General features: G+C 40.6%; 2 protein-coding genes across 6 annotated transcripts; one reads left to right on the top strand and one right to left on the bottom strand.

Annotated features, from left to right (window-relative positions):
- Positions 1–35,110: 35,110 nt before the first annotated feature.
- On the bottom strand, positions 35,111–45,270 carry LOC121857085 (failed axon connections homolog). 5 transcript variants are annotated; one of them, XM_042352939.1, is made up of 9 exons: positions 44,928–45,260; positions 44,083–44,220; positions 43,718–43,850; positions 43,407–43,597; positions 42,919–43,127; positions 42,246–42,362; positions 39,332–39,447; positions 38,019–38,151; positions 37,302–37,433 (listed from the first exon to the last, which is right to left on the bottom strand). In XM_042352939.1, exons 2-9 carry the CDS (start codon positions 44,217–44,219, stop codon positions 37,429–37,431), a joined length of 1,041 nt encoding a protein of 346 aa, XP_042208873.1. In that variant the 5' UTR covers position 44,220; positions 44,928–45,260; the 3' UTR covers positions 37,302–37,428. The 5 variants fall into 5 exon arrangements, with proteins under 5 accessions (XP_042208877.1, XP_042208875.1, XP_042208876.1 ...); XM_042352943.1 differs by lacking the exons at positions 42,919–43,127; positions 43,407–43,597; positions 43,718–43,850; positions 44,083–44,220; positions 44,928–45,260 and adding exons at positions 35,111–35,642; positions 36,597–36,713; positions 36,848–37,053 and having other exon boundaries at positions 37,237–37,433; XM_042352941.1 differs by lacking the exons at positions 42,246–42,362; positions 42,919–43,127; positions 43,407–43,597; ... (1 more) ...; positions 44,083–44,220; positions 44,928–45,260 and adding exons at positions 35,111–35,642; positions 36,597–36,713; positions 36,848–37,053; positions 40,597–40,686 and having other exon boundaries at positions 37,237–37,433.
- Positions 45,271–45,851: 581 nt separating this feature from the next.
- Positions 45,852–49,862, top strand: LOC121857086 (failed axon connections homolog). Its single transcript, XM_042352944.1, has 7 exons — positions 45,852–46,010; positions 46,492–46,650; positions 46,796–46,928; positions 47,469–47,668; positions 47,793–48,001; positions 48,269–48,385; positions 49,014–49,862. The coding sequence occupies exons 2-7, from the start codon at positions 46,493–46,495 to the stop codon at positions 49,106–49,108; spliced, it is 912 nt and encodes a 303-aa protein (XP_042208878.1). The 5' UTR covers positions 45,852–46,010; position 46,492; the 3' UTR covers positions 49,109–49,862.
- The last annotated feature ends 22,227 nt before the right edge of the window (positions 49,863–72,089 follow it).

Below are 72,089 nucleotides of genomic sequence, written 5' to 3'. Positions count from 1 at the left end.
ATTCATAAAGAGTGAAAATATTGTGCAGCGAGTCGTGAGAGGCGGTGCTGGGACGAGACCAATATAAAATCACAAACTTACATTGAATCTCCTACCCAAACTTATTCGTTTCCCGTTCACGTTAAATATAATATTCACCAGAAATTAATTAGCAACTAAAGGTGGCAGTATTGATTTCAACTATCGTGTTATATAACGCGTCTGAAATTTTGCGGTGATACGCCTACATAAATTATTTTTTGTTTCAAGTTACCGTGTTGTCAATTCCAGGACACTCAAACAGGCGCGCAATGGATGAATGTACAGTATCACTGACATTTCGAAGTACCTCTGTTGTCAGAGGATAAGGACACTCAAACAGGCGCGCAATGGATGAATGTACAGTATCACTGACATTTCGAAGTCCTCTATCCGGGACGGCAGAGGATAAGATCTTAAATAAACACACGAAGTACTACAGATGGGGGACACAACGAAAAACAGAAGCATCTACTTCCCTCGCTCTGCTGGTGACGGGGCTAACAGAGGCTACGGCCAGGTGGTGAGGTGCCAGCAGACCACGGACACAGATCGCCATGGACACAGAACCATCACAGATATTGAGAGCTACCATGAACACGAGGTATTACGGACATGAAGTTATAATGAACACCAAACACGAACAAGACGCAACCATGGGCCATGAACAAACCATTACTAGACGCTACCTTCTCACTTTTTCGTCAAGATAATATAACCGCGAACTATGATAATAACCACATTAATATGAAACGTTACTCTCAACACCCGCTAAGTCTCACCAAAACCACTTGATCCTGGAGGAAGATGGACTTACGATAAAAAGGTAATTCATTAGGATCATATTTTCAGCTGGGTGGAAGGAGCACAACATTATCATATGTGAGGTTAACAAGGTAGAGCTGAACTAAGTAGGAGGTGTTGGTAAGTGTATAAATATATATATAAACTATGTTGTATACTGAAGAGAATGGTCAAGTCCTCCGCCGCACCACATGTCTGAGAGGCCGTAATGACAGATAGCATAAGCAAGATAGATGAGGTAGACAGATATAAATAGATAGATAGACTGGGGGACGAGGCTGTAGAGTGACGGAGGTGAGGCTGTAGAGTGACGGGGTGAGGCTGTAGAGTGTAGAGTGACGGGGTGACGAGGCTGTAGATTGTAGAGTGACGGGGAAAGAGGCTGTAGAGTGAGGGGGTGAGGCTGTAGAGTGTTGGAGTGAGGTGAGGCTGTAGAGTGACGGGGTGAGGCTAAAGTGTGACAAGAGTAGTGTAGAGTGACGGGTGAGGCTGTAGAGTGAAGGGGTGAGGGCTGTAGGAGGTAGAGGACGGGGTGAGGCTGTAGAGGTAGGAGGACGGGGAACGAGGCTGTAGGAGTGACGGGGGTGAGGCTGTAGAGTGACGGTGAGGTGAGAGTGACGGGGGTGAGGCTGTAGAGTGTAGAGTGACGGGGTGACGAGGCTGTAGATTGTAGAGTGACGGGGAACGAGGCTGTAGAGTGACGGGGGTGAGGCTGTAGAGTGTAGAGTGACGGGGTGACGAGGCTGTAGAGTGACGGGGAACGAGGCTGTAGAGTGACGGGGTGACGAGTGGAACGAGGCTGTAGAGTGACGGGGAAACGAGGCTGTAGAGTGACGGAGTGAGGACTGTGTGAAAGAAGGGGGAAGAGAGCTGTCACCGGAAGTTCTCTAACATTCAACAAAATGCTGAGAATCCCGTCGACCGGACACACACACACACACACACACACACACACACAGTTAAGTAGCGTGCTGATCAGTCTCAACAATGTCTACTTGGGTGAGTGTAAATACTTGTGGTATACAAATACAAAAAAATTAAGAAAATGACATGTCTAATAATTAATTTTCCGAAGTTGATGTTTGTATATCAGCCAACAGGATGGATGGATGGATGGATGGATGGATGGATGGATGGATGGATGGATGGATGGATGGATGGATGGATGGATGGGTGGATGGATGGATGGATGGATGGATGGATGGATGGGTGGATGGCTGGATGGATGGATGGATGATCTTTCTAAAAAATCAACGTAGCCATAATAAAATTTCATGCACTTTTCTTCCCTAAAACAGAACCATCAATACTTTTCCAATCAACTTTGTTCTTAGGCCATTGTGTTTCGGGTGATCCAACAACATACAGTTCCACCATACAAGAGTTTAAATTTTTCTCCGAGGCGACTCTTGGCTGCAATATAAATTACTAAGCACTGAAGACGATGGCTTAACTACACAACAAGGCTATTGCCATATCTATTTTTTTTTAATGGGGGAATAGCCAACCAGGGCACAGGGTCATTAACTCACAACGGGCCTGGTTGGGGGAGAGGAAGAGTAAAAATTTGAGGAGAAAAAGAGTTCGTTAATCTACACCAATCAAGGTCGACCATTTTAATATAACTTACATTATTTATCGAAAAATAAAATAAAAATGATCCGTATAAATCAGACATTAATAACAACGTAAGCCTTTATGCACGACGGGCCGTTAAAATATATAACAATAATACTAATATTCTTTTTAATTATACAACCCTTGCCTTATCTATCCTATCGAAATTCCAGATATGTTTTGGTTAGGTAAGGTTAGGTTGGATCATTGGTGCCTGGATAATGAATGGTTTCCTGGTTTATGTTCGAGGTTCAATTGTTCGAATCACTGACCATTTTGTGAGCACCCAACATCAACCAGCCCTTCGTCAGATACTGTTGAGTGAGTCAGATGTCAGGGCTGATGCGGGGAGTCACCGAACCATGATGGCGGATTAATCGGGTTTAGGGAATCTTATTACTATCTTGTTCTTGCGGGACATGAAGGTAATCCGTTCTTTAGGTTTTCCAGGCAATGCCGAGAGAGATACAAAAATACCACACACAATTACTAATAAGAAATCCACATCGATTAAACGTGTTCAAATAATCATAATAATAATCGATTGCATTCTTTTCTTTTACGCTGTAATTAATCGATTACACTTAAAATATAATCCTAACCATGATTGCTTTCGTGATTAAATTTGTTTATTCCTATTACATTTAATATAATACCCAGGTGAACGGCTAGTCAGTGTACTAGTAGTAGTGACCATTAGTCTAGTCCAGGTAATCAACCTCAGGTAATATAGTAACTCTCTAAGTCACAATCAGTCACTGTCAACATATTACCTAAACATCACTACATGGGTGACCAAGAACTACAAAAACTGTCCTCCCTCACATGTAAATAAAACAGTCAAGTCCAAAAAGGCGGAGGTTAAACAGACTAAACAAAACAAACTAAAAATAATAACAAACTAAACAGCTGATATTGAGTTAAACTGTTGATATTACCCACATATTTTATTTTACATTCATATTCCCTCGTCGGCGAAGTTAAAGGGGCATTACGTATTTGTGTTATCATGTGTGTGTGTATGCCTGTAACCATGTATGTATGTGTATTGCATTTTTCGCCTCGTTTACAACCATTGCCTCGAAAACCAATGAATAAACTGCCTTTATATTGCAACAGTGAATTGAAACTGATATTCCCCCTCCCCAGGTGATTACCGTAGCGCCCCCTTATAAACGCTAGCCAAAGACTGATTGGCTGACTGACTACCATGACATCAGTAAACTTGAGTGGATTACATTTCTGCTGGCGCCTATACAAGTTATAGTAGGCCTAGGCTTTATAGCATCCTCAAAGGTTTTTAATTCCTTTAAGTGTTTCACGAACCTTAAAAATCTATCTTAAATATTGTATTCATTTTAGGTTCAATATATCAAATAATTGTAGTATCATCCTTAAAATATGCAGTAATTACCTCCTTAAAATATAATTGCATCTTTAAACTTTAATTATCCCCTTAAAGCCTCGGATTCTTCACGTTTACTAAGTTTTTACAGCTTTTTTAAAAAATCAGATCAAAATAATTCACCTTGCTCCAGAGTCTTTGAGCAGTTTTACGGCAATTTGCAGTCATCTTCCTCCCGGATCGTAAACGAGTCATGTTAGATGCATTCTCAAAGCCTAAGTTAAGGGGAAAAAGTAACTTGCATATCTCTGAAGTGTCGTAAGTTAAGTGAGATGGTTACAGGGACAGTGATAGCACAAGTTATGATGAGAGAGAAAGAGAGCCGAGTTAAGGTAAAATCACAGATCTTTTGAGTTATGGGAAATAAACTAACTTACGAATGTATTAAAATCGTGGGTTTGAGGAGAGGTTGCTAAGGCGTATGAGGAAGGGTCGAGGAAGGATCAAGTAAGGATTGTTACAGGACATTAAGAGAGGTCCCACGGGAAGGAGGTTCATCCCTTGGTCACCCAACACTCGCTCCTCGTAAATTTCCTAGCTGGCTGGAGGACGAAACCAAGCGGGAAACACATTTCTTCCTCCCCCCTACCAGTACATTTGACACCGACCTTAGTAATACTGTCGGGGGTGTAACAGGAAGCGTCGGTATTTTTAAAACTTTCCTTATATTACTTTTATTTTTTTGGTAGCATGATCTTACGACAAACATTTATTTTAAAGTTTAAAATTTATTTATTTCAACAAAATATTTTATTGCTAAGGTCAAGAACAAAAAATACTTGTATACTACATGAACTACTATTGTCTTCATGTCTGTCTATCTGTCGATCTCATTCTGTCTGATTATTTTCACCTATACGTCTGTCAATCTGTCTAAAATTTTCAAGACTAAACATCACCCGTATTATTTTTCCTTCATACGTCTATGTGTTTATCTATCTACTGTACATCTGTCTTTTTTTCTCTCTCTTCCCTCTCCTCTTCCTCTCTCGTTGGTAAGACCTCAATGAGGGAGAGACGCTCTACTAGACGACAGAGAGACCGTCGTGTTTGTATGTCCACCAGCAGTCTGTCACCCATTCACACGTGTCGCGGGGAAATGAGAGGAAAAAAAATAAAGAAAAAATCCCCAGAAGTATATAATGAGTGACTAACCAGCCTTGGAATCTGAGCCAAGAGCCAATTAAAAAAAAACAAAAAAAAAAACAACCACGGTGGTCCTAACGTGAAGCAAAAACAAAAGACACGAATCGATTAACAACAACCTATAAAAACAAGTAAATTATGACCCCCAAAAAATCATTTCAATTTCAATTTCAATTGTTTATTCCTTGATAGAGGAAGCGGGATCCTAGTGCTGTCACTAGGTACCCCTGTACAGTGACACCAGAAGCATCTGGCAAGTGTGATAAGTATATACAGTATAAATATTATAAAGATTTTTTCTTTTGCGATTTTCCGGTTGAATTAGGAATATTAATTTAACTATATTTTTTTTTTTTTTAGCTTTTCATAGTTGTTGTCTAATGTATAAAATAGGTGAGGTTACTTCCCCAGCACCAACGTAACCAATATTCCCTTAAGCCGGTCAGTCGTAGTCTATTGTTGCTGAAAACTCGTCAATATTTTTTAAAAAATTTGGTATTCAATTCAGGTTCGCTTCAGCCTCCGTGTATTTTATTCTTTATCAATATTTCAGACAACTATTGAGACTATTCACACGGCAGAAAGTGTTCCCGTATTTGATTCTAAAGCCCCGTGTGTTAGCTTTGAGTATGGTGGTAGGAACGAGTGATTCTTATTCTGTATGGTAAACCTTAAGGATATAAAGAATTCTTGTGTTTTTCATCACTACTCACCACCTACCACCACCACTCACCACTATCACCACCTACCACTACCACGACTAATCACCACTACCATCATTCACCACTACTCACTTCTACCACCACTTACCCCTACCACCATTCACTACTACTACTTACCACCATTCACCACCTACCACTACACTTACCCCTACCACCACACCTCCACCATCACACACCTCCACCACAATACGGTACCAGCAGATCTCCAACACCATCACCACCACTTCTCCGTAACACCATCACACCACGTTACAACTGGGCCACGCCACCACACCACAATTGGGTCACACCATTACACCACAACCTTCGCTATACCACAACTGGGCCACGCCACCACACCACAACTGGGTCACACCATTACACCACAACCTTCGCTATACCATCCCAACCTTAACCACACCATTATACCACAACTGGGCCACATCGTCACACCGTAACTAGGACACACCACAACATCAGCTACACCATCACACTACAGCCTCAACCACACCATAACCACACCATTAAACATGCAGAGAAGCACCACCAACACCATAAACATACATAATGACACTAAAATATGATGAACTACGGCCACGGGACATAAAAGAACACCACCTAACATTTTTCCCATCATTATCCGGATGTCATTTTCTCATTCATTTTTGTAATTATAATTTTTACTCATTATTACTAAAAACACCAACAGATGTTAATATGGCAATACTAGATAAACATTAAGGAGAAATAAGTCACATGTCAATAAAGTAAATATATAAACATCAATAAGGTATATGCAAACATTATTACAGGTAATTAAGGTTAAATTATATACATATAAGGATAAAATATACATATACATATAACAGAGGCAACTATTACGCTCGTTAAAACTGTTAGTATTATATATCTGTTTTATATGTGTGTTTTTTAATTCATCTGTGTGTGTCGAGGTTAAATTTCCACGTATGTATTATATATTTTGAGTGTGGACATTTGTACAGTAATTAGTCATATATTTTGTAATTGTTTTGTAGGTTGGGTTGGGTTGGGTTGGGTTGGGTTGGGTTGGGTTGGGTTGGGTTGGGTTGGGTTGGGTTGGGTTGGGTTAAGTTATGTTGGGTTGGGTTAAGTTAGGTTAATATTAAGTCTTGAATCTCCAACTCCCAGGACGAGGGTGAGGAGGGGGAACATAACTACAAGAATCTTACTACACTTTGGTTCGCCCTCCGTCACGCTACACAACTCTCTTCCCTTCAGCCTCTTCATTCTCCCCTGTACTGGAGTCTTGTAATCTAGGCAACAAACACCAACACCACTCCACTTCACTATCCACCGTCTCTACAACCACATATCCTGGTCCTAACCCAAGTTCAAGTTTGGTAAAGCCATGATTAAATTGTTTTTCTTTTTCTCTGGTTCTCTCTCTCCAGTTCTCTCTCTCTCTCTCTCAAATCGACACATATTCATGCCTATTATATTGGCAAGTCTATTTCCTGTATCAATAACTTAAGTATTCCTATTCAGACTCATATATACAGCTTAGGAGACAGACCAGAGACGTCATCCATATTTCCTGACATTGTAAAACTAATCCAAGAACTGACACTCACTCCCAACCTTCAGGAGGAGACGAAGCATCATCACCTCGACGTATTCCTCACCACTAATCATCAAGTCTGAAGTCCTCGTATACATGATAACAGACACATCACCCCCTTGATCATGGTTATCGTCTTTCAACAAATGAGTAAAATTGAGAGTGTTTCATTGGCTTCATGACTCGTTAGGGGAAGAGCCGAATACAAGACGCAGTAGGGAAAGAGTTTTATAATTTACAGAGAGATAGAGAGATTAACACTGCACCTGACCATTTTCCCTTCACCTACCCCTTCATAGATGGCCTTCAGTTGTTTCCCGTCTTTCTATAATCGGTTTACAATATTTCATCATCTCCCCAACACCTACACCCTCCCCCAGCACATCTCTTGACGCAATGACGTAAAATAATAGTTGGTTCCTAGTTATAGAGAATTGTACCATAAAGTTTCTGTAGGTGTAACTTTTGATTTTCTCAACTATTTTTTATATAATTGTCTCAAAACCCTCCAATCCTGCAAAAAATCATGGGGAATGATTTTTTCTTCATTATCACTGTAAACAAATAGCTGCTGTATCACTGTATAGAAAACAATTTAATATCACTGCACGCATAGGGTAGGGTTCACCTTGCTCGGCCCTCTGCAAGTCTTCTCTCTCTCCCCCCTCATCCTTTTTTCCGCCTTGACAATTGTAGCCAATTTTTTCTTCTTGTCTTAGATGTCTCTCTCTCTCTCTCTCTGTCTCTCTCTCTGTCTCTCTCTGTCTCTCTCTCTCTCTCTCTCTCTCTCTCTCTCTCTCTCTCTCTCTCTCTCTGTGTGTGTGTGTGTGTGTGTGTGTGTGTGTGTGTGTGTGTGTGTGTGTGTGGTTGCAGCACAGCTCCATTTCACGACCCTCAGTCTCCTGCTACAGAGGGAGGGGAAATGAGGGGAGGGGTGGGGGAGAGGAGTGGAGGAGAGGAGTGGGGGGAGGGGAGGGGAATAGGAAAATGAGAAGGAGGAAAGCGGGAGGAAATTCAGTGAGAGGGGAGGTGGAGAGAACTCAGGAAATGTCACTGAGAGAGAGAGAGAGAGAGAGAGAGAGAGAGAGAGAGAGAGAGAGAGAGAGAGAGAGAGAGAAGAGGAGATATAAGAACGCACTTAACTGGTTGACTAACATTACATAGAAACTCCACCTTAACTAGATACGTTCTCTGGACACCAGTTAGGAGACCCTGCTGACGTAGCCTCTTTGTGAATCTTTCTCAAGTAGAGGAGTAATAGGGAACCGAATTAGGTCAGTAATTCCTCTTGGCTTTAAAACAAGATGCGTGATAAGATGTGTGAACGCTACTTAGTCTTGAGATGTGGCTGGTCAGGTGTGTGGTGTGGCTGGTCAGGTGTGTGATGTGGCTGGTCAGGTGTGTGATGTGGCTGGTCAGATGTGTGGTGTGGCTGGTCAGGTGTGTGATGTGGCTGGTCAGGTGTGTGATGTGACTGGTCAGGTGTGTGTGATGTGGCTGGTCAGGTTTGTGGTGTGGCTCGTCAGGTGTGTGTGATGTGGCCGTCTGTTGAGAGAATCAGGTGTTTAAGTGGGACAGGGCTGGTGAGGTGCCTGTTGACAGAGAGTAGTCAGGTGTGTGTGTGTGTGTGTGTGATGGGGCTACCTAGGTGTGTTGAGAAACAGGTAGGTAAGGGCGCCAGCCAATTGTTCAGTCGATTATACAAAAACAAGGGCGTGGATGTTGTCTAAGAGCTTATTGCCACCTCTGTTTATTTACTCTGGCAAGAACCTCCAGTTGTTGGGTTAGGTTAGGTTAGGTGGGGGAATTTGACTCAATAAAATGAAATTTAGTTGCAATAGTTAATGATTACACCAGAGAAACAGGTCTTCAGTTATCAGATAATGATTGTTAAGTTACTACCATTCATGTGTAATAAGAGTGAAGGTAATTTAACAATGTCATCGTGTTAATTTTTTTTACTTGGTGTTGTGACAGCACTCAAGACCCTGTGCATGACGGGTGATGGTGATGGGTGAACTTTGTTGGGAAGGAGGGTGACGACAGGTGTGGTTGGTAGTCAGGGAGAGTGACTGAGGTGAAGTTGGCAGAGAGGTTAAAGTGTTAGAAGGGAGAGAGGGTGGTTGAGGGAGGTTGTCAAGCAGAGAGGGTGGCAGTCGGTAGTAGCAGCAGCAGCAGAAGACATGACTGGGTGCTCTCCATGGTCGCCTCCTACTGCATATATGAGTGATGAAGGCGACATTAAGGCTGTGGGGTGACCAGCTACACCATAAAAGCATTCTCATATCCTAATCTAATCTGCTGGTTCTCATGATCTGCTGTGAGATGATTCATACATTGTGAGAAGAATAGGTAATGACGTGTTCTCTCTCTCTCTCTCTCTCTCTCTCTCTCTCACCCTGCCTTGCCAAGTGTCAGCTGCGTGTGTGTGTGTGTGTGTGTGTGTGATGGAGCGCTGCATAGGTCGGTTGTCCTGGCTGGCTGTCAGAGGGACATCAGATGTAGGGAGGGGAAGGGGGAGAGTGCAGAGGGAGTGGAGGAGGAGGAGGGAGGAGGGAGGAGGGAGGAGGGAGGAGGAGGAGGAGGAGGAGGAGGGAGGAGGGAGGAGGGAGGAGGGGAGAGAGAGAGAGTACGGAGGGAGAAGGTAGTAGTGGTTGGTAGAAGCCCTACATGAATAATAACGTCCTGTTGTATCTGCCAACGGAACGGTACATAGACTGATGGTCCAAGATAATCCGCTACGTATATGGTGACCAAATGGTATAATGGTACTGCAATATAACATAGGGAGGCGACAAGACCCAACCTTCAGGAGTAGATAGCTGACCAGAATCTTTGTGAAGTGAGTGTTTTTCTGTATGCATTTATGTTTGTGTACAATTACGTGTCTGAATATAATGTTTTCTGTGTGTGTGTGTGTGTGTGTGTGTTATTGTTCTGTGCTGCAATAGTGAGTGTGTGTGTGTGTGTGTGTGTGTGTGTGTGTGCAGACTAAAGCAATTCATATTTTTGTGTTTGATATTGCTTGTTTGTGATTCTAACCGGTTGTAAATGTTGGCACCTCACTGTATATTCGTAGGCGCTGTGTGTCCAAGTGGGGTATATATTAATACTTGTGCGTATATTATGCGTACGTGGGTGTGTTTGTTTGAGGGTGGAAGGCCAAGAGACAGTGTGGGTGTGTGTATATATGATGACGGGGCGCGGTGTGCAGGTTATATCATACCGAGGAATCATTTGCTGCCAGACACCCTGTAGAAATTGTCGTGCCGCTCTAGGGGGTAAGAAGCCTTTTCTGGTTTATATATATATATTTTTTTTTTCTCCCTTGTGTTGGTGTTGACAGTGGTGGTAGTGGTTGTTGCTACTGTTGTTACCAAGGGCGTGTTTGTTGTTGACTCTGTTGTTGACACTACTAATTGTTATTGATGTTGGTGTTAAAAATACAGCTACGACTACTGCTGTTGTCACTATACCACCACCGAGGCTCAGAAATACATGTTGTGTGGGTGTGTGGGTGTGTTTATCGTGTCATGCTGTGTGTTTGTGTGTGAGAGTGTTAGGCGAACACTGTTGGGTATACAACCAACGAAGAGAGAAGCCCTCCTTCCCTCCCTTCCCCTTGGTTGACGCTGAGGAAGAAGTGGAGGAGAGAAGGGGGGAGACTAGAAGAGGGGGGAAGGAGAAGAGGGGAAGGAAAGAAGGAGGAAATCTGAGAGAGTGAAGGAGTTAAAGTAAGAAAAGGAGGAGGAGAATGAGAGGGGGACATGGATGTCAAATTAAGAAGGGAGAACGAAGAGGAAAGGAAAAGAAAACGGAATAGAGATAAAACAGAAAACCTGGATATAAAAAAAATAGAGAAGAAATATCAAAGAGGAAGAAGACGATAACTAGGAACAAGATAATGACGAACGTGTGAGAGAGAGAGAGAGAGAGAGAGAGAGAGAGAGAGAGATATATATATATATAAACAACTCTCACGTTACCAAGGCTGTATACTAACCAAGAACAACTCATTGAACACTCCACTATCAGACGCAGTGATGAACCCGACACCACGAGTAATGAAAACACAACCAGAACAAAAATTTTAGTGTCTGAATTAGCTATACAGAATTAGCGGGTGTGTTACCATGACAAGACCGACCGTATTCTCCCAGCCACTTACGATGAAACGATTGGCAGTGAAAAATAAACATTAGACGTCTTAATATTAACTTAAGCCCTTAAGTACGATGACATAAACCCTTGAGTACGATGACATAAATCCTTGAGTACGATGACATAAATCCTTGAGTACGATGACATAAATCCTTGAGTACGATGACATAAATCCTTGAGTACGATGACATAAACCTTTGAGTACGATGACATAAACCTCGAGTACGATGACATAAATCCTTGAGCACGATGACATAAACCTTGAGTACGATGACATAAATCCTTGAGTACGATGACATAAACCTTGAGTACGATGACATAAATCCTTGAGTACGATGACATAAACCCTTTACAACTTATTTCGTTACGCTCGAGTCTGTGCATGCAGCTCCGACGCCAATTTGACAGCTTTCCACGTGCTAGAGCTTAAGTAACTCGAATGTGCTCTCTTATTTCGTTAAAGGGAGGGTGTGAGGAGGAAGAAGAGATAGAAGAGGAGGTGAAAGAAGAGGATGAGGAAGAGGAAGAGCAAGAGTAGGAAGAGGAAGAGGGGGAAGAGGAGGGATGCAACGTAACAAATCTTGAGAATCAGATGTTGTGATGCCATGACAAGAAGTGACGCCCCACACTGTTGCTTTGAGGAGTTGGCAAGTGCCTGTAAGCTGGCACTCTCTTCCCCTTGGCACTCTACACACGATAAAACACTGCCGCCTTTCATTTTTTGTTCCTTGCAAGTGTTTGTAAAGTGACACGTGGCGGAGTTTTGCAATAGCTGTTTACGTCTAGTTCTCACGATATCCAGGCCAGTGATTTATGACCTCGATTTATGTAACTTTACGATAGTCTGTTTTAACTTTTTTTTTATCACTGCTTATAACACTATTGATAATAATAACAGTAACATTAATGTTTGATTGTTATTAGTATTTTTATTATTATTATTATTATTATTATTATTATTATTATTATTATTATTATTATTATTATTATTATTTCAGAGAACACACAACACAACTAAAGATAACGACAAAAACAGTGTAATTGTTGCCATGTGCTCACACCACGACAGAAAAAAAAATGAAAATAAAATAAAGTAAAAAAGTCGATTATTCATCTTTGTATGGTATGGTATGGTATGGTATGGTATCTCTAACTACTGTACTGTCTCAGAAATGCACAAAGGCACGTCGAAACTAACTTGCATTTACCAAACGTCTGACATAAACTACGCACTCCTTAATTTCACGCCTTTGATGTTGAGTCTGTTCACACACTCACTGACTTAGGAGGATCTTGCGTGATTTTTACCCCAAATATTTCTCAATTTTAAAACCCTAGAAAATAGAAACATAAAAATCGATGCGAATGGTAGAAATTGCTAAGATTTTATTCTTGATGTTTTCTTAAGACGCGAGGGTTAATTTTTTTTTTAAATACTACGACTAAAAAAAGCGGAAACACACACAAGAGACAAAGCAATGGGAATGTGACGTATTTCCTCGAAGTCGAATAGTACAAGAAATCTCAGTTATTGCGTTAATTTCCGGGTTTTCTTGTTTTCACCGGTTCTCTAGTCTAGAATACTTCCCCGTTTTCTTACGATGTTTCCCGGTTCTCTGCGTTGCATGAAAGTTCACAAATTGGAACCTCTGAAAACGATACTGTACCACGGTTCACAAAAAATTGAATCTCGGTTCAGAAAATTGCATCACCAGAACCCATCATTACAACACGGCATATTAATTAATTCCGGTTCACACTACAGATTTCTAAACCATCACTCAACATAAAAAAAACCTGCACTATGGTTCACTAATAACACGATTCCCCTAAACATTATCCAGATTCGCGTTATTTTTTCACTACACCACAAATCACCTGTTACAACTGAGCTCCAAACATTCCCTTCAGCACTGTTACTACTCACGGTAAAATAGCCACGACTTTTGAACCATTCATCACCACATGTAGGATGAAAGGCCTGGGTAGAGGGGGAGATAAGAGCTCCAGGTCTGCTCTTAGTTCGCCATGACACAGAACACGAGATGAAAGAGCCTGACGACATGTTGAAAGTCAGGTATTTTTTTTTATAACGGAAGGGTTGGTAAGCCTGCATAGAAAAGTGTCCTGATGTTCCTGCTGCGAGGGTGAGTTTGGTGTGCATTAAGTATCATCATCATCATCATCATCATCATCATCATCATCATCATCATCATCAACATCATCATCTAACTGCATCTGCATAGTAGTTTTAATGTCATGTACAGCACATAACTACTGGTACAGCATAACACTATGTTGAACTAAACTTTATGAATGAAGCCTGCTCAGTTGTACAATGAAGGTGCCATATTGTATTACAGCTGCACAATATTGACATATTGTACCATAATGTACAATGAACCGTTATATAATGTTGTGCCAAGTTATACTATGTTGCACCACATTATAATATGTAGCAACAGAATAAGCCACACAGTACCATGCTGCACCACGCTGTGTTACACTACATTGTAATAAGCTACGACAGGCTCAGATTGTATAATTGCTTTACATTGAAAAATACTGCAAGGGGCTGCACGATGCTGTCCTTCATTGTATAATGCTACGCCAGCGTACAGTGCTCCGCCACATTGTATAGTGCTGCATTGCATCGACAGTGCTGCAATGGAGTGTACATTGTTGGATCACTGTTCAGTGCCGCATGAGGGCACCCAGAGACACCACAGTAACCATTGCAGGCTCGACACTTGCTGGTGATGGTGCTGCTACGAACTATTTCGGCGCCACGACACACCGCCTTACTATCTCGCCCTCCTCATCCCCAGGCCTCCTTCCCTCCTCCAGCCACCGCCCACCCACACCTCCTTCAGTAGTCTGTTTCTAACATAAATTATATTAACTCCTTCATTATTTATCCTCTATAACCTCGTGCACAATATTTTAACCCATTCATCGTGTACAACAATTCAATGCATTCATTACTCAAACAATTCATTCAATGTAAAACCTCGTGTAAAGTCTTTCAGTCCAATTAAATTATCATATCACATCGTGTTCAATATTCTAACTCAAATGTACTTAGCCTAAACGTACAAACATATTAGTAAGACAATTTCAACCCCAGTCAACTTGTCCCAGTGGTGAAATATTAGCACCTGACGAGGACAGTATTATGACCAAGACCTGAGCTACACCCCTCCTCCCCCCTTCGTCGTTGTGTCTACAGTAGCGCTCAGTAGCCAGGACCAAGATCGTGTGACAGATACAGTTGGTATTTAACGAGTGACACAACTAAAGAAATAAAAGAGGGGAAGAAGCGAAGAGATAAATACTAAATGGCCATCTGAAAGGCTTGAGAGAGGATTAAGTCATAGCTACACCAAAAGAGAGAGAAAAAGTATACAATGTCAATTCGTATTAATTTCATACTTATTACTGTATAAGCTTATAAATATAATTCAAATACACTACTGCACTCGGTAAACATATAGGAAGAAACACCCCTGAAGGATAAAATGTTCTCAACCTTACTATTACAAAAATTCTTCCTCACATTATAAAGTAAATCTAAACCGTCGATGTTTACCAGCTCGTGATAAGACTACGTTACAACCTCACACACATAAGGCTTATATTATTCCGTTCCTTAAATGAGATCATCGACTCTATGGCCTCGTCTTTTAGTGTAAGGGGTTGTGGGTCATCATCATGTGGTATGTTTATGTGGGCGGCCATGTAGAGGGGATAAGGGACCATTACCACCAGTTAACGGGCGGTCCTTCCCTATTCACAGCATACGTGTGTTCCTGTCTACACTGTCAGGGTCTCCACGTCAGGGAAGGTTGTACTCTAAGACCTATAGGACTCCCCAAGTATACGTCAACCCTTATTACATGGACTTGGACGTGAGAGCAAATATTTGTAAGTGTGTAATAACATTTTAGTATATCGACAGGGTGCGGTATGCAGACAGGGTCAATGTTATGTACTAGTCAAGAAAACTTGCCCATATGACCCCATATTAAGGTAGCAGAGGTCAGTGACGGTCTTGTTTGTACAACCACCCATTTCCTTATTTAAACCACGTGAAATAATCAACCATTCTATCCTTTGTCATAAAAGTCCTTTAATACTTAAGGATATTCGTTTCGTTTAAACAACTGCCAAGTAAGGTTAAGGAACGCTAGTCTACTGTTGCATTTCGAGTACCATTATTGTTGGTGTAAATTTCCCCAAAAGCATCTGGTTTAATTTTCCTCCTTTCTGGATTTACTTAAAAGGCTATCAACCATTCTCTCTTTTCCACAGACTGATGAAACAAAACGAGATTATTTACTAGCTATATGATATGATTTGATTATATATTTCTGCAAAAGGCATTACAAATTAAACAGCTGGTAACTGGCTGTATAACTCTGTATATTATTATTTTAACATGAAACTAGGTGAGTAAAGGCAACCATTAATTACTTATAGAAAAATCCAGATGACTGTACAAGGCCTGGCGTTTATTCAACACAAAAGACAACCAAGAAAAAAAATATCCAGTGACATGCAGGAAATTCTGGTACCTGATTATAACAGTTACTGACCTGGGTATAAACTGCCTTAAGTTACAAGTACTTTAAGACTAAAGCTGTTGAAGCACAGTAATAGATGAAAACAAGAACTTGATCAACGAAACCCAATTAAGAAAACAGAAGGTCCCATTGAAGGTGCGTCGAAGAATATATTGTGCTCCAAACATTTAAGATGGTGCAAGAATTACACCTTGAGGCAGCACGACCAGGATTAAGAACACAACGGCACTATCCGAGGTCACCTTTTTAAATGATCAGTTACGTCGAATCGATACTAACAATGATCACAACCTGAGACATGATGCGCATTCTATAAAAGTTGGACCAGCTTACCTGAGCAGAGGACGAGTTTCAAAACGTGCTGACCTTCGAGGGACGACAAGATAAACACATGGTTGATCTAGCTGCATACCTGCACAGTAACTATTAGCAGTATTTTTTTAAGTCACTGGCCAACTCGCACTATCATAATACAATCCGAGAGAGGGGTGAACACGAGTGTGAACTTAAGACAATATCAGAATGCTCACATTAATAAGCAGTCTCCTCTGTTTATGAAGAAATCAGAGACAACGGGACTAAATAATTTCCAACAGCTGACGAAGCGAACAGCTCTTCAGAGAGACACAACATGGCGGACCTCATAGACCCAACCAAAACCTTGAAGGGGATAGAAAACACGAACCCAGTATTTTTTTCTTCGTGATTTCATGCACTACCAACACGAGAGGACACAACTACAAGCTCGCCAGGATACCATGCAGGAATTACTTCTTCACACAGAGGGCGGTAGACCTATAGTTACCAGTTCAATCTGTGGAATCCAGGGCAGTCTGGGCTCCAAAATAGTCCTTGACAAGATTATCAAGAACAATAAATGGGACCTACACAGACCACTGGCCTTCTTTTCTCTAGTCTGGGTGACCATTAAATAAATAAGGGAAAAAATAAGGTAAAACATCCCAAGTAATACCGCATATTGGAGACCTTTCCCCACACATTTGCATAATCTAACTTATCCAGATAAGTATAATGATAAAAGCCCAAACCTATAATGACAAATTCGCTAAATACTGATGTTGTGTACTATGAGTATTGAAATAAGTATTCAAAATATACCACGTGAAGATGAAGCGAGGATAGTTTAGTCTACGCAGAATGATATCAAGTTTTCTATGAACACAGTTGAGAATAACATTTCGAATGCTTTAGCGGTGACATGTTAATATTTTGTACAAACTATATAGCGACTATAATATATCATCGTAGTACTGCATCATATTAAGGTCATTTTCACACATGTGTTACAAAAGCTATTAACTGAATGGCCACCTCTAGGTTGAGTAGCCAATAGGTAAAAAAGGTTAAGTGGTTTTACTAACTGATAAGAACTGACTAAGACACAGGTCGAGACACTCACCTTGAACCTAAACATTAAAAACTGGTTCAGCGATTAGCCTTTAACTCACACCTAAAATATAAGCCCAGGAACCGACCTTTGGCTTTATGGTGATTGATCAGTTTATTACAACTTAGTAAAATAAACGTTTATGTGCATGACATACCAATTTACACCCAAAATTTCTATCTACAAAAGTACGGAATGATAAACAGTATTGAAACTAAGTCATCAGTAACTAGACTAGACCTAGTAAATGGTAGTTATAAGAATAATTTATGGTGAGGAGATAACTTGAGAGAATAAATTTTTTTTTTTATATCCAACTTTCCCAGCTTGGCAGTATCGAGGTGACTTCCAGCCTACTGACAGTTTTGGGGACCCATCAGAATAATACGAGGGGGGAGAGGGGTATCCTATGGTCAATCAAGAGGATTTTTTTCCTATAATAAATAATCCCGAGAACACCAGTTACAATCAACCTATATCACATTTTCTTTACCACCAGTGACTAACAGTTGAGTAACAAAGAACATATTTTAGACACTGACCTTTAACTTCGTGGATCCTCTGTGCGTAGGGGTCAGGGTCGCCAGGTTTAATCTCTCTGCGTTGTTCCTCTTCCAGGGGGTCATAATCCAACACGGAGCCTCCCCCACTACTGCTACGCCTTCGGTACATTCCTCTTGCTCTAGTTCAACACCTCCACTATAACACTATGGCACTTAACACTTCACTAGATTATACGGGCGTGGTTTGCCTGAGCACTAACTTTCTCCATATGACACTGAAGACTAACACTCATTCTCACAATTACGGGTAATCTGGTGGTACTTTCACTACCATACAGCTACAGGTTACGTCCTCACTGTAGCAGGATAATGTGGGACTCTGGTAAGACGAGACTCTCCATGCCCTCACTTCAGCACTATAAGACTTACTGGGTTTTCTAGGCACTTATTACCACAATGGGCACTTTTCTGACTCTCCTGATCTTTCACAACAAGTTTAAGGATAACTTTCAGTAATATTCAAATAGATTTTCTGTTCTCTTGCACTTTACACTGTAGGAACTATCGCCAACTTCACACTGCAGGTCCTGGGTGCCCGCTCGCTCACACCGCAGTGCAGCGACAGGTTACTTCTCTCACACTAAGAGTCACTTGCCTCACGCGCGGCTTCACAACACTAAAATAGGTAAGGTTACGTTAACATGTGGCACCAAGCTTATGGATGAACATATTTGTAGATATAAAATTTAAATAAATATAATTGTATTATCGATAATTTTTAGTAAGTTCCAGTTTACCAATACAATATAGGTAAATATCGAGACTCGTTACTAAAAGTGAATAACATTAAGATGTTGAAGGTAACTAGAACAATAATACAAATAAGTGGATGTAGCATAAATAAAAGTTCGAGTGATAATTTAAAATGTTGGTTATGCTTTAAATATCAAGAGAGACAGAACCGGTTTAGGGCCAGTTGATATACTGTACAGTACATAAACATACGAGTTTATGGCCAGAGGTGGCCACCTCGGTGATACCCTAATCACCTATTTGCAGTTTGTCATCAAGAGTTATTATCGTTCCCATCAGTGTCTGCTGGATGATGCAGACGGGGATAAATATTGACGTAACGGGGTACAGTATCTGTGTTCTGAGGCGTCCACAACTGCATCCATACACCATCTTGCCTCTAACTGTAATGTTTTGTACTTATTATTGTATTTATTGAAAAGCTTTGAATAAACAATCACTGTAACTAGTGTCAAAGACTGCCTCTCGTAGATTTTATTTCGCGAGGATTCTTTTTTAGGATTTATTTCTGAATCTACTCATCGTTTGTCCTCATTAAATATTGAAACAAACTGAGCATTGATGTTGAACTCTGAATTTAATATGATATTTTTTCCATTTTACTACAACATTTAAACAGTCCACTTCTCCATCACAACTGACCGAATAGTTTACAATCACAGTACTGTCTTTTTCCCCCCACAAAGAAATTTACTGTTAAAGGATAATTCATTACAAGTGGGATAAAGACCAAAGCTAGAGTAATAACATCAAAAGTCACAACTAATGGGTTTCTTGCACTACAAATAAAAACAATTCCTCGCGTGTTTATTTCAGCTACACACTTTAGGCAATCAATCCCACGTTGTATGAAGTAATATTTGCCAAGTTTACCCAGCTTAAGTATGAGACTTCAAAATCTGTATCCTTCACACTACTGCAGAAGGACCAGTACCATTCAGCCAGCCCCAACCGCTGTAACCATCCAAGTCGCGTTCTTATCTGCCGCAGGTGATGACGAAGGAGGTGGAGGAGTGTGTAGCAGGAGCAGTGGTCAGGGAGAGGCAACAGCACTCAAGGTACATAATTCTGTAGTGTTTTGGTTTCGGTGATAATAGTTGTGATAATAATAAGCATATAATAGCAATTAATTATATACATTTTGGTGGTGGTGGTGATAACATAATAGAGTTCAAGGCTTAATTAAGTCTCAAACGCATTTTTGTTATTGCCAAGCGGATAACTTTGTTTTAAATGTTATAGCAGCAATGATGGTAGTGTAGTAGTAGTAGTAGTAAAGAAACGGAGTTAGGTTACAATAATGGTTTTTATTATTACTGGAAAAAAAATGTGGTTACAACGTGCGCGACCAAAGTTTGCAATAACAAGAATTTGGGTCAGGATGTGAGATAACGGACTTAACATGAACCTGCGGACAGAGGATAGGGGGTGAGTGGGCGTGGAGAGAGAGTGGTGTGTGGTATTCCTAGTACAGTATACCACACAGCAGAAAGTGGGCGTGGAGATGGAAAGTTGTGCAAATGTCCCACCGTCCCAGTATACATAAAGGTGAGTGGGCGTGGAGAGGGAATGTTGTGTGGAGGGTAAGGGTGAGTGGGCGTGGAGAGGGAATGTTGTGTGGAGGGTAAGGGTGAGTGGACGTGGAGAGGGAATGTTGTGTGGAGGGTAAGGGTGAGTGGACGTGGAGAGGGAATGTTGTGTGGAGGGTAAGGGTGAGTGGACGTGGAGAGGGAATGTTGTGTGGAGGTACCAGACCAGTGTCAGGACAGCGGCCCACGCTGGGTTACTCACTAACCAGGAGGTATTTTAAACATTGACTCACACACACACACACACACACACACACACACACACACACACACACACACATTGCTATTTTTACACTCTGATGCAATGTACAACAAAACAGGTTAGTGTGCTTTAGAATTTACATTGTTGAACTGCACTCAGAGACACGCGCGTGCACACTCATAAATGAATAAACATACGCACCCAATAATAATAATGGACATACTGTAATTCAATACTGTATGTTTGTAAGTGTTCAACATCTCGTGAGGATAATAATAAATACAGTAATTTATGAGATTAAACATTATCCTGAACACTTACCACTTAACAAGACAATGTGGCTGTGTAAGATTGACTCCAAGTTCACTTCAAAATATTACATAACTCTTAAGTGGAGAAAGAATTATTACAAAACTAGACTTAATACTTCATTAACTATTAACTGTATTTTTTTATGTTGTGCCCACAAACTAGAGACAGTACGGTGTATTACCCTCTTAATTCTAACCTACACTTGTGTATTTAGACTAGTTACTGAACTAGAATAAGCGCTTAAGGACCATAGTTTTTTAAAGACAGTAATATACACGTTCTAACAACACTTTTTGAACCATATCTAAAATAAAAAAAAATCCATCAATTTAATGGACAAATTTTTGGTTAGATAGTAAAATAAGATGATTCTAAACGCGAGGAAAATGTATATAAGTTAGGCATTCATATTTTAGAGGACAACATTTGGGCTTATCTCCAGATTACTACGTAACCCTAATGCTTCAGAAGAACCTAGTTATTGTAAACTGGTTTAGGACATAGAGCGTGTGGCGTAACTTGTTTTTTTTACTACTATACTGTAAGTCTCTGTCAGTCATTTATATTTTCTTCAACTAAAAAACCTTGATTTTTTTTAAAATATTGTACATTACTTTTATATAAATGATGTTATATATGCACACGTAGTTGTTAAATAATCTAAGGTTATAACTCAAAAATCTTGTTAGGTTGAGATAATCTACTCAATTTATATATAGTTATAAGTCAAATCTTTAATATAGTCAAATAAATATAAAATAAAATAGTTATAATTTTACAGTTTAGAAAGAACTACTTAAAACATCTGAACTGGTTTGTATATCCCAACCTGACGAAGGATGGTGGAGTTAATCCTACAGGCGAGGTGATCAAGACAGACGGGTGACATGCGCCAGTAAGAGAGAGTGTGTGTGTGTGTGTGTCTCAATAAGGTTGATGGATGTGTGTGTTGTGTGTGTGTGTGTGTGTGTGTGTGTGTGTGTCACCCTCCACTCAACAACAACAACACAACCCTATTATCTTGAAGGTTTATAGCATGTGGACTTACGATTTTATATAAACTAGTCTGGTTTTTCTTGACTCTTGGCCAACTGTTAAGAGCTACAGGCTTTAAATATCTTCTTTGGATCTTGTGTTAGTTTGTAAAGCTCTTCACTACAGCTAGATGTGTCCAGTGTTAAAATATCGAGATAAATTGTTACTCTAATTAGCATATCTATTTGTTGGGAATGTTTGTTAATAAGGATAATTAACCTTGTGTAGGGAATAGGTTAAGATCATTTATGAATAATTTAACATAATACAACCCCCCCAAAAAAAAATTAACACACTAACTACCGTATTTTATCTCCTGTAACAAACACAAATATTATTATGGAAATTAGAAACAACTTTATCACTGTAATATGTGGAATTTTTTTATAATTCTAACGTACACACGCACACACACACACACACACACACACACACACACACACACACACACACACACTGACATTTAAACATTCAGCAGCAGCTAGTGGGTTACCGCACCCTCTTGGCAAGATACTAGTCTAGCAAAGAGTACGGTACTGTAAGTTCCAAGACGCAGAGAGATGCATCTTTCTTAACTTTTAATTAGTGATGCGTTGTGTGTGTGGTTCAGCGTACAGTACATGCATTAAGACTTCAATTATTGTAGACTAGTAACAACAACAATAACAACAATAATAATAACAATACAATCGGTAAACGTACATAATGGTTTACAAAAGTTATTATAGGTCTTAAAAAAATACCATATGCAATTTTTTTCTAATAGTACAAACAAATTCATTTTATTCACCTTGAAAAATAGTCACACCTTTTAAAATATTTATATACTTGACTTTGAAAGATGATCTGGTTGTTAAAAGAAGGAGGGAGGTGTTGGGGTGTGGCTGACTTAAGTATTGCATGTTTATGGAACTCCTACAACTGGGTCTATCAGATAGGAGAGACTGTGTGTGTGTGTGTGTAATAATAATAATAATAATTAACGGTTTATTGAAAAAGTTCTGCAGCCCGAAGGCTGAAAATATACATTGGGCATAAATGACTTATTACATACATTGGTGGTTTAACAAAAGCCTTCATTAGAGAAAGGTAAAGGAACATACAGTGAACATACAGATTAATGTAGGTGTTGAACAGCAAAAACGTAGTGTAGTAACTGCCTCCCAGATGGTGTTAGGAGGGACCTCACGTGGTGTAGTAGTTCCCTCACAGATGGTGTTATGAGGGCCTCACGTGGTGTAGTAATTCCCTCACAGATGGTGTTATGAGGGACCTCACGTGGTGTAGTAATTCCCTCACAGATGGTGTTATGAGGGGGCCTCACGTGGTGTAGTAATTCCCTCACAGATGGTGTTATGAGGGGCCTCACGTGGTGTAGTAATTCCCTCACAGATGGTGTTTCACGTGGTGTATTCCTCACAGATGGTGTGTTATGAGGGCCTCATGGTGTAGTAATTCCCTCACAGATGGTGTTATGAGGGGCCTCACGTGGTGTAGTAATTCCCTCACAGATGGTGTTATGAGGGGCCTCACGTGGTGTAGTAACTCCTTCACATATGGTGTTATGAGGGGCCTCACGTGGTGTAGTAATTCCCTCACAGATGGTGTTATATGAGTGAGGTGTGGTTCCAGGCCTTCCTATCGAAGACGGATTAACACATCGCTGGTAGTTGGGTCTCACGGGCCGTTATCACTGGGTACCTGGGACCTCACTGTGTGAAAGGTCAACTTGGGTACCACTGTTACTGTTGAGTTGTTCTCACTGACTTAAGCACTGTTCACCACTGTTCACCTCTGTTTAACACTGGTTCCATTTCTTTCCTAAATGAAATAGTAACTTCTGGCGTGAACTTGTTGATATTCCGGTGGGGAGGAGGGTTCAGGGGAGGGAGTTGGTATGGGCCAACATAACAGTTGACCTGGCTGCTCCGAGAGGAGCGCCAGGTACGTCTTGACCCTTCGGTGGTCAAGGATGTAGTGTGTGTGTGTGTGTGTGTGTGTTATGTAGATTCATGTGTAATCAAAAACAAATGTGCTCGAATATGTGTACATAATCCTTATATGCAGTGTAAGGTCAAGAGAGTACTGTACACACACACACACACACACACACACACACACACACACACACACACCATAAATCACCCTGCGTGAACATACAGGTTTGTAAACTGCAATCCCAACCACCACTTACCACCATCCTTAATTAACACTACAAATACACACAGGTAAATAATTCACATATCTAGATCCCATATTAAGTTATAATTCCTATATACGATTGAAAATAAATGAAAATCAGGAACATTAACACCGTAGATAACCCAGTCCTGTAATGCGATAGGCGACTCATTGTGTAGTGTTGAGTGAGTCACGTTTCCTCTACAGCAGTACTAAAGGTGAATCGTACGAGAGAGAGAGAGAGAGAGAGAGAGAGAGAGAGAGAGAGAGAGAGAGAGAGAGAAAATGTGTGTCTGGTTCTAATCTACAAATGTAAAAACAAAGATTGCCATAACATCAATTTCATTAACATTTTCTACATCAACCTCCCCCCCGCCATCACCGATACACACCACTAAACCTTCACACACTCAAGTTCCATCAATTAAATGAACGCGATGAAACATTATGATAATTATACTGCCCGCTTCATCCTCTACGCTTCCTTCTCTGTCTCAAGTCGCTGCCCTCCTGAGCTCATCGGAATGTATAATTCATGAATATATGTTAAGTATTCTAAAGGGTTACTAATGATGATAGACTCGTATTTTTCAAGCGGAAAGACACCTATGAAGTTAAAATACCACGATATTTCTGTTTTCAGTTACTTATGGCAGGTGTAGTGTGCAGCTGTGGCGCGTTTGGTGTTGTGGTTGAGGGCATTAGTAATTCTGATGCATAATGCCAGGAATTCTACCTGGATCCAGTGTGGCCGACCCACCAACGTGTCGACTACCTCTCCCGTACGTCTAGAATAAGCAATCAAGATGAGGAAATTTCACATTTATCAACAACTCTATCTCTTTCTTCTGTCTATATCTTAACTTCTTATTCACTCTATTTGCTCTTCTTCTTTATGTCTAAATATTTCACAACTCATTCTATATTGAATTAGTGTACAAGAAAAACTGAATGGTCTTGACCTCTAGCCTCTCGTCAACTATCTATAGGCAGTGTTAGATAGGCTCTCCAGGCTTCTCTCTCTCACACTCATACACTACCTCCTCTCAGGGACAGAAGTCAGGTGGACACTCATAGACGTAACTCATACATTGTGTAAGTATGTAAACATCACTCACAGGTAAGGTGATATACGTGCTAATGTTAGGTTAGGTTAAGTTAATTTTTTGGTGTTAGTATTACATGTTAAGTCTCAATCAAAATATAAAAAAACCTAACCCAACCTAACCTCCAGAAGAAGGAATAATCTCTGACAGATATTCCCTGAGGTAAGAGGCATTATATTCACCCAAAAGTCTTATTGTGGGAGAAACGAGCCAATACGACGCGGAGTTAAAGAAGATTTATCCTGTATTAACTCTTGATTTACGGGAGACGCGACAACGTAAACCCGAGGCAGCGGGATGGTTATCTTTATAAGCTGAAGATAGTGGGAGATATCAGCTTACGTCACAGGAATGATTCAGTGCTGTTTTGGCTTCATGAGTCAGTTGTGTAAGATAAATGCCTCCTTAACCCTTTGGCTGCGGGAAGTTACCCTAAACTAAATAAAATCGTCTGGCGGTAGCCAGAATAAAATGGCAAGTGCGTGACACGCAGCGAAAGGGTTAAGCTTGAAATAGAGGTATAACCCAAACTATAAGATAATGGTAGATATATGTAAGCTTAAATTTGATATTAAGCCTCTGACACACAAATCGTAGCTGCTATAAATCAAACCTCTTTAAGCTTGAAATAAAATATAAGTGAGCTATAAATATCAATCTTTCACGCTTGAAATGCTGAGAAACAATCTGAGCTGCTAGACTGAAGCTTAACTACGAGACATCAAACTATTAAAGCCTAAAATACGATTCTTAAGCTTGGCTTGTTTTACCATTACTTTAATTTAAGCTTGAAACAGATAAAAGCTTGATTTGTCAGATATCAATTCAATGAACCCTGTAACTAAAGCTTTATTAGCCTTTAAGCTGAATGCAGAATTATCAGCTTGTGTTAGTGTGAGATGGTGGGGAGGAGTTGTTATCATGGTCAATGCTGTCAGCCGCTTCTTGTTTTGTCAACTGATAAGGACAACCACATACGCCATTCACCATAAAATAATGCTATTGTTTTCTATTAATTCTCAGAACACAGTGACTCATGTTAAGTCGAATGATTGATGGTTCATATTAAGTAAAAAAAAAAATACGGGATCTTCTTATAAATACGTAAAGAAAATGGGGATTAAATAGATGAGAGAAACTGAATCAACTTTTAAAATGATAAGATTCTAACTTGATTTCAGTTACGGTTCCTTAAATGAAAACTTAGGATTATAATAATATAATCATGGATAATTATTGCTAATACATATCGTATAATGCTAAAGCTGGTATAGATATAGTATGTATGTTACGTGAGTGAAATGAAAATAAAGTATAAACTCACCTGTTGACTCTATAATCGTCTGCTGCACTTTCTAAACCACGTGACTAACTTCACCACAAACACGAGAATATAAACACACATTTTTTAATACACACTATTTGTCACGTTAACGACTTGTAAACATGTTGCTGCTCTGAGACAGTTCTGACAATTTTCCTCACATAACTTCCACTAAGTCGTAAGTCATCTGTTTTTCTGTCACAATTTTCTGGCAATCAAAACCAATTTTCAGGCCTGTGGCTGGGGGACAGTTAAGAGTGCATCATGGTAGAGTGAAAGTGTGGCAACATTACCGTACATTACACAACCATTATGAAACAGATAATGGTCACGAAATTTACCCCCCAAAAATTAATATACAACCACGACTGCTACACTTACTTGGGTAAAATTATCTACAACTATACCCTTATAATTTTTTTCTTCACCAAACTAGGAATAAACTTCCTCCCCGGCGCGTGGTGACACCTGTTATTAAGAAGCAGGTGAGAAGTACACTGAGTGAGACAGAGGTAGTGACTGAGGCGTGTGGTCGAGTCCTCCCTCTCTCTCTCTCTCTCTCTCTCTCTCAGCCCGACCCTGGTGGTGTTTTTGTTAACTCGCTCACACAGTCCAGACCCGCGACACTTACCGCCTACCTTGATGGCCGTGTGTGTGTGTGTGTGTGTGTGGTGATGGTGTTTGACGACGTGATAGCAGGGTGTGTGTGTGTGTGTGTGTGTAATGGTTTGAGTAGTGTTGGAGATTGTGGTAGGGATGGTGTTGGTGGTAGGGATGGTATTGGTGGTAGTGATGGTGTTGGTGGTAGGGATGGTGTTGGTGGTAGTGATGGTGTTGGTGGTAGTGATGGTGTTGGTGGTAGTGATGATGTTGGTAGTAGTGCTGGTGTTGGCGATCAGGATGGTGTTGGTGATAGTGATGGTTTTGGTATCAGCGGTATTGTTATCGGTGGTGTTAATAGTGAGTTGTGGTGATGATGTTTACAGACTTGACTACACTTCGAGTATCATTACAAGAGACGGACCAAGACTTAACAACTGTACAGGGATAATCTTGGACGGTGAGTGACCACAAGCGCTAGAAACCCCTGCAAGAAATTGTCGAGCTTATATTCCTGACTGACAGCAAACCGGTACAAGTTAATGTACTCGAGAGAAAGTAAACTTGTCTGTCTGTCTTTCCAGTGTTTCTTATCTGCATGTGAATAACTGCAAAAAGAACCTCAATTCTAAGACGATACTGAAGAAAAAAAATAATATATTAAAACTTGACATTGTCTGCCATTCACGTATAAAACCTCGAGTATAATAAGCATATAGTCAATTGAATTTACATATAGGATTATTATTATAGGTACAGTTGCCAGCAAAAGTTCTCCCACAGCCCTGTGTAGCAAGTTGTGGGAGGACTTTTGCTGGCAACTGTACCTATAAGGGAACACAATGCCTACCAACTAACGATCAGTGGGGCCAACGCTGCGACGTGTCAACAGTGTTTACAAGATTCTTTGATGTTTGTGTTTATACGAGTCCCCTTGAGGAGTCACACACGGACAGAACATCAGTATGTACTTTGTAATTGTTTGTGAACGTTAGTGTATTCATAGTCACGGTAGATAAAATTATAAAGAAAGCATCATGACCGTCCCTGAGAAGTTCTTGACAACGCCGTCTACAAGTACAAGTATTTCAAGTCACAACGGACATGAAAACGTAATTATCATCCTTGCTACTTGTCGGCTTACTTGCTGGTCAGTTAAGTGCAGAAAATTACAGAGTATATACCGATACTTTGAGAGAGTAACTTCCTTAAGGGACTCAGTAAAAGCAAACATCCAGGGATTTCGTAAACACGTTGCAGTGACGGGAGTGTGGAGAAGGGGAGAGAGGAACGGACGGAGACACGCACACACATTGGCAGTCAGCAGGGCAGCGGCCGGCAATGTTGCGGTAACACACTTGTCATTATGGAGTCTTAACACGACCGTTGACTTTATGACAGCATATAACTACATTCAAATTTGTTTACATTGCTTGTTTTTGTTTGTTGTAATGTGATAATACCTACAAGGGAATATTTTACCAACAACAACTAAGTTATCGTGTTAGCTATACATGTAATCATATTAACTTACCTGTGTAAAAAAAAAATATATACTAGGTGAACGCTCAACAGTGTTCTTTAAAAAGTCAAATAATAGAGACGGACAATTTACATATTTTAATGACAGAAGAAACCAACAATTAAATCATCCCATATTGCTTCTAATAGTTCATTCTATCACCAAGTGTTTACTAAATTACAACTGATTATTGAAATTAACGAAAACAGACGAAATTACTAACGTGCAATGGTATGCGATTGTTAGTCCTGCGCTGTCTAAAATTCAGGGTGTGGGAGAGGAGTGGTGGCGAAGCAGTATAGTTTAAAGAAGGACGATGGTGGATAGTTCGTAGTCAATGGATGTTTGTGGAGTGAGTAATGGCGTGGTAAGGTTTATATAAGTAAGTTAGTGGTTCATGAAGGTACTGAAGTAATTATATGTACTATGTGAAATGGTGTTCTGTGAGTCATAGCACAGATTCTACATTATGCAGTTGAAGGATGGCTCATTAGGTGTTAATTGCATGTTCTGCTCGTTCTAGAGGCCAGGAAGTTAACATTAAAAATGGGATCCGGTGTTTCCTTACCACTACAGTAACACATATGCGTTTTGTTGACTATTTACCTGCAGGTGTAGATTTATAGGAAAAATATTACAAAACAGACAGAACACTTGCAAAAATATGACATTTCTCCAATTTACGAATTATCCTCCTCCCATTACCCCAGTTATTCCGTAAGAGCTACAGTGCAGACAGTTATTTGTTTTACACATGACACAAATTGTAGTCAAGATTCGGATGAGGACAACCACGAACCTCTTTACATCTGTGTGTTTACGAGGCAGTCAGTGATGATGATATGGTAATACCTCATGTACTGAATCACACAGGTTATCGCACATTATCTATTCAATAAGACTTCCAAGCCAAGACCAATGAATTGCCAGCCGAGTACAATAGCCACCCCCGTCAACCTTAACCATTAAACATAATATATACCAACACTCAGTCACATCCGCGAACGTTTCCAAACAACTCCCATATTACCACAACAGGGAAGGTGTCTCACGCTGCTGTAGAAGGGAGTTTACCTCTGAGATTATTGACTTTAGTGACAATATTTACCCTCAGTAGTGTAGGAGTCAAGGCCGAGTTTATGGGTGAAGGTGAGATAGAAAGATGTCTTATTTGTTGCCCGTGTCGCGTTGAGTTTTGATTGTTTAATATAGATCCAGGACCCCCACCCCCCCCACACACACACACTTAAAAAAAACCACGAATTAAAACAGTGATCTCAAACTTCATAAGGCACATTGCTGTTTCAATACCTCATCGAATAAGATAAACTGACACAAATGTCTCCCTTGAGTGGCAACACACCACACTCATCACCCAAGGGAGATGTTTTGGCCAGATCACACTCCATTATACAATCCAGACGTTTCGATTACCATAAAATTTACATACATATCCAGACTCAACTGTGAAATAACAACATATCTCCTATGGGATACTGTATCACTGGGGATCCTTCTTAGTCTGTGAGTTAAGGGCCAGATGTGTAGCTACGGCTATTGTTTACAGTATATGTGTGTAAGCCATTGCCGTCTTGACCATACATAAAACAACTCTCAGAATGCTATAGTCCGCCCATACGGCTTCTGGCTGCCTTATGGGGAGTGAGAAAAAAAATACTAACTCCAGAACCGCGGCCGAAGGGAAAGTGAACACGATGCGCACTATGAGACGTGGATGGCCGCCTTGGTCGAACGGGTGGATGAAGGGATAGATGAGAAGATACACTAGTAGGTGGATAACAGTGCTGTGGATGATAAATAGACAGATTGTTGGTAACTGGAAGGCGTTAGAGATGGATTAAGAAATAGAGAGTAGGATAGAGAATGGCGAATAGAAGGAGTAAAAATTAACATGAGACAATTAGTGGATTTTGTCATATATACACAATAAACAGGGAAACAGTAAATAAACAATGACAGACGGTAGACAGAGACAACAGGTGTAGGGAGAGTAGAGACAGAGGCGGTGGGAGGTGTATGGTGGACGGCAAGTCAAAAGAACAAGGTACGTGTGTTGGTGACTACTGATGAGACAGGTGAGTGTGACCACCACCTGGGCACACCTCAGCCCGCCTTAGTGGGGACGCGTGCTGTTTATGGGGCACCCTACTGTCACCGGGATGCTCTTTTAATGGGACTACTCTTGGCTATTGGGTCGTAGAGACAGTGTAACTAACATAACTATAGCCTTTTTTCAAGACATTCTTTATTGGGACGACTCTTATACTGTCTTTAGTTACTGGAATTACCTACAGCCTTATTGAGTGACTCCTTATTGGGACGGCTCTTATATCGGTTTTTTTTGTAATCGGGACGTACTCGGTTATAGGGTATCATCTGTTACTATGTCAAATACGTCTTATTAACACACCTCTTAGCGTTCCTATTAACTAACCACAACTCTCCTTAACAAGACGTTCCTTATCTATGAAGTAATTAAAAGAACATTGGAGGTGGACGAGACGAGACTAAGGGGGGAGAACTTCTGGTATCTTGGTATGCGAGATATTTAAAGCGGTAACCATATTAAGATACCAGAACCGGCAGATAGGCCTTGGTGAAGAAGGAGGGAAGGAAGGAAGGAAGGAGAAAAGAAGGGAAAAGGAAGGAGAAAAGAAAGGAAAAAGGAAGGGGAAAAGGAAGGGGAAAAGAAAGAAGGAAGGAAGGAGAAAAGAAAGGAAAAGGAAAGGGAAAAGAAAGGAAAAAGGAAGGAGAAAAGAAAGGAAAAGGAAGGGGAAAAGAAAGAAGGAAGGAAAGAAGGAGAATAGAAAGAAGGAAGGAAGGAAAGAGAAAAGAAAGAAGCAAACATAACTATACAGAAACGAAAATAATAAAATCAATACATTAGATCAACAATAAACTTTAACTACGAGGTCATGTAACATAATTTACGTTCACAGATCAAAGTTATACAATAAACGTGAATAACAAAATACATGTTCTGAGGCAACGTTACTTAGGGAGAGGTAACCCAGGCTAGTGAAGGGGAGGGTGTTGGAGGGCGTGTATGTGCGTGGGTCTGTTGTGTCTGGTATGTGATCATGTTTCTGTGTGTATGTCGACCTACACACACACACACACGAGAGAGAGAGAGAGAGAGAGAGAGAGAGAGAGAGTTTACTTAGTTTTATAAAAATTATCTCTTTCCATCCATCCAACAGCGTCTCTCTCTCTCTCTCTCTCTCTCTTCACTGTGGTAATAACGGTTCGGACCAGTGTTATATTCATGACTGTAATTATCGGTTCAGGCAAAGGAAGTGGTAGGTTACTTTGGTTAGCCTATCCTGTGGCCAGCCTGCACTGTGGCCAACCTGCCCTGTGGCCAGACTGTACTGTGGTCAGCGGGGACAGGAGGCACTAACGCCCGCCAGCCGTGTCATATTATCAAGTATTTCTGACGTTAACTCCCCTCTCCCCACAGGGACTACATATAATGGGGTTGTTATTAAGTTATGTTAGAGGCTCATATGTGCATTTGGGGCGTTATTTTGACCACTATTTATGTATCATACCTTAACCCTTTGAATACGATGATTTAACCACTTGAGTACACTAACAACCCCTTGAGTACGATGTTTAACCCCCTGAGTACGGTCTTAAACCCTTACGCCGATCTAACATGTTTGTATACGAGTGGTGAGGGTAGTGGTGATGGAGGCCGTGGGAACCTACCCACTTATAAAACCACCTGCATTCTCATTACCCAGTTCATACAGGTACACCTGGGTTAAATGAGCTATTGCTTACTAAAGTTAATTGTTCCGGCAGCCGTTTTCAAATTATATGTACCGCCATTATTAGGTAATCAAATGTTCATAACTTTTCCCAGGAGGAGGAAGCATAACTCTTAAGACCTGGGTCACTGAAACGACGCCAGAACGAACAATTAACAGTGCCTGACATTCACCTCTACCTCGCAATGACACGCTTGTGGAAACTACACCAGACGAAGGTTCGCCTACCTTCTGACCGTAGTGGCACTCCAGTAGTAATAACATGCAGCATTAAGGTAGGAGGACTCACCTGGTCGAGTGTCACCTGGCCAAGGGTATCACTCGCCGAGGGTGTTATCGAGCCCGGCGTATCAACTGACTGTCACCCGACCTGAGGTTTCATCTGGATGAGTCCGTCACCTGTTTGAGTATCACCTGGCCAGGGGTGTCACTTAGCTGAGAGTGTCATCTTGCCTGGGTAATAAGGTGTCACTTGGTCAAGGGTATCACATGGCATGGAGACTAGGGTGTCATTTGGTTAAGTGTCCCAATACAAAGTAATGTTATTTAACCGAGGGGTGTTCCTTGGCCGGGAATGACACTTAACTCCGGGTATCACCCGGGTGCTACTTAGCCATGGGTGTCACCTGGCCGGGGAAGTGGCCTCGTATGGTGGCCGGAGTAGTGAGACAAAGTCCGACGACCACCCGGTGAGGCAGACTGGACGTGTCCTCATTGTTGCCAACTCCACACTGATGACCGCAAACTGCTCCACCTGTACGTACACACACACACACACAGTTGTAATTTATTTATTTATCTTTCCAATCTAACACACATGTTTCATTGAGTTCAAGAATACTTTAGTGGTAAAATTTTCCAGCATTCTTTTTACAGAAAAAATACTCTTCACTTACGGCACCGATAAGCCATTTCTTACTTCAGTTTCAGCATGTTGCAAAACGGCCACAATTCACAATATCTTAAACTAACTTCTAAATTACAAAATCGGAAGCGAAGATAGTGTCTTCCCTTCACTCACACGACGACGTTAGGTTAGGTTAGGAATATCAGCGTGGACTTCCTTAATAACACTTCATATCATCATCAACCTCAAGAACTTTTCATACACACTTAAACTTGTTAAGGTTTACCAACACCGGTAACAAGTCATAACTCGGGTTACTCTGGGACAATACCAAGTCCTCCACTGTCTGCTTCGCCTTGCGCGCGCGCGCGCGCGCGCGTGTGTGTGTGTGTGTGTGTGTGTGTGAGTGTGCGTGCATGTGAATCTGATCACTGTTAACTCTCCTCCTCCTTCAACTCCTCCTCCTCCTACACTCTGGCCACGCACTACCTACTCCTCCTACACTCCCCCACCCACCCTGCTGCACAATGTCCGCCAGCTTGACAGGCCTCAAACAGACCAACCATTAATACATACATGGTCATGGTCATAGCTACGTAGTCTCCAGTATTCGGAACACAAGATGAAACCAAAATAAACAGCGTTGTGATCAAACGACTCTGCAAAAGCCTTCAGTCGTCTGAAATTAACGACCTAGCAAAATGTTCTCGTGTTGTGAGTTTACTGTAGAGGAAAATCCTGCCGATGTGAGCACAAAACAGCACACCCTCTGATTGTCGTGGATTTATGATCTCACGAAAGCTGCGATTCCAAGGCAACGAACACGAGGGAATAAACTTGCAACACTCCCCTTTCACTCGTGAGATATAAAGTTCTATCCTCTTAATATATTAAAGATACTTGACTCTTATTGCTGAAACGTGTACACAATAACTTGCTGTGCCGTAAGCTTCTACTAGTTAAGGAAGAAGATAATATAGCCTCAGTGTCCACTTCACTACATGACTCATCGCTGGACCCCCATTTTGGTAGCTTGATCCCAGAGTTGTGCCTGCCGCTGCTTCCCGTCATCTCGCTCGTCATTTACAAAACTCAACTCATCCTCACATTTATATTACAATTATCTAGTAAGTATAAAAAAATCAACGTGTGTGAAATCTACGAAGAACTTAGAAATGCCAACTACGTGAGATGCATCAATCAGTAACAAGTGTTGACAAGTAATAAGGACGTGTACAACAGCCAACTCCTGTACCCCATTACCCTTAGGAGTGGTGGAACAACTATCAGTTTTCCAAAAGGCTTCGTTATCTCTTAAAAAAATAATTCTGGATTGAATAAAAGAAAAACATAATTAATATCGTTTACTGATTGGGTTCACGGGGGACACAATGCCTAATGAATCAGTACACTGTATAAGTCGCGACCCTTGAGAGTGACGCCCACCTCTAGCGGGAACACTTGACGATATGTTACTCGAGAGCTCGCTAGATGCGCCCTTCACCCTCTTGTCTTTGTCACTTACAACTGACTTAGTGAACTTGTATATTATTAATGAATCTTGATAGAACAATCTTCACGGGACGGAAAGGTAATACTTAGAATCATTTGTTATTTCACAGACATTATCGGTTTGTGTTGACTGTTCTTAACTGGTGATCGTGTACAAACATAAGCTGTTATATCCGCTCATCTGGCTGATGTCTGTACTGTACATTAAGAGTCAAGATAACTAGACAAGTACAAAGTAACTACTCTGTTTATCGATATAATATTTAGTCCATAACACATATTATTATACAAAACGAAATGTTAGGAGATGATTGAGAAATATTTACGTTGACTCATAAAGTTTATTAACAGAACCGTAACACATATACCAAGCAGATTTTATTACAAATATTCACCGTATAACAACCTCATCACTTAAACATTTCTTGTAAATATTAAGGTCTTCTTATTGTGTTTAACAGCCCTGACACTGTAGTTAATACCGAAAGGAAAATATAATTTCATCAAACGGTAACATTCAATGGTATATCATATAACACCGTCAAATGTCAAGAGTTCATAATACTGTTTCATGTGGATTTCATTAAGACTTTTCTATAATTTTCTTGGGCTGCCCTGAGTGTCTGGCCTAAACTAAGCAGGGAGTAAACCACGAGCGTATACCGACATCTGTGACACCAAACTTTTTTTAACTCTCAATTTCATCTACGGTATATAAGGGCACACGGAGTAGTAGTATGAATGCGGGAGTATCAGCTGAAGTTAGGGTCTGGTCTGGTCTGGTCCACACACTGATTCCAGTCAGGCCACAGACTCTCCTTTACCCTCTTCACGTACGCCTGCAGGTTGGGGTAGTCCTCTAAAAGACGTCAAATTTGTCATTTAAATATAGTATTAATGGACTATATGAAGTTTTGGATTACAATGAATATATCAAATTATATTCATTCAAAGCTGACTGTTTTATAATATATATGTCAAACATTATATAACTTATGTCACTAAATCACCTAGAATTAACACTAACATTAATGGACGGACGAATTTGGGGATTGCAGTTATCTAAATTTACATATTATTTAAGCGTTGGACTCTTACATTTATATATCATACAAGTAACAACATAAACAAGGTTGGGCAGAAAAGCACTAGACACCACGCAACGTTTACCACATACCAGTATAATATTATAATTAGCACTGGAGGCGGGTTGAGAGGATTAGCTTACGAACAGATCCCGGGAAGAGACAATCATTACTTAATACTGTAACTGATTCCTTATAAAGTAACAGGCAGAGGGCGGGGACAGGGTGTAAGACAAGCAACAGGCTCATAAAATTATCCATACAAGGCCAGACTACCCAGGGATAGGAGCACAGCAGTTCTGACCCAAGCAAAAGCGACGCCAACAGACATGCACGAAAATCCCAAATATTCTCCTCATAAGAAAAGGAAACAGCGCATGAAGTGTACCAAGAAAAGATGCTACCCCCTAAAAGGCAATAGAGTGAAGTAATATGACGCCCCCGAAAGCTTCCAGATGTAGATGTAGTAAAATGAACGGTGTTAGTTGCACAAGATACTGAACAAGACAAGGCAATACGACACTTCGATAGTCACAATAATATTAAGTATTTTCCCACAACCATAAAAAATAGAAAAACATTTAATTAACATTTAAGATAGGAGTACTGCATGCGGTGCTATCTGTACAAGACGATGGACAACATAAAGTAGCAAAGCAAAAATTTAACATGGAAAAAAAAAAACTTATCTTCCCTCCACCACAAGAACAACAATGCACGGTACTAACCAGTGATGGTGGTGTAGTATGGGGAGCGGCTGTAGTTGTACAAGATATTAGACAAGAAGGCGAACATGGAACAGTCTACCTCACTGGCTTCCTCCCCCATCAGGTAGGGCTTCTCACCTGTAATATCCACACCTTTATGTTACCTGTTTTATGAACTACGACGTCACATATATAAGTGTACTCAATGGTTTAAAGTGAAAGTCATATCTCGTAAGTTATTCTAAGATGCGAACTAAAACTGACTGACTGACCAAGGTAGGTAGAGAGGGCGTGCAGATCCATTTGGGTCATATGCTGGACTTGGGTATGGGTGTGTCTGCCCATACCCTGGTGCCACAGGGTCTGCTTCCTGGCCTCCACGAAGAAGTACTTAAAGATGTGCACATACCAGGGCTGCCTCATCGCCTCCACCAGGTTCCTCCCGTTGTCCACCTTGAATCGCCACTCCCTCAGACACCTGGGTGTGTAGGTATATGGTAGTAGTGGTGGTGGTGGTAATTATAGGGTAGTGGTGGTGACAATTATAGTAGTAGTTGTGGCAATTATAGTAGTGGTGGTGGCAATGAAAGTAGTATTATGGAGTACTGTATAAATAAAACAAAACGTGACATAAAAAACTTGTCAGTAATTATTGCCTCACCAGCAGAGGTGTTCGTCTATCATAATGGTGAAGGCTCTGGCCACTGCCTGCTGCGTCTCCGTCAGTCTCTTGGTGAAGTTCTTATGGAAGTGTTGTCCCAGCCACTCAATCATCAACTGGGAGTCTGCCAGCCCCTCCCCATTCACCGTCATCCACGGACACAAACCTCGCTGGCCAAAGGGCTCTTCATGATCAAGCTGGGGAGTACAGAAGACATGAAGGTATGGTTACGTCAGTGGGCGAAAAAAAATAAAGGTGTGTTATGCAAAATTTAGGATCTCTCTCTACATATATACAAAACCCCACAAACATAAACAAACAACACTAAAACACAAAGGAAATGAACATAAACAAAGTACTGTACACTAACAAACAGTATACACACACATCTACCTCTTTATAAAACTAATTCTCTTGAGTGGAAATTAACTCCAACCCTCCAGTTTTTTTTTAGCCCCACCTAATTAAGGAACTTCATCTCCTCTCTAGATTAAACCCTTCATCCGTTAGTCAACACCAGACAACCGCATCCACCTTCCTACACTCAGTGACGTACAATCACCTACATAGTCATACACAGTTACTTTTGTACATACAGTCACTTATATACAGTTATATACAGTCTCCTATAAATATAACTTACGGTACAATTATATGGTCTTTATAGTCAACAACAGTCACATAAACAGTCACCTACATAAATAGAAAACACAGTCACCCACATAAACAGTCACCTACATACGGGTACCCTTACAGTCACTAACTTAGTTCCTTACACACACCTGATAAGGGATCTGGGCGAGGCGGAGGTAAGTGAGGAACTTCATGACGAAGGGTGAGACGCAGGGAGTGAAGAGTCCTGGGGAAGGGCAGTGAACCACGACCACGTCCTTCCCTGCCTGGCGCCACCTCCTTCTGCGGGAGGAGGTGGGGTAAGTGGTGGTGTTAGGTGATGATGGGTGGTGGTGGGGGAAAATGATGGTAGATAGTGGGGGAAATTGGTGATGATGGTGGTGTTAATTGATGCTAGGTGGTAGGTGGTAGTGAGTGGTGGTGTAAGTTGGTGGTGGTGATAGTAGTGTTAGATGGTCGTAATTCAAACTAATTACAATCATTAAAATTCTTTTGTCTTACATGGTGTATGGTAAACAATAACAAAAGCACCCTATCGACTTTTTAATTATAGGTTTTTGTTAGTTTACCGTAATGATATTTTCTTTGAATACGACCACTGGTATGACAGAAAACGGTATATACTGATACGAGGAATATTCGTCGTTGCTGTTAAAGTCTAGCCCTAGGGTAGTAAATGATTCCCTATCCTCCGTCTCTTCACTTTATCCTCTTCGCCACTGATCAGTTTCATAGCTGGTTGAATGGATGGTCAGAATGTATCTAAACCTGCTTCAGTGTTGGCCAAGCCTTCTTTTCAATAATCTCACACTCTCACTCCAAAAATGTTTGTTCTGACAATTTTTTTAATTTGTGGGGCGGGCATCCGCTAGTTCCAGGTATGAACACAAAACTGAGTAATGTCCTCTGAGGTGACCATCTTTAGTATAAGCTAGGCAACTGTAGGAGTTCTAATCTCCCTGGGTACCTGAGGTGCTCTATATGTAGGCACCAGTCAGGAGGCCCTCTTTTGGACATTTTCAATTAAATTACAGTCTGCAGTTTTCTCGGGGAAGCACCTCATTGTTCCACGCACTCTCAATATATTCCAACCACTGTATATTTCTATACCTTACTAACTTAACGGTACTGCTAGCATTGCTGTCTCGCCAACATTATACTGAGGCGGACTTGTCTGACATTACCTTTTATTTCAAAAATAAATATCATCCCCAAAAGCTGTCTATCCATTTTTTCTTATAAAATTGCCCCATTATTTTTCTTTAGGAAGTCGCATTTCACATCCACAGTAAAGTACACTATGCTGGCCTAATAAGTTAATAACGTTATACAAAACCCTAAATATACAACACAAAATTCATCATTTTTATCTGTTACTGAAACCAGGAAATTCTCAATATTTTAGAGAGTTCCTAAGACCTCATTCATACGTACAGTATTCTCCTGTTGGCCATGCACGTACCTTCTGTTCATCTTGATCACGTACCGATACACATACACGGACCCCAGGAGCAGCGCCACGGTCATCACAACGGACACCCACCCACAAGACGCCTCCGTCTCGCTCACTCCTGCCATCTGTTGGAGGGAAAGTAAACTGACTTAGTGAATAGTGTTTTGAGACGCCTTACCAGTCAATTAGCGCTTGGATAACCGTCGCTAATTATCAACCGATAACCTCTGACATAACGGCGTAAATCATCTAAGCAGTTGAGGCGGGAAAACAGTAAAATTTTGTTGCATTATTTTAACATGCCATCAAGGGTAAATTTGAGTTTATAAACAACACATATTAACACTATACGACTTTTTAAGGATGTTTATACGGTATATATATGCAAGTAAATCACTGTAGGTGCGCGTGATCCAGGTATATGCTGATAACCACAATGAAAGAAGAAAACACGAAGTTCCCAAGTGCTTCCGTGTAATTCACATCTTCAGGGGTGAGTACAGACTGGTACCACAGTCTTTGTGGTTATCAGCATATATATATATATATATATATATATATATATATATATATATATATATATATATATATATATATATATATATATATATATATATATATATATATATATATATATATATATATAAAGTTTTACGGCAACTGGTATTGATAATGACAAAAAGTATTTTTTTTTACAGAAAATGACACAAACTGAACATATGTTTGAGACTAGTATAACACCAAAGTGACACTATCTAAGGAAATAACACTACTTTACCGCCCACCAAGATAATAACACTATCCCGTACGACTAATAAAAACATCACTATAGTCACAAAGAAAATTACAATATATCAGTCAAAGATGAATATGACATTATTCTTCACTATATTAGTGATGACAACGACACTATTATTTACCACCACAGATGAAAATGACACTAAACTTTATCCTGTCAATGATGAAAACGACACACAACGAGCACGAGTTTAACAAAAAGGATTTGTGTTACAGGCACTAGGTGACTGAGGCCAGCTGACAGTGTTCGTCTCAAGGCTACTAAACCAGCCACATACTAAACTGACCGGATGACGTGGACGTTGGCAGGGTAGCGATTATCTCTTGGCATTTCCTTTAAACCACGTGAGCTAAAGATGACACGATACAATGTGCAGTATTTACCTACTGCGTGTTAAGATGTCAACAGGCGATTGAAATCCTTATACTATACCTGTATTGGTGTACACACACACACACACACACACACTTCTCACCTTCCTGCCTCGACACCAATTCTCTAACTGATAATATATTACTGATTATGACACAATATTCCAAACGCCTGATTCACGTGTAATCAGCTGTTTCGCCACTCTGTGATAGTAACCCGAGATACACCTACAGACTGTCCCGCGATCCCTAGCTGGCAACTCACAGGCTCTGGGTGTGTTCAGTACGAGGACTGAAAGTGAGAGTGTAGTTTAGGCGTCTCTTTCTCGTTCATGACGACGAACAATATTTTGAAGGTCTGTTTACTAATCAGCTCACGTCCGTCTCATTGTTGTTTATTTAATCGTTAGAGTGTGTCTAAGGTGGCCAGAGCCAGCCCTAGTTTTTTAATTTTACTTTTATCCTCCTGGGCGGTCGGTAACGTCTCTGTTACACACTGTTGGCAAGTACTGGCCTGTACTGGCTCCTGTACCTGCTCCAGTGTTGGTCAAGTCTGGTTTTGAAGGAGCTCACTTAAACTCAGTGCCTTCGCAACTCTCTGGCAGATTGATACAAGAGTTCACAATTCTCAGTCCGAAAAAGTTTACCTCACAGTTCTTAAGAGTTAGATCAGAACTAAACTACCTAATTTGTTTTAATATTTTTTTTGTTAGATTTCAGACAAAGTTAATACGTGCATGATTTGTTGTGTGCATTTCAGGGTACTATTTTCTTTGGTGTAAACCTGTATTAATACGTGTTGATATTTACAGACAGTGAGTGTGGCAAGTGAGCACCTGTCATAGGAAGTGCCGTACTGAATACAGGTGATGCAGCTAATGTTTATTTGTACCTACAAGTTTTGATAATTACAGGATGACAGTCTTAAAGTAACCCCATCAATAAGCACATACTGACTTAGACAGGATGACTGATGAAGTCACTTATCCTCTATAGTAGCGTAAGGCAAACCACTAAAGAATCAAATCAAGTTCGTTCAAGCAACTACACCTTCCAAAAGTGTCTTCAACTTGAACTGTTTGTATGAAAATGTTTGCTGTCACTATATAGAGTTGCTGCCTTTAGTTTTCCACCTTAAGTTGACCAGTTTATTTATAGGAGAATATTTCCGAATCTCATGGAGTCAGGTATGTCTAGGTGCTGATTCTGTGGTGGATCCAAACACCTCTGCCAGTCGGGCCACACAGTGTTCCTGACGCGCTCCACATATTCCCGCAGGTTAACCAGCTCCTCTGCACAATAAAATTTACAAATAAATAAACACCAAAAGTTATTTACGTTTTAAACCACAAATAAAAGTCCAGGTATATATGTTTCCCCACATACTATCGTTAGCAACAGCATTATTATATTTGTAAGCCTATATGAAACTTTATGAGCATTATGGTGCAACTATTGGACTGTTATCGGGTGTCTCTATACTGATCGATGGTCATATTATACGTTCATACCAACGCCTGAATTAACTTTTGCAACACAGGTTAGTTTAGTCATACCTAACACAAGCAGTATTTCCATTTCTGGGGACAAGTTAGGGGTTGATTTAGTTAGAAAAGGTATTCTTGTTATGATAACTTAGTATCAGGTAATAAATATAATAAATAATTTAGGTTGTAATGAAATCTGAGGAACCACTTATATTACTTCAGAGAGAGAGAGAGAGAGAGAGAGAGAGAGAGAGAGAGAGACGTACCAGTAACCATGATGTGGAAGGGTGAGCGGCGGTAGTTGTAAACAATGTTGGCCAGGTGGGCGAACACCACACAGTCCGCGGTGCTGACCTCCTCCCCCATCAAGTAGCTCTTGTCACCTATGGGAATGGAGTAATTTATTATTTATACATTTACCTCAAAATCAAGCTCGCAGATGAAGCTACAATGTGAAGTCCATAACACTAATATTTAAATTAAACATGAAGCCTAAATCTATCCCAAGGAAAGTGTAATCAGTGAGAGCAGCTGAGGAACGCTACTGATAAGAGTTGGTCACCAGGTTATCGACTAAAGTTCAAGTGGCAGAATTCGTCCCAAATAATCAAGTCTGTTGTTTACCGTCAGGGGTCGCTATGGTGGAGTGCTCAGGTGAGAGGGGCGGGTTATGAGAGTGACGAAGTGAGCACAACGTCAACATAAACAAAGGTGAGGGAGGGTAATGAAGTGACCAGATTAACAGTAACGTAATACACACACACACACAAGTTTGCCTGCCCCCCCCCCTCCCTCTTCGTGTCACAGCTAAATCCAAAGGTTTATAACCATATAGTAATGACATAAATTTGTTTTAAGTTATTATAGACAAAAAGACGCATTTCTAAAAGTATGACAACCTGGTGGCATAGCCAAACTCGGTGAAGTTACACAACCTACCCAAGAAGTCAGACACGGCCGTCAAATCCTGCCTGACGAAGTCCTGGACCTGCTTGAAAGAGTGGCGGCCGATGCCCTGCTCCCACAGTGCCCTTCTCATTTTCCAGCATATGACTGGAATGCCCAAGCTCATATAAAAGGGCAGATGGTGGAAGCACTCCCGGAATCCAGCGCCGCGGTCGATATCGTAGCGCCACACTCTCAGGCCCCTGGAGGAGGGTGCTGGTTAGATGTGGCTGGCGAGTAGTTGTGTCTCAGCAAAGTGTTTAACTTTATAAGCTGTGAGAGGTACACATGAGGTACATGTCTCACCAGATATAAAATACATGTGAAGATATCGCCAGATGAAGACGAAGGAATGTGGCAGTTTCCAGTCTCGCCGCGTGGGGAACAACCGAGGATTGTCTTATTAAATAAGGATAAAGGGAAAATTTTTGTCTAATAAGATGAAAAAAAAACCCAGTCGACAAGGAACAAGTGTCACCCACCAGATGAGGTGTTCGTCCATCATGGTGGTGAAGGCCTTGGCCACGGCTCGCTGCTCCTTCGTCAGTGTGTTCTTCAGGTGGAAGTGCTGGGTGAATCTCTCTATCACCAGCTGCGAGTCTGTCAGCTCCTCCCCATTGAAGGTCACCCACGGAGTCTTATCCTTAACTCCAAAAGGTTCTTCGAAGTCCAACTGCAAAGATTTCGAGGTCGAAGTGAACTTAAAAGACTAACGGAGAATTTTTAACACTGAATTTAGCGATGATATAAAAACCCTAACTTAGCTCACAACCCAATACATTACTGTAGTTACCTTGTAAGTTATGTTGGCGAAGCGTAGGAAGGTTTCCAGCTTGAGAACGAAGGGAGACATACTGGGGGCGAAGCGTCCTCTTCCTGGGCAGTGAAGCACCACTACATCCCGCCCCGCCTCACACCACCTCCACCTGACCACACAACCTCCTTATTCTTTATTTACTCTCGTATTATTCCCTTAAAAACATCTAATAATTCAAATAGACAAAAATTAAAATAGCTTTCTGTAATATCCATCTCATACATTGGTTTTCATAAATGAGAGAGCATTTAATTAACGCTCAGGACAGTTATACTTATCGCTAAGGAATTTTTAACATGGGTAGTATGTGTAGGTTGAGTAATTCACACGCATGTTCTCACCTGCGGTTGGTTTTGACGATGATGTTATAGGTGCGTGACGCCCCTACTAGGATGACGAGGGTTGTGATGACTGGCACAAGGTTACTCCACTGCCAGCCTTCAGACACACTCGTTTCTACTTCACCCCCCATATTCATCCTGTAAACGAAAATAAAAAATATTACTAACTAAACCCAAATTAAAGATAACAATTCTTTGGGAAATTTTAAATGCGAACTGCGATGTAATTCCGGCAAAAAAATAAATGAATAAATAAATAAAAAAATAATAACTAGGAAATTTTCCCCTTCATTGAGTACAGTTTCTGCGTCAGTGAGAGAATGAGTCAGGTAGTGGCAGTGTTGTTTACGCCTGTTGGCGCTGATAAAAAATTTTCATAAAAATCTGCAAGTGATTACTTTCTTTAAATTAACTCCTACCCTGGTAAAAGTTAATTTTGTGTTAATTCATTTAGTCGGTATAGAAAAAACATTCAAATTATGTGGACGTGGTATGCACATTACAGCACATCAGCTTATCACGGAAAATATTTTTCATTCTACCAATGATAGCCACGTATAGCTGGCTTCCTTAACGTACACACAACTGACAGAACCACGAGTTATAAAGTTAATAAAAATCATCACTTGTAATTGGGCACCAGTAAAAAATAAGATAAAAGTAATTTCTGAACATGGCAATCATACGTCCAGGCCAACACCCTTCACCATGTAACAGTGTACCAGACCTATAGAAAGTCCACATGCACTCTCTGGCTGACTCTGGGTGAACACACGACAACCACACTCGTTTTTAGGCAAGTTAAAATCCTTTACATGATGAAATGTTTGTTGTATCACACTCACTTGTTAACAAATTGCTGAACCTTCTACGCCCGGCACCTGTCAAACTGAGACTGAGAGTGTTGTACCGGTATGTGGATATCTAGGCTGCTGTACAGTGGCGCATCCGCTCTTATCAATGGTTCCTCACGTTCTCTGTCTCTCCCTCCAATAACAGACCTGCAGCGTCTGCAAGAAACTTAGCTTAGTATATGGACTAATAATCGTAGCTACAGCTGATCAAAGCAAACGTCTCGTATATCCGACCCAGACCACCCATCCTAGAATACTGCCGCTCACTCCTTCACTCCGGCCTCACACGAGTATATGTCGCAACCAATACACGTAGGATGACCTGCCACCTTGTCCATCTAATATCCACACCTGTCATCCATCCATTGCTTATCTTTGATCGAATAGACTCGCTGTTCACCACTGTTAGTATACCTGCAATTTTTATGTACAGTCTTACCATTGATACCGTGACCTTAAACTATTCATAACAAACCTTGATATCGGTGGAATATTTTGAGGTCAATCGTTGTTACAAGTGTGATCTTGGTAACAACTGTCCTTTACTGAATCTAGATAGGGATAGACAAATAGACAGTCAAGGTGAGGCTGAACGTCATATGTATCACTTGTATTATGTTATAGATTGACAGGTTACTTAAAGCAGGAATCAAATAAGATGTTTCGACCAGAGCAACTTATCATTGCACCATTTTATCAACGAGTATATGTAATCAGTATAAGAGACTCTGTAACCACTGCGATATGGATGTATTACGTCTTTTAAAATTTACGTTTATTGACTCAAATTTATCATAATTCATCAATGACATGAAAAAATAATACTCGTCTTTTGTCAACTAAAAACTTGAGTGAGTTACCGCGTATTTATATCAGTGTGGCATCATTCACATTTTCTAGCGACGTTTGGTAACTTAACCACTGATGATAAGCAGGAACTCGCCCGGGAAGGTGCATACAACTATTTTCTCAACAGTTATAGACGAAAGGTGAAGAGGATAAGTCCAAAACCAAGTCCAGGTTGGTGTAGCTATAACGGCTACACAGGACAAAACTTTGAGGACATAAGGCCAGGTATTGATCTTTGAGTTAAGTGATATATACATGTGCTGTGTGTGATGTGACTTGTGTGCTTCACGCCGTTAAACAAGGCGAGGGTTGTCGTCCAACTTGTCCTTGGTACGGGCAGATTCCTGGGTAGCAACAGAGACACTACGCATTGCATTCGTTGACTGACAGTGTTTCCAAACTTATGGGTAATTAACCACAGGTGGGTAATTTGGACAGGGGGGGGGGGTGGGGGAGATGTTACATTACTTGTGTCTCTAATCACGTCCTGATCTTTGTACAGTACCTCCAGCCTGGAGGATGTAACAGTCGTGAGTCAATGTTCTCTGGTAGGAAGTTCTTCACTGTTCTTGTGTCATAATATTTATTCCATATTTATTCATGGTATTTCATTTATGGCCACTGAGACAGTACCAACACTTTGGCAGGTAGTTGCACCGTTTACGATATTTGCCTCACTATATAGTATAATTATGTGGTATTGCAGCATGGAGGGTGTGGCAGCAGCAGGTGGTGGCGCTGTGTGGGTGTGTGGGGGTGTGCGGTGGATGTGTGGTCGGACGAGGAAGAGGTCTTTGGGGGTGGCTTTTCTCCTTCTCTGGGGCGCTGCTCGCGTCTACCGCTACTACGTCCACAAGAAGAGAAGGTTGTAGAATTACCTTTCCAAACACCCAATTATATTAAACACGTTTTATCCATAATTCTTGATACACTGTAATACGTAATTTATGGTGTTCATGTTTGTCTAGGCTTAACGTTACACGTCAGTAATGTGTTCAGTTACCCGGCAGGGAGAGGTGGGCCAACGCTGGGCAGGACGTAGTGATAGTACACGCCTTCCCCAAGGGCCGCTACACCCCCAACATGTCCCCCTTTGTCTTGAAGCTCGAGACTTACCTCCGCCTTGCTCAGATCACATACCAGGTAAGTGAGGTGCAAGAATTATTCTTTAAGTTTATGACTATGACACAATAGATCTTGTGAGTGAGGAACAATATGACACACACTTAAAGATTTTCTAGTCACTGAAAATGTTTAGGTAGACAGTCTTCAGTATCACGAGGTATTGATGATTATCTACCTGTGATGACAAGTTGAGTGTAAACATTAGTCGGATATTTAAGCACTATGGTAATGATAATATTATTGTGTTTAAGTTATGTAAATATTATACTTAGACAATTGACATAAGTAGACTAACTATTCCAACCTCACCACAATGACTATATTGTACTTAAGGTTATGGGAGAAATTAATTAGTTATAACTACAATTACTTTTAAGATCTGAGTTACAGTTAATTAGGAAATTACTTTTAACACTCACTCTAACTTCCCTGATAGGATATCCTCAGACTCACTCATAATATCTGTCTTCCCTTATTAATTATCTTTGTCTCCCTCCTGACCCCCGAGTCCTTTGTACCTGGACTCTGGCTTAACACTCGTACTCGTCATTACCTCAGGTGGACTATGAAGAACCTTTAGGACCCAAAGCTCTGTGTCCTTGGATTACTCTTAATGGTGAGGAGGTGGCTGACTCACAACTGATCATGGAACGACTTGGGCGGCAGTATGACAAGAACTTCGAGAGCAAACTACTGACGAAGGAGCAGCAGGCGGTAGCGAGGGCATTTAGCCTAATGGTCAGCGAGCACCTAGCATGGTAGGACTGAGTATCACTTATGGACGAGTTAAAGACTTGAACAGGTGACTGAGGACTTTTTCGTATTTCACCACAAGAAAATGGAACTATTTTTTCGTTTAGTTACATGAAGCTTCTCTGACAGGTGTCTACGGGACTGGCGTTACGTTACCGACTACGGACAAGGGATAAGGCAGGGCATGTCTCACATACCCCTCTACTACTACCTCCTGTTTCCTTATCTACGGCGCAGGATGATCAAGGCGCTCAAGATACAAGGCGTAGGAAGACACACTCACAGTCAGGTGCAGCACATGGTCAAACAGGACCTGGCTGCTCTCTCTCATTACTTGGGTAAATGGAAGGATAAAGAAGTTTTTTATTGAAATTTGCCAGTCAGTCATCTTTTTTTACTGTTATGTTTCTCCAACTTCGATAAATACACAAGTTAAGTGATAAGTTAAAATTGTTCCAGTTTCTTGAAGATGTATTTACTGTTTAGCTAGAAACTGGTATGAAGTGTTTGTCTACTCACATTAATGATCACTTCCTTCGTTAACTATAAAAACATACTTGTATCTGACTTTCATCTGTGTTAAATAATCTCTTCTGGTGACGCAGGAGAGAAGCCTTTCCTGATGGGGGAGGAGCCATGTGAGGTGGACTGCACAGTGTTCGGCTTTCTATCTCAGCTTCTGTGGAATTACCCCGGATCACCCTACATCATCATGCTTAATAGTGAGTCATCTGGCAAACTATGATTAAAAGTTCATTAATTATTACCGATTTGAAAGGTTGTTGAGTAATACAAAAATCAGAATAATTTGGGGAATATTTCATGTCTTATTAATCTTGAACTACAGTGAAAGTTTGTGTCTGAAGATTTTTACCTTTTTCTCAAACTTATTTCTTCAGATAATACTGTAGTAGGATATTTCAATCTATTCATTCACAATTAACATTTACGAATACAGATCCTGAGGTTTCAAGATGATAACATTATACCAACACGTCACAGGATTAACCCATCAAAGGACAGCTGTGTTTGTGTGTTGTTTATCCCCTGTCTATCTTTGCCTTTGTGAGTGTCAGTCTAAGAATAGTTGTTCATGACGTCAAGCAAGGAGAGGACGTCATGGTGCATACGACATCATCCCCGGCACTGTAACAAACATCACTTGTCATCAGTAAAACCCACGTATTGATGATGACTTGTTTTGTACCCAATGAATATTCGTGTAAGATAATGCATTAACAAATTAGTTTTAACGGCGGATGGAGCCTTCTGTTCCTTCCCACAACTCTATCGGTGCGCGGATGAAAAGTGAAACGAGTGATAAAACTAAATACTGTTGTTTCTTGCCAGATGACTTCCGCAATCTTCAGCAGTACCATCGCCGTCTTAAAGATCGCCTGTGGCCAGATTGGGACAGCTGCCTCGACCCTCCCAGAACATCTTAAATCTTCAAGAATTATATCACAGGATCCCTCGAGGCTTTTAAGGCATCTTAGAACTCGAGTAAAAAATTCACACGACGCATCCTAAACAGTAGCCTAAACTGATGACGTGAGAACTCGGTGGGATGGTGAAGCTACGACGCCATGGCGGGAGGATTCGACACTTTCCAAATCTGGTGTTGAAAATAAGGTGCACAATAAATGGGAGGAAGTACAACAAACAAGGACACCAATTACACGTACAGTCAATAGTCATTTACGAGAACTACCCTGACCCAGTGGCAAAGTTTACACGAGTGAACAAATACCATACTGAATATATCACTCACTGACGAGCTGACGTAAGCATAACTACTGAATTACCTGTTGAACTCAGAAGCATCGATGAAACTGTCTCAGAAAACAACAATCAATACTTACCTTCTATAGTAGGTCAGTCCGTGGTTGTTATGTCGCGTCGTGTCGTGTCGTGTCTGACTAATTTTTAACACTACGTCATGTAAAATCTGATACTTGGGATTTAAAAAAAAGGGTGCACAATTTAGGAACGTACTTAATTCATGTTTGTAAATGTGTGATTCTGAGTCAAATTATAATGACAGTCAGATGAATATTTGTTGATGGAGGGTTCATTGTAATTCAGTGAACTTGACATATATATGTAATTCATAATACAGAATTAGTTGTCTTTCATATGGAATTGTTAATAAATGTTCTCCAAATCTAATTAATTATAATAAAAGTCCATCCATAAATATAACGACTTTATATATTCATAATTATTGTATATGTATGTATGTATGTATGTCATTCAGTGTGTGCGTGTGTGTGTGTGTGTGTCAACTTGGATATGCATGTATGTTATTGTGTGTATGTGTCATTCTGGAGAACGGCAATAATACGTGTCCAGCGTGTGTATATACCAACATTATACGTACATGTATGTCTTCTGTGTGTACGTGTTTTTCTAGACAATCAAAGTATGTGTCCAATGTGGTGCATGTGTCTCCCTGGAGGTGTGTGTGTGTGTGTGTGTGTGTGTGTGTGTTTGTGTGTTTGTGTGTGTGTGTCAGGATCTAGGGCTTGGATTGAGTAATTTGCAATCGTCTTACTGAGGAAATAACGTTCTTGTGAAAGTCTATACTTGTGTGTGTGTGTGTGTGTGTATGAGGCAACAACCTGGCCTAGAGTGACTAGATTTTACTTGTATGTATGTATGTATGTATGTATGTTATAAAAAACAGATAAAACTCAAAATTCACAAACAAAAATATTGAAAGTTATATAAATATTACTGCATGTATTTTTACCTGTTTGAGTGCGTGAAAGTTCCTGAATATTTTGTTAGCTTTAGGAATTAAAATCTACAAGTTATTCCGTGTTTAAAGACCATTTTATCACTGATTCCCACTCAGCTCTGCGAGGTATGAAACTCTATAACTAAATTTATCAGCTTAGTAAGTGGCACTTCACTCACTCGGGGAAAAAGAAAGTATTTCTGTATAGGATGATCGTAGGGGTAAATCATACTTTTTTGTGTACGGATGAAAAGTTTGTTCATCATCCACCAACGAGAACGAATACAACTACGTCTTACCTGCCACCTTATCCTCCACCTACACCTGCCACCTTATCCTCCACCTACACCTGCCACCTTATCCTCCACCTACACCTGCCATCCATCTATTACTTATCCTTGATCGAATAGACTCGTTGTTCACCACTCTTTGTATACCTGCAATATTAAAGTACATCGTAAACATATAATATTTATACACATGCCTAACCAATGTGAATTTCTCAGACGATTTTACAAAATAAATGTTTATCTAACTATTCCTCAAGATAGAAGCAATGTTTCTAAGGTGCTGTATAATGTTTCGCACACATTATACCAGAGCCCGTGCATATAATCGCAAGTCTGTTCATAGATTTGTTAATGTTAGGTTAGGTTAGGTTAAGTGAGAATTCAAGATGTCTAAAGGATTGTTAGGAAGGTCCAATTGGTAGTTAATAGTGTAATAGTGTGAATAAGTGTAAAAGTGTCTGAAAGTTGTGTTTACGTCTGTATGGGGTTAATAAACAGCTATCTCACATGACAGTTGAATAAATAAATACATATACAATGATCTGAGAACATGTTAAGGATATTAGTTAGAATGGAAAGTAGACCAGATGGAAACAGTAACTAATTCTTGACCTGACCTGACCTGACCTGACCTGACCTCCTCTCCCATTTGTCTACACGCTGTTGGTTGGGTATACAACATTATTTCTGATATTCAATAAAGTGTAAATTCGGTGTGTTGTGGCGCGGCGGCACATAACTGACAGCATAATGTGGCGTTTATTGGCCTCCAGCACATTATGTAGTGTTGATATATTCTGTTTTTAACAAGTTGAAAATGAATTAAATTATGTTATGGTAATTGTGGCGGCATTCTATTCGTGTGTTTATTAACATATATGTGCATAGGAGTACACATGATCACTTTATATATGAACACTCGTCCACACACACACACACACACACACACAGAAGCACCGGGCACTGCATTTGGGGTAACTGAGTACAAAATTCATTACACTAAAATAAGGCAACACACAACTCAACATCAAAATTATACACAAATGATATATTTAGTAAAAGTAATATGACACTTTATACCGAGGGATATAACGTGTTGCAATATATCCTCTCTCAGACAGTTCCTTCTGATATATTCACTTTAGGTAAATAGTATAAGTCTTCGTGTGTATGTTTAGCTGAGCATTACATTGGGTCAATAGTATATGAGCTAAGACCATCACTCAAAACCCATAAGCAATTAACGTCTCATTAGAGGAATAATGGCAGATACATCATCACTTTTTCCCATCGACTACAAAAATCACACAGATAAATAATCTAAAAAAAAGGGGGGAGGGGGAGGGGGAGTGGGACAGACAGACAGACAGACAGACAAACTAATAAGCTGACAGACAAAAATATATCACCAAATTACACAAAATGCCTCCACAAATTATTTCACTCATCTGATTTTGACGAATTAAAACAAATAGTTAGTGTGCTGTCGTCTGTCTTTCGTCCGCCTCCCTAGTACAACAAATATCAAGAGATAATTAATGAATGTTATATAGCGTAATTGGAAACGTATAGTACATAGTATATATATATATAAAACAAAAACACAACGCCAACTCCATTACAATATATTTTAAATGCCTGGTGTTGTCATTATTATTCTACACAACATGTGTCTGTGTTTAGAAAAATGTTTCTCGTTTTGACGTTCTCTCAATAAATGTTTGTGACGTTATGTGAAAGGATGTTTACATTTTATAGTGTGTGTGTGTGTGTGTGTGTGTGTGTGTGTGTGTGTGTTTTAATTTCTCAATCCCCGGATGTTGTTGATAAACTGTGAATCATGTTTTTTTTTATTAATTTTTTTTTATTTATTTATTTTTTATTGTTGTTTTCGATATTTCTAGTACGGGGGAAATGTGCGCGGTAAATTAATTTTCTGTGGGATGATTTTCAGTTTTGCTTCACTATGCACTCTATCATTTTGTCTGTCTGTCTGTCTGTCTATTTATCTAATTCATCTATTTGTAGGTATCCTGCCGCCCACCCACCCATCCCTCCTGCCACTCACCCACCCATCCCTCCTGCCACTCACCCACCCATCCCTCCTGCCACTCACCCACCCATCCCTTCTGCCGCCCACCCACCCACCCGACCAGAACTTCCCGCCAATCGTGAGCAAGAAGATTGTGAAGTAATTTACATGAGTTTTATTTATGGAGATGATCTGAATAATGATGTGGCCTCCTCCCCTCCTCCTCCTCCCCTCCTCCTCCTCCTCCTCCTCCTCCTCCTCCTCTCTCTCTACCCCTCTCTCTTTCCACCTACTCTCTCTCTCTCTCTCTCTCTCGTGTAAGAGTGTCTCACCTGTTTTCCTCTCTCAATCTCTTTTAATTCTTTTTCATTTACTCTTTCCTCTTCTTCCAGATTCTCTCTTTCTCTTTCTCTCTCCTATTCATTATTCCTTATCCACACCATCTTTTACTAACATATCGTTTTCATTTATCTTCGAGAGAGAGATAAAAAGATAGACAGAGAGAGAGAGAGAGAGAGAGAGAGAGAGAGAGAGAGAGAGAGAGAGAGACTAATTTACATGGAGATTAGAAACTCAGACCTAATTTTCCTCCTAAAGAGACATTTTTCACCTAGATAACGTGTATCATTGCGCTCATCAATCCTCGTCTATTCATTCTTTATCCTCTTTATCTATCCCTACCTATTCTACCTATCTTTCCTCCATCCTTCCATTTTCTACCTACCTACGTTTCTATCCTTACCTATCCTATGTTCATGTTTAGCTTCGTCTCTTTTTTTTCATCTGGTTCTCCTCTCCTCATTTACAATACATTACACTTCCTCTCTCTTCCTCCTCCATCTATCCTCTCCCCCACTTTTGTTTTCAATCCATTCCTTCCCTATTCCATCTTCTAGTAAACAAACAAACAAACACCTATATGAATTCTGGCTCACATAACATCCTCCTCTAGGCATACCTTCACCATTAAAATATAACGATCCCAAACCTTACCAACAATGTCACAGGATATTAGCAGAGAGAGTCGATTCCTATTCTCCCCCTTTAGTAGGATATCTCTGATCTCATTCACTGAGCATCCTTCATTCTCACTCCCCCACCTCTCTCTCTCTCTCTCTCTCTCTCTCTCTCTCAATCACCAGGAGATCCTTACTATAATGTTTTCCATCCTGCATTTGCCTTCAGTTGACTCATACCATGAATGCATACGTGATGTATTTCTGGTAGGTCATGCAGAGAGGGATGCTGTGATTGCGCGCGTGTGTATGTGTGTGTGTGTGTGTGTGTGTTTGCTGTGTTATGCTCACACACACACACACAAAAAAAAAACAACCAAGTCAATCACTAGTAACAATAGCTCCCACTGCCTCCCCTATCCCATAAAAAAACACACAAAAAAACACATTATCACCTCACAAAAAACACCCCAGACCACCACAATAGAAGAACCAACTCAACACCTCGACTCCAGTAAATAAAGTCTCGTGAACTTGTCTGGAACGCTGGAACGAAGGATAAGAGAGGAGGATGCTATTTTTATCTCCTTGTGAATCCTGTGGGCTTCCTCTTGTCCTTTGGAAGCCTTGATGAGGGCGTGAGTTAATAATATACTGTGTAGTGAATCAGCCGTGTGTGGGATGGGGAGGGGGGAGGGGGGTCTTTTGAAAGTGAGGGGGATTGGGGAAGGGAGGGGGGGATTGGGGGAGGGAGGGAGGGAGGGAGAGCGGACAGCGAAATATATTTGTACATGTAAGTCAGTGAGTGTGGTAGTGACCGAGTCAGCACATTATAAAAACAAAATTTTTCGAGGGCTACAGAAGCATGTCGACCAATGGACCACCTTGCTAGAAAGTGTCCCTAGATACATGTTGTAATGACGCTACGACTGACTTTACGACGCAACAGGAGCCATCATAGGGGTAATATATCCTTCACTCCCGCCCAAATTTACTAGAGTTCTCAGAGGATGACACTGTAGTCTTCTGGTGGTACAAATGGACTGGGAATTTACAGTACTTTACTCTTTTAAACTTCATTTTTACCACGGCAAGGACATCCATAGCCACAACTACTTCAGTAACTACGACCACGGCAACTACGATGACGAAAGGTACAAGGTAGGACATGCCCCACGTGTTGTCGTCTCTACACTCGACTTAAAAAATAATTATCCAAGAGAACTTTCTTAATGTTATTGTCTCCTGAAACACATTTTTTACGAGAATTAAAATGTATATTCAACACACATGTAAACACTTCCCCACCTTGAAAAAAATACCCATTAAATTTAAAAACCAAATCAAAATAAAACCCGTAAAGAACTGTTTTAATTTGATTTATTTTCAACTAAGTTCAAATAGCAGAGATAATTAAAAGTCTTCATTTTATAGAACTTTAAATGGAACTTTACATTAATAAGCTCTACCAAAACTAATTAATCGCCATTGTAACTTCTTTTTAGAATAGAAGGGAAAGAAAGGAGAAAGGAATAAAATGAAAGCAATAAATAAGGGGGAAGTGAAGGAGGGGATAAGGAAAGATATAATAGGGTGAGAGGGAGAAAGAAGAGGGAAGAATGAAGGGAGATGTAAGGTGAGAAGAGAGAGAGAGAGAGAGAGAGAGAGAGAATAAGGTGTAAGTGGGAGGGGAGGATGGGTGAGGGGAGAGGGGACGAAGGAAGGAAGGAAGGATTGGAGGAAGGAAGGAAGGAAGGAAGGATTAGAGAAAAAGTAGAAGACAAAGAATCAGGATAGAAAGAAGGAAAGTAGTAAGGGGGGGGAGGGGGAGAGGAAGGGGAGGGGGGGCAGGAAGAGGGAGAGGAAAGGAGGGAGGGCCTTCTGTAAATGACACCACACTTAAACTTCGTAATTCGCTTCTTACACTCTCTTGTTCAACTTGTACCACTTAAGTGAAGGAGGAAATACCTCAACGTTTGCACGACTTTATTAGACATCTTGACAAACGTTCCCAACATCCAGGGACTTTTAATCAAGACTTGTTCCTTGAGACGACGTATTTATTACTAAAGACTGCAATTGTTTTGGAGGGAGGGAGGAAAGTAGATGGGGGGAGGGAGGGAGGTAGTGTGGGAGGGAGATGATAGAGGGAGTGGAGAGAGATGGGAAAGAAGGAAGGAAGATGGAGGGAGATAGGGAGGTATAGGTAGGGAGACAGGGTGAGAGAATGATGTGTAGTACTTTGCTTTATTACATAACACCTTTCATATGACACGACAGAAAGGTGATATATGAGTAAATAAAGCACCGGTTACCTGAATAAATCACCAAGGTAATTGCTTGCAAAGATAATTTTTCTCTCACTGTCTCATTACCACATAAAACACACACACACACACACACACACACACACACACACACACACACACACACACATCTTTGATTCGCAGGGTTTACATGTACAAGGTCAGGCCAAAGATTGATTAAAGCTGCGTTAACGCGGTGTGTGTGTGTGTGTGTGTGTGTGTGTGTGTGTGTGTGTGTGTGTGTGTGTGTGTGTGTGTGTGTGTGTGTGTGTGTGTGTGTGTGTGTGTGTGTGTGTGTGTGAATGTGTCTGTGTGTGTGTGATCGTACGCCAAATAAAGTATGAACTAAACAAAAATATTAAATAATAAAACTCCCTCCCTCACACGGGCACCACATCCATTAGTCAGGTCATGACAGGTGGACACTGGACCATCGTAGCTAAAAATGTCGACTGTTTTTGCGAGATGAATGCGAGAGTTGTGAATAATGATTCGCTTAAACATTTTTCTTAATGGAGGTGAACGTAAAAGAAAAAAAAATGATGATAAATGAGGGAAGAAGGAAGATTAACGAGAGGTATATGGCATTAGAGAAAATATAAAATGTATTAGGGATTTAAAGGACGATTAATGGTTGGATTTACGCACACATCAACACACACACACACACACACTTCTTCTTTTACTGTGTTTCTTCCTTTCTTCCTTAAATTCTTTCTTAGCGTCAGAGGTCATCTTCCTAAAGCCATCTTCACCATCTTTCGTCCTCCTGCACCTCCTCCTTTTAGCACTTCCTCTTCTTCCTCTTGCACCTCCTCTTCCTTCTCCCGCACCTCCCCCTCCTCCTCCTCCTTCACTATCAACCCAACGTCCCCCCCCCTCAAACACTTCCCCCACCTCTCCTTTGTTCTCCCCCTCCCTCTGATCACCTCATTCCAGTACTCATGAACACCTCCTCCTTTAAGTAACATCTTCAAGTAGCAACAAATCCTCATCCTCGAACCCCTGCCTCTCCCTCCAGCTGTACCCACGCTGTGCTTATAGGATTAAATTAATGGTGTTTGATCTGATTATTGTGAAGTCTTTGTGTATGCTGCCGTCTCCCCTGTCTGTTTATACTGAGTTGGTTTGTGTCGTATTTGTGAGGCGTTGTGTGATTTAGTGATTTAACACACACACACACACACACACACACACACACATGACCCCAGGTGTCCCCAGCGGGTCAACAGGGCTCCCAGGTCAGGAGTACCACGAAGACACATCCCACACTCACAAATCCTACGTTAAAAGTCTAAGATAAATTCACCCTTAAATAAACCTTTACCAGGACATAAGATAAGACGTCTGGCACTCTGGCACCCTTCGTCACAAATATGGAGGCTAAATTAGCATATTAATTAAAGTGACACTCTAGGGTAATTCGTAATATTCTCTTATCCAGATACAAGGAGGAGAATATTCAACCTAAGATTCACTGAGAATTTTGTGTTTCATTTCATTATTATTTTGTGGGTTTATTTTATCCCTTCCTGGTGTTATCCTTCCTGGTGTTATCCTTCCTGGTGTTATCCTTCCTGGTGTTATCCTTCCTGGTGTTATCCAGCCTGGTGTTATCCTTCCTGGTGTTATCCTTCCTGGTGTTATCCTTCCTGGTGTTATCCTTCCTGGTGTTATCCTTCCTGGTGTTATCCTTCCTGGTGTTATCCCTTCCTGGTGTTATCCTTCCTGGTTATCCCTTCCTGGTGTTATCCTTCCTGGTGTTATTTCTATCCTTCCTGGTGTTATCCTTCCTGGTGTTATCCTTCCTGGTGTTATCCTTCTGGTGTTATCCTTCCTGGTGTTATCCTTCCTGTGCTATCTTCCTGGGTGTTATCCTGTTATCCTGGGTATTATCCTTCCTGGTGTTATCCTTTCCTGGTGTTATCCTTCCTGGTGTTATCCTTCCTGGTGTTATCCTTCCTGGTGTTATCGCTTCCTGGTGTTATCCTTCCTGGTGTTATCCTTCCTGGTGTTATCCTTCCTGGTGTTATCCTTCCTGGTGTTATCCTTCCTGGTGTTATCCTTTCCTGGTGTTATCCTTCTGGTGTTATCCTTCCTGGTGTTGTTATCCTTCCTGGTGTTATCCTTCCTGGTGTTATCCTTTCCTGGTGTTATCCTTTCTGGTGTTATCCTTCCTGGTGTTATCCTTCCTGGTGTTATCCTTCCTGGTGTTATCCTTCCTGAAAAGCATTCTGGTTATCCTTCCTTAAAAGTTATTCCGGTGTTATCTCTTCCCAGCACCCCTTCCTGGTGTTATCCCTTTGGTGTGTGTTTGTACGAGTGACTGAAACATATATAAGGTAGAGTCTCAGGATGATTATATAGCCATTTAGTAAGTTATGTTTATGTTCCTGTCTTTAGTTTGAGTGTTAGGGGGTATTTGCATGTCTTAATTTGGAGGGGGGAGGGGTTAACTTGAGAATTTTTTTAGTGTTTAAGTGTGTGGTGAGTGGTGTTGGTAGTAGTAGTAGTGGTGGTGTGAGTAAGGGTAGTGGTAGTAGTGGTTAGTGGTAGTGGTGGTTAGTGGTGGTTAGTGGTAGTGGTGGTTAGTGGGAGTGGTGGTTAGTGGTAGTGGTGGTTAGTGGTTAGTGGTGGTTAGTGGTGAGTGGTGGTTAGTGGTGGATTGTAGTGGTAGTGGTGGTTAGTGGGAGTGGTGGTTAGTGGTGGTTAGTGGTAGTAGTGTTAGTGGGAGTGGTGGTTAGTGGTGGTTAGTGGTATTAGTGGTGGTTGAGTAGTAGTAGTGGTTAATGGTAGTGGTAGTTAGTTAGTGGTAGTTAGTGGTTAGTGGTAGTGGGTGGTTAGTGGTGGTTAGTGGTAGTGGTGGTTAGTGGGAGTAGTAGTAGTGGTGGTTAGTGGTGGTTGGGTGGTTAGTGGTAGTGGTGGTTAGTGGTGGTTTGTGTGGTGGTTAGTGGTGGTTAGTGGTAGTAGTGGTAGTAGTGGTGGTTAGTGGTAGTGTTAGTGGTAGTGTAGTGGTTAGTGGTAGTGGTGGTTAGTGGTGGTTAGTGGTAGTGGTGGGTTAGTGGGAGTAGTAGTAGTGGTGGTTAATGGTAGTGGTAGTTAGTGGTAGTAGTGGTTAGTGGTAGTGGTGGTTAGTGGTAGTGGTGGTTAGTGGTAGTGGTGGTTAGTGGGAGTAGTAGTAGTGGTGGTTAATGGTAGTGGTGGTTAGTGGTAGTGGTGAGTGATTAGTGGTAGTGGTGACATGTCATAGTGTTGGTGGTGGCGTTGGTGGTAGTGGTGGTGGTAGTTAGTGGTCACTGGTGGTTGACCCAATTTCACTAAGCCAGGATTGACCCAGGGAAGGAAATTGTTTACTTGTGGACTCCTATTAAACCTTATTTCCTCTACAAAAACAGAAAAAGTTTATGTGACAAAAAAATATTATATATTTTCACCAAATTATTAGGACAGTTAAAGTTTTTTGTTTTGTTTATAAAGTTAATACCTATTGAACGGTCCTTAATAACCCTGTCAGCTGGAGCATCGAAAAAATATATATAATTTTAATATTAACTTAATTTAGCTACAGTTAGCATAAACAACAAAAGCTACGAGAATAAATAAAAGTCATGAATGTTAAAAGGGATTTTGTCTCTCTAAAAAACTAAATTAGATTAAAAAAAAAAGAATAAAAATGACACTTTCATGATTTTCATTTCCCAAATATCTTGCACGAATAAAGTGAATAAAATCGACGAATATATTAAAACAAAATGAAATTGTACTAAAATATAACTAAAAAAAAAGACATGTAAATATAAAAAAATCCCTCCCTCCCTCTTCCCCCTCTCTCTCTCTCTCTCTCACCTACTCCATCTTTCTCTTTCCTCATCTCTCTCTCCCTCCCTTCACGTCAGAGTAAAAAAAAACACTCAATCAGACCAGAATGGCCACTATATCTGGAACGACCGACCATCATACACTGTTACTGTCGCTGACGTAAAACATTACCTCATTTTATTTCTCTACTTTTCTCTGTTTTTCTTCTTGTCTCTATATTTCCCCTTAAATTTATCTCATTTTCATTATCTCTCTCTCTCTGTCTCTCTCTCTCTCTCTATATATATATATCAATGTCTATCTATCTGTTTGTCTGTTCCATTGTCGTTTAATTTTATGAAAGCTGGACACTCACATACATACATACATAAATAAATACATACATACATACATACATGCATACATACATACATACATACATACATACATACATAGACGCACACAATCTATTTAATATGTTCCTATCACAATTTAACACAACACCACACACCACAACACCACACACCACACACCACAACACCACAACACCACAACACCACACACCACAGCACCACACACCACACACCACACACCACACACCACAACACCACACACCACACCACTACTCAACGATTAAGTAAGACCATGTGAACTTTTCCCACCAATAGCGATCATTAACTAATACAAACAGGTCTTAAACACGATCAAAACACCATAAACAAATATTCACAATCATTAACGTAGATGGGTTGTCGTGGTGATGTATCGTGTGGAGCTAATCTGTTAATGGTAGGAGTTATGGCACATATGATACGGGTTAATGGTAGGTAAATACATCCAACATGACTAGTTTGTGAGTTATGGTACTGTTATTGGTTCATACAGTCGACTACCGGTGTTGATGTGTGGTGGTGGTGGTGGTTAGGTTAGGTTAGGTGTGGTGGCTTATTGGTTAACTAGAGGCTCAGGTGTTAGCGTGGTTAGTTACATGTTTTTAGTTGGGGAAGTGATAGATGGTACAGTACAGTGTTGGCTATGTTTGTCCTCTTTGTGGACCGAAAGTTTAATCCTGCAGTGTACTGTATCCTCGCTGTCTGTAATAGTCCGTCAGGTGAATGGATTATGTTAATTACTCCTGACTTATACACTAACGGCTTTTTTAACAGGTAGATTGGTAGATTATAGGTACAGTAGATTACAGAAGATATCAATATATAACACAATGGAGAAAAGAATGATAACAGAGTAACAAGGAAAGATCAGGAACAGAGACTTTTGGTCCGACCATTCCAGAAGTTCGGTTCAGTGAGTTCCGGCTATATGGGAGTTCTATTGTACGTCCCTCCCCCATCCGCTCCCCCCTCTCCATCACTCCCCCCTCCCTAACTCCCTCCCCCTCTCTCACTCCACCCCCCCCCCGGAGAGGGACGTAAAAAATTGGAAACAAAATTTTGGTCCAGTTCATTGTTAAAAGACGGAGGGTGAGGGGAGAGGGTGAGGAAAGAGGGTGAGAAAAGAGGGTGAGAAAAGAGGGTGAAGGGTGAGGGGTGACGGGTGAGGACAGAGAGTGAGGTGAGGGGGAGAAGGTGAGATGAGAAAATGGGAAGACTTAGTATGGACGATGGTGGAGAGAGAGAGAGAGAGAGAGAGAGAGACGTATCCTTCCCTGACCTTAATGAGGAAGTCTCAACCTGGACTTAAACTCATCCATACCTCTCATACGTTCACGTTAGGGGGGTCGAGGAGGAGCTGGTCGAGGAGGAGCTAGTCTACGTCTTTCGGGAGTAATACTCGTACACCGGAGACCCCAGTTGCAGCTCAAGCAGACCCCAAGTACTAATAGACCCCGCCCTCAATCACAGCTAATTAGAACATTATGATGAGGGGTTATTAAGATTGGAGGCTCTTAGTAAATGTTATATTGATTGGCCTTCGTTAAGAGTGGCCCCCTCGTTAAGATTGGCCCCCTCGTTAAGATTGGCCCCCTCGTTAAGATTGGCCCCCTCGTTAAGATTGGCCCCTCGTTAAGATTGGCCCCTCGTTAAGATTGGCCCCTCGTTAAGATTGGATTGGCCCCTCGTTAAGATTGGCCCCTCGTTAAGATTGACCCCGTCGTTAAGATTGGCCCCCTCGTTAAGATTGGCCCCTCGTTAAGATTGACTCCTCATTAAAAAGTTTGAAGTTCCACAAGACTTGGCCCCTCATTAGGACTGGATCTACGTATTAACAAGAGAGATTACGTGTTGTTAAGGAACTGTGTAAAGTAATACTGTTTTTATTCTCTCTCTCTCTCTCTCTCTCTCTCTCTCTCTCTCTCTCTCTCTCTCGCTTATGTTATTGTTGTTGCCTTCAGTAGCCACTACCTACACACACACAAATATTAATCACAACATAAGTGTCAATAAAGCACATCACAGAGCGAACAACAATTTAATCCAGGTATTTTGTAATATTCCCAAATACTTTCATGACGTGATTGGATATACCGGACCAAGAGTGTAATATTGTTGTGTACAGTGCTATTATTACTCTTTGTGTTCTGTAACTGCTGAGGTTATGAGATTCGTTCAGTAAGTTCTATTTTGTTATAATTTTTAATAATAATTGTTACCGCCCGCACTGTGTGAGCGGTAATGGAGAAATTTAGGATAACATATGTGAGTGTTATGATAACGGTAATACGGAAAAATAATTGCTATGAGCACAGAGTTAACTAGTTCAGTAGAAGGAGTGAGGCTAGCAGTGTTGATGGTAGCAGTTCTGCTGAAACGGCACACAAGTTGTGCGTACTGGAAGGGGGCGCAAATTAATGTGATAGGACTGGTGAGAAAAGTGTTGTTGTGTACTAAGCGTGGAGTGATGGTGTTGAATTGGCTCGATGGTCACCCCGGACCCCGGAACGATAACATACGGCAGTACCTCTCAAGTGATCGCTCCAAACACACCAGAGGCTTCATCTGTCCTGGGTGGGGCAGTTCAGGACACACTGTCGAGCTGTGAGCATTACGAGTATGACTCACAGACTAACTATAGAACCCGTTACACGTAAGTCTATTCTCATACGAGGCTTTATTGTACTAAACTCTTATGTATTGGGAGATACTATGTATACGTCTTTGTAATGATCATATAAGTGTGTAGTAAATGCTGTTACCATGGTATATAATACGAAGCGGTTATTTGTCACCTGACTTGTAATCCACAAATCATGAGTCATGTGTTAACATTGTATTAACAGGTTTTGACCATTAAACATCTTTGAGTCCACGAGCATGGGTCTTCTTATCCAGACGTCTCGTACTTACTGCTTCAGTGGCGGTAACAACAATTAATTATAGTAATAATAACAATAAAAACAATTATTGCTACTACTACTACTAATAATGATATTATTATTATTAATAATAATTATAATAATATAAAGTGAAGCTCAGGTGTTCTCTCTGATTTACGACGTTTCACAACCTATCACGGTGACGACTAAGGTGGGTCGTGCGTGTTGTTCAGGTAAACGACTCCCGTGTGTACGACTCAGATGATCATTAGTCGAATTTTATGTAATATGACAACTTTGCACCTCGCTAACACACACACACACACACACACACACACACACACGAACTTTTCAAATGTCAACTTCATTCTTATTTTTGTTTTTGAACGTACTTTAATATCAGATTTGTTCCTTGAAAAAAAAATACAATTCCATGCTAATGCTTTAATACACTTAGTCACTATTGGCGCCATTTGTACTAAAAGTTTACCATGTGTATGAAGTTTGGCACATAACCACAAACCCATTCTCGAGTTAGTTTTTGGACACACAGACATACATACATACAGGCCGAAGAGAGAGAGAGAGAGAGAGAGAGAGAGAGAGAGAGAGAGAGAGAGTCCAACAGTACCTTACCCTCCACAGCTGCTGGCAGGGTAATAACATGTATCTGACGTTAACCTTATCTTAACTATACAGACCACGTTCTTACATTAACTTAAACGATCCAATTGATTACGGGTTAAGAAAAAAACTTAACATCCTCTGTAATTCCGGTCTTTGGCAAAAGGGGGTATTGTCTAAGGTAAACAAAGACGAAGAACTTTGTTTTGAGACGAACAGCTGAGCTTCTAGTGGCCCGGATGTAAGCCGCTTTTGTGATTGGTCAAGACTGTTGGCCGGGCAGTGGCCAGGTGGAGTGGGATGGGTTAATCTTTTATTTAATATTACATAATTTTTTTATTCAATTTTTCTTCGTGTGTTTGTGTGTCGTCTCTCTTTATGCCTGTTTGAGCGTTTTGTCTGTCTATGTGTATTTATCTGTCTGTCTGGCAGTGTCTCTCTCTCTCTCTCTCCTATACCCAGTCATTTTCATCCTTTCTCTCTAACCATTTTCCATATCCTCTCACCTTTCTAAACCTTTCCCATTTCCTTTCCCTCCACCCTTTCCTGTTTCTCTCCTTTTATCTACCTCTGTCTAAATCACTTCTCCTTCCCATGGGTGTTCCTCCCTCCTTCCCCTACCTTTTGTGTAAGTCGTATTGTCGCGTTCTTTTAAGTGGGTGATGGCGTGACTCTCTCACACACACACACACACACACACACCCACACACACACACACACACACACACACACACAACAATAAAATACCACTATGCTCATTAACCTGTACGACACAGGTGAGTCCAGTACTTCAAAGCACTGTTCAATAACCTTTGAAAAGAGTCACTTACACCCGTTGAAATGTGTCCCGACCGACTGACCATCCCAAACGTTGTGAGAAATTCGATTAACTTCGGTAAATTCGGTTACGGCCAGTAAATTCGGTATTGATATACGCCATAAAACTTATATATATATATTGATATTTATTTACATATATATTTTCCTCCTTTGATGTTTAAATATACATCTATGTAATTAACATATAACTACTATATCTGATTCTATATCAGATTATACAGATTTCTCTATCGTCTGATGTTTATAAATATAATAACATACTCATATACGTATATAACCTGTACATATTAGCTGAAGTATATTTTATATCTCGACTGTAACCCGTTTATATCAACGCTTAAATCATGTCCTTCAACAGGTAACAAAATATTTTAATGGTTCACTGTGCCTGTTATTTTTTTCCCAGGCTGAACGTATTTGTATGACGGTTTACGTGAATACTGAGTTGTTGTTTTTTTCCCAGTGGGTAAATGGAAACTTACATCACCACCTGAGTAATTTTACCAGCACACAATTATTTACCTGTTTGTGAATACCTGTGTGTGTGTGTGTGTGTGTGTGTGTGTGTGTGTGTGTGTGTGTGTGTGTGTGTGTGTGTCAAAAATATTGAAACTTTTAGTATATATTGTTACACATTTACCCAGGTTCAATTATACATGGTCAAGTGGACACTCATGTAGCCTCTGGTGACTCACTGCCAAGCGAATTATTGACCTGAACGAATACAAATAAATACACACATACACACATACACACATACACACATACATACATTTTCATACACAAACTTATTTTCGTTTATTGAATGGTTGGTAACTAAGCTCCCATGCATACACAAACAGACCAATATTAGGTTTGTATGGATGGTGAATATTTCATAATTTTCATTTCAATATTTACACGGATATCGGAAAACAATAAACGGATTTTAAATGATTACTAGAGAATGTGTGTATGTGAGAGAGAGAGAAAGCGAGAGAGAGAGAGAGAGAGAGAGAGAGAGAGAGAGAGAGAGAGAGAGAGAGAGAGAGAGAGAGAGAGAGAGAGTATATTTTACCTAATAAATAATCACATTAAAACAATATTCTAAAAAAAAAATAAATACACGAATATATATCACAATAATTTATACTCAGAAAAAAAAATTAACACTGAATCCACTTTGTTAATGTTGGTATAATTAGAGAAAAATGTGCCGGGTCATTAGCGCCAGACATAACCACCGCTGGGCCGTGTTTGGCAGTGAGATAAATAATTAAAAACAAGGTGTCACAAACATCCCACCTGGAGTATATATAACTTTAATATTGACTGTCAGGTGTTTGGTAACTTTTTATTAAACACATTTAGACGACATTTAATTTGTTATCCTGATAGCTGAGGGTTGGTGACCACGACCCTCTTCCAGGTGATCAATATTACGCGGTTGTGTGTTAAGATAACTCGGCATAAGCTAAGCGGTGTCTAGTTCGAGTTTATGTCACAGAGTTGAGAGGAGGTGCTTGTGATTCCCTACCATACTGTGAGGGTATTTGATGATAATGGTGACCTGAGACTCGACCATTGTGTACTGGGTTTGTGAGAGTTGTGGAGGATGACACCAACTAGCCTTGTCTTATGTCTGTCTGTCTGTCTGTCTGTCTGTCTGTCTGTCTGTCTGTCTGTCTGTCAAACTCCTCTCTCTCTCTCTCTTTCTCTCTCTCCTCCACCTCCCAATGCTTTCTCCGTCTCATCTTTCTTCCCTCTCCACCTCCCCCTCTCCCTTTCTCTCACTTCCTCCTCCTCACACAAACTCTTATCCACGCCTCAACTCTCTTCAGCTCTCCCCTTCTCTCACCCCCTCCTCCTCCTCCTCCTCCTCCTCCTCTCACTAACTCTGACTACTCTTCCACTGTCAAGCCACTCTCTGCCTAATGTCAAGCCACAATAAGGACCATTAAAGGCCAATATCTGAAGGAGGAACTCAGCACAGTGCCAAGGATTAGACACCTGAGACTGCTAACTAGGCATTAATGTTTACACTGGGCATAACGGGGCATTGATTCTCTCTCCTGTTTACAAAGAGGCATGGGAAACTCTCTGTACCCTAAGGCATTATCAATCCAATTTAATGCCAAGAATCGAGACACCTAACAAGACACTAATGGTGACACGAGGCATAGTGAGGCATACGTGTTCTCTCTCTCTCTCTCTCTCTCTCTCTCTCTCTCTCTCTCTCTCCTGTTTACTATACTGGCAAGACAAGCTTCAGGCAAGGTAATCCCCAGCAGGTGTTATGACTTCATATACCTGTGTTGGTGTGTGAGGCAGTGGGCTCAGTTGGGACGGTAAGTGCTCAAGGGAGTGGTGTTATGAGGCGTCACAAGTGTTATATCCATGTAGTTGTCGTCACCGTTAGATGGAGGTTTTATATCTAATGGAACCACGATCTAACGGACTTCCTTCGCTATAAATGTTCGTTAAATAGAGGTTACACTGTACCTTAACCCTCTCAGTGCTCGAATTTTCCTCAAAGCGGATTAAAAATTATCCCTTGGTAGCCAGACTAAAATCTTAAAACGTCGAAAGTATTGAAGGGATTAACCTAGATAAGTTTTTAAAAGGATTAATTTCTGAGATTTTGTTATTACTATTATTATTATTATTATTATTATTATTATTATTATTATTATTATTATTATTATTATTATTATTATTATTAGTATTACAGTATCAATTAGTTTGTAAATCTAGAAAATACAGCAATTCTCTCCTCTGCCTTTACCCCGAGAGAAGGCAACGATCATTAATTCTTTTCAGTAAGAATTTATGGGAATTAAAGGGCGCAGCTGTGACTACTTGTCATAACGACCCGGTAATATCTCACAGCTATCATGGGCAGTGACAGTGGCATCCGGAGAGGAAATACCGCTGATTTATCGGTGCAATGTACTGGCAACTAGGAAGGGAAACGTTTGAGGTTTGTGAGAAAACGTTCGTAGATTATTGGGGAAATAATCTGGGAATTTCGTATTCTGTATTAGAGCGTTCGTGACTTAACGCTCGTGATTTAATGTCCATAAATTGTGTAAGTATGCACTGACACATTCGTAAAAGTTCTATAATAAGTAACAATTTGGTGAAAAACAAAACAAGGGTTAAATTTCACCGATGGATATGTCTTCAGTCGTAGAAACTTTGGTTAGGTTAGGTTAGGTAGGTTAGGTTAGGTTAGGTAGAATAGGTTAGGTAGGTTAGGTTAGGTAGGTTAGGTTAGGTAGGTTAGGTTAGGTAGGTTAGGTTAGATAGGTTAGGTTAGGTAGGTTAGGTGAGGTAGAATAGGTTAGGTAGGTTAGGTTAGGTAGGTTAGGTTAGGTAGGTTAGGTTAGGTAGGTTAGGTTAGGTTAGGTAGGTTAGGTAGGTTAGGTAGGTTAGGTTAGGTAGGTTAGGTTAGGTAGGTTAGGTTAGGTTAGGTAGGTTAGGTTAGGTAGGTTAGGTTAGGTTAGCAAATGATTTCTGCCTGACTCGGGAAATGTTTACGTCTGAAGATGATTACAGACTCATAAAAAATTTCCTTCCTGTAATGTGTGTCAAAAATATTATATAACTACTGATAAAAACATAGTATGTCCTTTTGCATGCGTGTGTGTGTGTGTGTGTGTGTGTGTGTGTGTGTGTGTGTGTGTGTGTGTGTGTGTGTGTGTGTGTGTGTGTGTGTGTGTGTGTGTGTGTGTGTGTGTGTGTGTGTGTGTGTGTGTGTGTGTGTGTCGGTAAAAAAGTAACTAGATAACAGTCACTCCACCAGACGCACCTCGAACTTTCCCTCATAAATTATATTACCTCTGACTAATAACACTCATTCATTCGTGCAATGGTTTCCTAGTTAGCCGGACAGTCGGTAATTATGATTTTTATTGAAGAAAAAATATAACAATGTTGGGAGATACTGAGGTAAACATTTGTATACCTATGTCTGTCTGTCTGTCTGTCTGTCTGTCTGTCTGTCTCTCTGTCCGAACATAACTATATCCCCTCCCTCTTCTCTCTTCTCTCAGTCTGCCCCCTCCCCCTCTCTCTTTCTCTCTCTCTCTTTTTCTCTGCCCTTCCTCTCATGTAGTCTCACCTCATCTCTATTCTTCTCACTTCAATCTATATCAACTTTCCTCTCACCCTTGCAGTCTCTATCTCTTAACTCACGTCGTCTCTCTCTCTCTCTCTCTCTCTCTCTCTCTCTCTCTCTCTCTCTCTAATACCAAACTTTAAAACCAACAAACTTTCAAAAGGATGGACGGACAGGTAGACAATTTACCCCACAAGTCTTATCAATTCTTATCACTCTATTATTATCTTTACAGAGTTTTTTTTTCTATATATATTCTTCCTCCCTTTTCTTTTATTTCTTCTAACCTCATAAAGCATCTAATTATCCATCTCTTTTATTGTTTTCCTTCACACTATACTGATACAAAGGCCAAATGATATGATACGCTACAAACACAATGATACAATCCTCTACCAATACAATAATACAATATTTTAACAATACAGTAAAATAAAATATAATACTAAAACAATATAGTGTTACAGTCACATCAAAACTACAATAACAACACAAGACAAAATCCCATCACGAAACAGAACTCCAGCTAGAAATTAAAAACAAAACAACACCATTAATCCATTGGCAATCAACATGAGATAACATAGGAGGAGAGGTGAGGGGCAGGGGGAGAAGGGGGCAGGAGAGGGAGGGGGAGAGGAAGGGGAAGGGGAGGGAAGAGGCAGGGAAGGCCTTTAAAAGATCACAGACGGTGAAATTAAAGCAGAAATGGGAGTGAGAATCCTCGTAAAAGGTTTGTCCTCAGTCGCTAAGATGAAATTGTCTTTTATTTGGGTTACAGAGGTCGTGGGTGTACTCAGAACGGCTCAATCGTGAAATTGTTCCCTGGGAGCTATGGTGTTCTTATTTGTGAGGAGAAAATGTTGAGTATTCGTAAAAAAAAAAAAACATCTTAAGGTCAGGATGATTTTATTATTATTATTATTTATATTATTATTATTATTATTATTATTATTGTTATTATTATTATTATTATTATTATTATTATTATTATTATTATTATTATTATTATTATTATTATTATTATTATTATTATTATCACTTAACCATATTGACTATTAAAAAAACCTGGATTTAATGACGGAAAGTAAAGGGTGTTTTAACGTATTCGAATCACACGTGACCTGACCTAACCAAAGTCGTCCAATTTAATTAAACCCATTAAGTGTGAAAGAAAGGTGAGAAATATAAATACAAAAAAGATAAAAATGAGACATACAAAAGTGGTGAGAAACAGAGAAACAAACGGGTAAGATAGAGGAAAACGTGATGAGAACAGACCCCAAACACGTCCCAGAGATAAGGTGTTATAGGATTTGGTACAACTTGAGGAGGGGGGGGGGGCCGGCGGCACTCAGGGATTAGGTAGGAAGATTGGGCAGTGTGGTGAAGGATTAGGTAGGAAGATTGGGCAGTGTGGTGAGGATTAGGTAGGAAATTGGGCGGTGTGGTGAAGGATTAGGTAAGAATTGGGTAGTGTGGTGAGGGATTGGGTAGGAAGATTGGGCAGTGTGGCGAGGATTAGGTAGGAAGATTGGGTTGTGTGGTGAAGGATTAGGTGGAAGTTTGGGCAGTGTGGTGAAGGATTAGGTAGGAAGATTGGGTAGTGTGGTGAAGGATTAGGTAGGAAGATTGGGCAGTGTGGTGAAGAATTAGGTAGGAAGATTGGGCAGTGTGGCGAGGGATTAGGTAGGAAGATTGGGCAGTGTAGTGAAGGATTATTTTGACCGTAAAGAGTCTTAAAATTGTGTGTTTATAATGTTGTGTTATGCTAAGCTGTGTTGTGTGTGTATATATATGTGTATGTTTGTGTATGTGTATGTGTGCTTGTTCCTGTATATGTGTATGTATCTTTATATATTCCCTTCTTCCTTCCTCTCTCTCTCTCTCTCTCTCTCTCTCTCTCTCTCTCTCTCTCTCTCTCTCTCTCTCTCTCTCTCTCTCTTTCTCTCTATGTCTCCCCTCAGTCCATCTTTCTATCTCCACCTCTTCCTCTCCCCCTCTCTGTTCCCCTTCCAATACATCGGTTCTCTCCTCAAGTATAAAGTGAACGTTTGGGAGTACTGAAGGGTAGGCTGCAGGGAAAGTTGGGATACCGTTAAATAATTCAGAGCCTTCGAGGGGTAAGTGCCAGTGTAGGAGACAGGAGAGTGCCAGTGTAGGAGACAAGAGAGTGCCAGTGTAGGAGACAGGAGAGTGCCAGTGTAGGAGACAAGGGAGTGCCAGTGTAGGAGACAAGAGAGTGCCAGTGTAGGGGATGAGGGTGCTAGTATGGGAGACATGAGTGCCATTGTGTAAGACAAGAAGATTTTAATAGTTTATAATGGAAACGTAATGGATATTCATCTTTGCGTTATCCACACACACACACACACACACACACACACACACACAGGTGGTATCACGCTCCCTTACCTTGCGTGTGTATGCTCCGCCAGATGTGAAATTCTCATGTCCAAACAAACAGAAATTGTTTTAGTGTACCCTCTCCACCCTGAAGAAGTGATACCAACAGAAAACGGGAACAACCTGATGAAAATATAGATAAAGGTGAGAATTACAAGTACAGTAGTTAATAAATGGGAAGAAGGAGAAATACTTAGATAAAATGAGTAAATATTGAAAATGTTAAATTAACTGAACAGGGAGAGAAAAATATTGAAGTCAAAGATATGAATAATGTAAATATTATTGAAGAACCGATTTTAGGTTAAGTTAAGTTATATTAGGTCATGTCAGGTTGAGTAAGGTATTATATGAAAGTATAAAACGTTCAATAATACACAACCCTTCATACACCACAAGCGAGAATATAGGTGAATAAAACTAATATAATAACACACATTATCTCAACGTTGCCTCGCCTCCATAACTAAGAGAACCACAAACTCACTATTACCCTCACCTACACAGTAATTGTTCCTCTGGTATATTATTTCTCATACCTGCACGAAGCAACAGGTGTTAATTCCAGAGAGAACATAAAATATAAAGAATGGAAGATAAAGGATAAAGCATAATACTATATGTTCCCCCCTTACCTGTCCAAATTAGCAAGCTTGGGTTAATCTATTCAGCTGACAAAGTGACAAGTCTTATTAATTAGGCATTATCCTCAGGTGTTACAGGTGTGCAGTACTTTAGGGTGTGTGGGGGGTGTGGGGGGGTGAGAGGTGGGGTGGGGGTGGGGTGGGGGTAGTAATTGTATTAACATTCACTCCAAAAAAGTATCTTCACGGAGGGGGTCGATGAATTACAAAATAAACACTGTGACTCCTGTTCTCTCGGTAGGGTTGTCAAAATCCTTCGTCCGTTGTAACATATTGTCTCACTGTGATAACTCGAACCATGAAAACACAACAGGGACTTAGTGGGGTTATAGGGAGGTTTCAACGTGACTATGATAGATAAACATACAATACAAACAAGGGGAGGGGCAGGTGTTTCAGAGGGGCAGGTGTTTCAGA

The sequence above is a fragment of the Homarus americanus genome, unplaced genomic scaffold, assembly GCF_018991925.1.
Source record: "Homarus americanus isolate GMGI-L3 unplaced genomic scaffold, GMGI_Hamer_2.0 scaffold20465, whole genome shotgun sequence".
Taxonomy (NCBI): domain Eukaryota; kingdom Metazoa; phylum Arthropoda; class Malacostraca; order Decapoda; family Nephropidae; genus Homarus; species Homarus americanus.
This window is presented reverse-complemented; position numbering and strand designations above follow the sequence as displayed.

Excerpts from the sequence above, each read along its gene's own strand:
- LOC121857085 (XM_042352939.1), bottom strand. The coding sequence starts at position 44,219 with ATGAATATGGGGGGTGAAGTAGAAACGAGTGTGTCTGAAGGCTGGCAG. Across the intron at positions 43,598-43,717 it reads TCGCCAACATAACTTACAAG|TTGGACTTCGAAGAACCTTT; the intron begins GTAACTACAGTA and ends AAATCTTTGCAG. Across the intron at positions 42,363-42,918 it reads GGCCGTGTCTGACTTCTTGG|GTGACAAGAGCTACTTGATG; the intron begins GTAGGTTGTGTA and ends CCATTCCCATAG.
- LOC121857086 (XM_042352944.1), top strand. The coding sequence starts at position 46,493 with ATGGAGGGTGTGGCAGCAGCAGGTGGTGGCGCTGTGTGGGTGTGTGGG. Across the intron at positions 46,651-46,795 it reads TACGTCCACAAGAAGAGAAG|GGAGAGGTGGGCCAACGCTG; the intron begins GTTGTAGAATTA and ends GTTACCCGGCAG. Across the intron at positions 47,669-47,792 it reads GTCAGCGAGCACCTAGCATG|GTGTCTACGGGACTGGCGTT; the intron begins GTAGGACTGAGT and ends CTTCTCTGACAG.